The 60,948-nt window shown below is 36.4% G+C and overlaps 6 protein-coding genes across 13 annotated transcripts in view; 4 read left to right on the forward strand and 2 right to left on the reverse strand.

Moving 5' to 3' along the window:
* The window catches only part of tenm1 (teneurin transmembrane protein 1), a 147,319-nt gene extending 142,870 nt beyond the window's left edge, over nt 1–4,449 (forward strand). For both annotated transcript variants that reach the window (XM_057352507.1, XM_057352516.1), the window contains exons 31-33: nt 1,450–1,592; nt 1,698–2,455; nt 2,692–4,449. In XM_057352507.1, coding sequence (XP_057208490.1) covers nt 1,450–1,592; nt 1,698–2,455; nt 2,692–2,743 — 953 coding nt within the window. In that variant the 3' untranslated portion in view covers nt 2,744–4,449. The remainder of the gene's footprint in view (nt 1–1,449; nt 1,593–1,697; nt 2,456–2,691) is intronic.
* sh2d1aa (SH2 domain containing 1A duplicate a) lies at nt 3,519–9,237 on the reverse strand. Of its 2 annotated transcripts, none has more exons than XM_057352530.1 (3): nt 9,079–9,237; nt 8,921–8,984; nt 3,519–5,296 (listed from the first exon to the last, which is right to left on the reverse strand). In XM_057352530.1, exons 1-3 carry the CDS (start codon nt 9,213–9,215, stop codon nt 5,168–5,170), a joined length of 330 nt encoding a protein of 109 aa, XP_057208513.1. In that variant the 5' UTR covers nt 9,216–9,237; the 3' UTR covers nt 3,519–5,167. The 2 variants fall into 2 exon arrangements, with proteins under 2 accessions (XP_057208513.1, XP_057208520.1); XM_057352537.1 differs by having other exon boundaries at nt 5,179–5,292.
* A 7,603-nt stretch (nt 9,238–16,840) lies between these two features.
* Nucleotides 16,841–25,420, forward strand: LOC130549581 (GTPase IMAP family member 8-like). 2 transcript variants are annotated; one of them, XM_057326829.1, is made up of 10 exons: nt 16,841–17,031; nt 20,567–20,615; nt 21,140–21,343; nt 21,459–21,652; nt 21,731–21,767; nt 21,901–21,950; nt 22,157–22,247; nt 22,858–23,283; nt 23,560–23,601; nt 23,984–25,420. In XM_057326829.1, exons 2-10 carry the CDS (start codon nt 20,585–20,587, stop codon nt 24,592–24,594), a joined length of 1,686 nt encoding a protein of 561 aa, XP_057182812.1. In that variant the 5' UTR covers nt 16,841–17,031; nt 20,567–20,584; the 3' UTR covers nt 24,595–25,420. The 2 variants fall into 2 exon arrangements, with proteins under 2 accessions (XP_057182812.1, XP_057182821.1); XM_057326838.1 differs by lacking the exon at nt 23,560–23,601 and having other exon boundaries at nt 16,842–17,031.
* A 229-nt stretch (nt 25,421–25,649) lies between these two features.
* Nucleotides 25,650–34,391, forward strand: LOC130546041 (uncharacterized). The gene is made up of 8 exons (XM_057321086.1): nt 25,650–25,747; nt 26,908–26,935; nt 29,208–29,543; nt 30,969–31,165; nt 31,432–31,492; nt 32,307–32,357; nt 32,878–32,913; nt 33,058–34,391. Exons 2-8 carry the CDS (start codon nt 26,917–26,919, stop codon nt 33,066–33,068), a joined length of 711 nt encoding a protein of 236 aa, XP_057177069.1. The 5' UTR covers nt 25,650–25,747; nt 26,908–26,916; the 3' UTR covers nt 33,069–34,391.
* Nucleotides 34,392–34,413: 22 nt separating this feature from the next.
* Nucleotides 34,414–48,615, reverse strand: si:dkey-13n15.11 (NACHT, LRR and PYD domains-containing protein 12). Of its 2 annotated transcripts, none has more exons than XM_057321065.1 (16): nt 48,498–48,615; nt 47,953–48,167; nt 47,729–47,875; nt 47,505–47,627; nt 47,272–47,391; nt 46,371–46,493; nt 46,110–46,232; nt 41,842–43,740; nt 41,589–41,762; nt 41,222–41,395; nt 38,809–38,979; nt 38,462–38,635; nt 38,212–38,385; nt 37,908–38,081; nt 35,321–35,367; nt 34,414–34,985 (listed from the first exon to the last, which is right to left on the reverse strand). In XM_057321065.1, the coding sequence occupies exons 1-16, from the start codon at nt 48,513–48,515 to the stop codon at nt 34,438–34,440; spliced, it is 4,404 nt and encodes a 1,467-aa protein (XP_057177048.1). In that variant the 5' UTR covers nt 48,516–48,615; the 3' UTR covers nt 34,414–34,437. The 2 variants fall into 2 exon arrangements, with proteins under 2 accessions (XP_057177048.1, XP_057177057.1); XM_057321074.1 differs by having other exon boundaries at nt 47,953–48,227; nt 48,498–48,603.
* A 1,912-nt stretch (nt 48,616–50,527) lies between these two features.
* Nucleotides 50,528–59,522, forward strand: LOC130551236 (uncharacterized). Of its 4 annotated transcripts, none has more exons than XM_057328793.1 (11): nt 50,528–50,711; nt 51,813–51,899; nt 52,043–52,381; nt 52,796–52,825; nt 52,981–53,334; nt 53,815–53,894; nt 54,157–54,217; nt 57,126–57,194; nt 58,504–58,632; nt 58,747–58,800; nt 58,917–59,522. In XM_057328793.1, exons 4-11 carry the CDS (start codon nt 52,807–52,809, stop codon nt 59,513–59,515), a joined length of 1,365 nt encoding a protein of 454 aa, XP_057184776.1. In that variant the 5' UTR covers nt 50,528–50,711; nt 51,813–51,899; nt 52,043–52,381; nt 52,796–52,806; the 3' UTR covers nt 59,516–59,522. The 4 variants fall into 4 exon arrangements, with proteins under 4 accessions (XP_057184776.1, XP_057184795.1, XP_057184783.1 ...); XM_057328812.1 differs by having other exon boundaries at nt 58,756–58,800; XM_057328800.1 differs by having other exon boundaries at nt 52,043–52,366.
* The last annotated feature ends 1,426 nt before the right edge of the window (nt 59,523–60,948 follow it).

The following is a 60,948-nucleotide window of genomic DNA, read 5'->3' on the forward strand; positions in this document are numbered from 1 at the left end:
TTGTGTAGGGAACTGAAATGTTGAAATATAGCACATGGCGGAACTGAGATTCATTAGTTATAGCCAAAGCAATGTACTGTGGACAAATTAATAGGAAAGTGTCTTGCTTTAAGTCAACATTGGTGTTAAAACGGAATCTTCATAACCTCAAGTGCCTCGGTCACGTTTATTTAATAGTGACCCTACAGCTGTTAACTATTACACCACCAGCACCGTGTTTAATGTACAAAAGTGTACAAAAGAGTACAAGTCTTCTGGTCACTGAATCCAGGCAAATTTAAGACTCCTGCTAAATACCTGACAATAGTTTCAGTGACATGGCATTCATCAGAATCAGAAATCATATGAGCAGTTCCTGTTGTTGTCTTGTACAGCTGGTAGTAAAGTTAACTATAAACTAAGAACCCATAAACTATTTTGAAGACCCCATAAACCGGCTTGATGAGTGCTGTTTTTTCCTGTGTTGATGTATTTCCTATTAAAACAGGAAGTTGGGGAAGAACATATCAACAGAATATTGCCTTTTTTATTAGTAAATAGTCTTTGTTGTGTCACAGCCGTGAACCATGTTTTGGTGGTATTATGGGGAGGTACATTCTTATTCTAGAGAACATTTGATTGGACAAACATCTGTTGTTGTGTAGAATGAATGATCAATATTTTAATATTTTCCTATATTATCTGTCAGTATATTAAATAATTGTATATATTTTTGAAAATATATTGAATAATACAAAGAAAAATATAAGCACTTAGTTTCAATATATGGAAATGTATCATTCAATATATTGCATTATATTTTCCAATATATTGTTGATTCATAAGGATTTTCACAATTTTGCGTTGTTGCAAAGCAGCCTTGCATACATTTAGACCAGTGGTTCTCAAACTGGGGGCCCCAAGATGGATCCAGGGGGGGCCACAGATTTTGTGGCATTTTATGAAATATAGAAATTTATCATACATTTTATGCAATCAAACATCAGAAAAATAAGCCGACCAACCAAAATAATAGATGTTCCAGTATTGTATAACTAAATATGTTTTTGGTTTAATTTAGATTTAGTTTAAGTTCATAAGTCTTTATTTGGGGGGGCACAAAGTGATGCACCCTACACAAAGGGGGCCTTACAACGAAAAAGTTTGAGAACCACTGATAGACAGTAGTAACTGTAGTAAAGAGATATAATAATGAAAAATAAAGGCATAGAATATATTATATTAAAATACATTACACATGCTATTATTACAATTTTTGAAACTTAACTGAAGTTTCATAAGGTTTTATTTTAACATTTACATTCATAGTTCTAGTTAGCTCTGTGTTTATCTGTAAAATTGATTGTCTGGGGATTGTAATCAGTTTCTGTGAGAAATAGATGACCGAGTTTATGGCAAATACAGTACATCAAATTTAACCTTCACAGTAGTTTATCTTTCTATGTGCAGATATCAGTAGCTGGCTGCAGCTCTTTGGGTTCCAGCTTCATAACGTGGTTCCAGGGTTTCCCAAACCAAAGGTGGAGAACACAGAGCAAACCTACGAGATGATGGCTACGCAGCTTCGCACACAGACCTGGGACACCAGCAAGGTACTTTCAAGTTTTCCACATTTCATTTTCTTTCGCATCTACAGTACTTATCGCAACAACTGAAAAACACTCATGTTTGCTATTCATAAATTCCCCCTCTCTCAGATTGTCCTTGGCATTCAGTGTGATCTTCAAAAGCATTTGAAAAACTTCATCTCATTAGATCGCCTCCCCATGACACCAGCCAACGGCAAAATTGGAGGCCAGCAGGGGCGTAGGCCTATATTCTCCGCCCTATCCTCCATTTTCGGAAAAGGCGTGAAATTCGCTATCCGTGACGGCGTGGCGGCGACCGAGATCATCGGGGTGGCAAGCGAGGACAGTCGTCGGATTGCGGCCGTTCTGAACGGCGCCGTGTACCTGAGAGGCCTTCATTTCACAGTGGGAGGGCGTGACACTCACTATTTCACCAAGGCGGGTCCACTGGAGGCAGACCTGGGCGTGGCAGGAGGTGGAGCTGGAGGCGGAGTCAGAGTATTGGAGAATGGCGTAAATGTTTCGGTGTCCCAAATCAGCGCTATGGTCGGCGGGGAAATGCGCCGTTTTGCCGACATCATGCTCCAGCAGGGGGCGCTTAGCTTTAATATTCGTTACGGAGCATCGCCGGAAGAAGAACGCACGAGGGTGTTAGAGGCAGCACGAATAAGAGCTGTGCAGGGGACGTGGCTACGGGAACAGAAGAAGGTCCTGGAAGGGGAGGGCGGAAGTTTGGTTTGGACCGAGAAAGAAAAGGATGAGCTCATCGCAGAGGGGCGTGTCTCAGGGTACGACGGGTTCTATGCTCTACCCATCGAACAACATCCCGAGCTAGCAGACAGCCCCTTCAATATTCACCTGATCAGACATGTGGAAACAGGTCGCAGGTAACAGCGGCACTTAAACACACCTCCTTACATGCCTACACACCCCTTTATTACACTCCAAGCTCCTACATATCTTCAGCTTTTTCTAGAACCCCAACCAAACGAATCGCGAAAGACTATTGCCTTTAAAAATTGACAAATGATGGTATTATTTTTAGACCTTTGTGTTTGTTTATGCACTCTTAGCCAATTTGGGTTTTAAGTTCGGTTTGGTAGACGTCTTTCTTGTTTTACAGTGGCTTAACCGTTCTTGCCAACCAGAGGGCATGGAGAACAATCCACCCATGACTTTTCTAGACACACACGCAGCCACGCCTGGCTCTCTCACTTTATCGTGTACAGTCATCGTTTGACTTTAGGGGAACATCAAGTCGAAGTAACCTGAGGGTGATTTCATTGGTTAAGTGTTTCTCGCCGAATTTTCACAGTCCGTTCGCGTTCCAGGATTTACCCGTAGACAGCTTTCAGGATCTGAACGGTTCAAATGACCTTCCAGGATCCGAACATTTCCGCAGACCTCTGGAACTGTCAACGTCAAACAGCTTTCCTGAGTCTCCCGGTTCGGTACGCACCAGTCTGCCTCTGTGTCTCTGACTTTGCTGTAACGAAACTGAACTCCTGGGAGAGATTCGCAGTGTTTGGGAGTCTTGGCAAGAGCTCACCGCCATCTTGTGTTGTTTATGCTTAATCAGTGTTAAAGAAGCTGAGAGAATTAGGCCGTTCGACGCCGCTGCTGTGGAAACAGATTCGTTCTTTTTGCTAAAACTGTACAGTTACCTTTTTTCAAATGTAGAAAAAAATCTTATGTATGTGGAAATTGTGCCTTCCTGGTCTGCTAGAAACGATCACATGAAATGGGCTTAGACATATCGTACATACTCGACCTGTGTTTCTGTATTAGTCACTTGCCTTAGGTTCATGCAACTATCTATTTTGATTTTATTTATTGTTTTTCGGTGGGTGGGGATCGGCTAGCAGGAGCCAAAAACGTGAATGCTAATGTGCGAAGTGAATTCTTGTAAACATACTCCAGGATACAAACACACAATGACATAAACATGTCCCAGTTTACAGTCAATATGCTGCTCCTGTTGTTTATTTATTCTCATGTGATTTATCGTTTGTTTTGCTGAAACCCACATCATGCCATTTGGTTTCACAATGAGTGTCAAAGCTAGCAAGTTTTGGATTCGTTTTCCAGTACGTTGAGAGGTCATTTTCCCGGTTTCTGATCCCTGTTGAAACTAGCAGAAGACCTGAGGAGGAAGATGCGTAGGGAAATGAAAGGATCGCCTGCTGAAGAGCGTTATTTTTGTGTTAGTCTTGGAGTTGGGTCTTTTCCAAATCTATTAAAAGTCTGCAGCACTGTGGGTAGACGTTCTGTGTGTAGGACACTCGATATGGACTTCTGTATATCATTAATGGACTACTGTAGACTGTTTATAGATAATGGACTATTTATACATGAAACTCAAGAGAATTAGGACTAAATGTATTTTCTTGTGAATTCTGTGGATATGCTGTACCATCAAGCTTTGTAACCTTAATATGAGATATATATTTGCACTGAAAAGAGGTAAATGCATTAGACTGAATTTTTAGGACGTGCAAATATTTAACGGATTTGCGTGAGAGGTGCTCCCAAGGCACAATATGTTTCAGACGTTTTGCAAATGATCAATACAAGTACGATTACGTTGCACGAAGAAAAAAAAATGTGGTGGGAAATACTTGTTTTTTTCTCTTAGTTTGCATCTTTGTCATAATCACCATCATTGATGAACTGACAAAGTAACGTTTGGTTAATGATCAAATTCTCTCACAAAAGTACTAAAGAAGTTCAATGTCCTCACTTTGGCCAAACACGTTCCTGTGGTGTATATTTGGCTGATGGGCTTTATGTACACAGATTAATGCCGTTTGTAAAACATGCCTATTTAAAAACAAAGTAATTTGGGCTGTGGCCTTTTTATGAATAAAAATGCAAATGTAACCTGTTCGTCTTTGTTTCTGCATGTGTGTTTGTCGTGTCAGAGTTAGTTTTGATTCAGACATAAACTGATTCTGCAGTATGTCATTTTAAAGGATCATAATGATTTAAAAAGCTAATTCTCTCTTCTGTTTGAGATTTTACTTTTAGGGATCAGCTAGCAGAAGACAAATATGTGAATGTTAATATCTAACATAGTTCAGGACAAACACACAATGATATTTCACAAATCATATGCTGCTCCTCTTGTTTTATTTTCATTGGACTTACCTTTTCTGTTAGTCCAATGTTCAGTCTGTTAAACTGAAAAAAAAACAGGCCAGACGTGTACGTGTCTTGTTAATCTCTGAATTTCATCACACACAATTCAAATCAAAGTTAATTGTGTTTAATGTTTATGTTTAATATTAGCGCTAAATGAAACGCATCTTAAAACACTTTAACAGAATAGTTTAGTTTTAATCTCAAGAAGAAGCTTTACAACCGACATCAGAAGAAACTGTTGATATTTTGTAAAGAGGAAACAAGCTTTCGTGAGTTCCCAAACAAAACCCGAAGAGTAATGAGGGTTAGAAATGAACCAGGACTCCAGGCAAAGTCATGTGTACTGTTTAGTGGTTTAGATGGAAAAAATAAAAAAGTTCACAAAGGCCATATAGTTGTTTTATTTACAAAAATATACAACAAATAACATGGTGTGTTTTGAGGTGTTTATCTTTGTGTTATTGTTGATGTTTTGGTTTATTCACAGGATAGAGAAGCGGAACGCTGATTCCTTGGTCCGGGATCTTGAAAGCAGAAATAAGATTACTGACTTTTCTAAAGAATCTTTCTTTTGTCCCAGGAGCTGTCTGGAAAAAATGAAAAACTGATCAAAGATTATGCATTTATAAAAAAAGGTTTTTGGACCATAAGGAGCTGAGATGATGGCGTATTTTTGTAGGCAAAACCCAGAAGCGAGTTAGCATTTTAGGACTTCCGGTTCCATTGCTCCATAGTCTATGGGGTATTTTTATGGGTTTTTGGTAAATCGCCCGAAATAAGGTCTGTGGTAAACAAAACCTCTAAATATTTTCACGTTTTATCCTATGACATAAACACACCAATTATAACCCGCTTGTGATTTTTTAAAGCTTCCATGACACTTCAGTCTCAACGTTTTCAAATAGGAGATTACCTAGACATCGCCATTACTCCACCTAACCGTGGGCCTCCACTCCAAGTACCTATGAGACCCTACTGAGACAGATTGGCCTTCCTTAAAACACGCAGATGGTGTTGACTTGTCAGGGGTACTGGATGTTGCTGCTTCAGATCTACATTCCTGCATAGTTTAGTTTGAGCCTGTATTTTTTGGTGACCTCAAACATCTTGCTTAACTTTAAGTTAATACTAGACTCTGCGATACATGTCTAGCAGCAAGATCGAGTACCCTTGTGAGTGAATATTGCTTTTTGGAAGTTTGGAACACAAAAATGGAACACATTTTTTATAAAATATAGGGAAGAGTTGCCAGAGGCTTGGTGGTGGTGACGTTGATATCGAGCGACCTGTTTATAGCATCGTTTTAGCTTTTTACTTCTGCCGATTGTATTTCAGCTTCGAAAGTAACAAATGTGCTAATTTGTAAAGATGATCTTGATAGACAAAATGTGTAAACATCATAAATAGGGCTGGGTATCGATTCTGATGTTCCGATGATTGATTGACAAGCTTTCGATTCGAGTCAATGATTATAGATTTAATACAAATCCTATAGATATTTCTAAAAAAGATAAGTAAATATCACTTTACAATGGTGAATGAAAAAATGAAATGAAGAGCCACAAACCTGTATATTAAACTTTAAACACACTTGGGTATATTGAAACAGAACAGGTTATTTTACATTTAAGATACAGTATAACAAACTAAATTAGCTGTAAAGTGTGGCTGCAATCATATGAACCGCTGCCTTTTATGTGAAGGTGATGTTAAATTCGACGACACACCCGCATCCGCCATGTTAATTAAGCAATGAATGAACATGCTCCCCGTTGTAAAAAGAAAAGTGACACCTAGTGGATAGTATTAGCAATAACATTCACGTTAATGAATGTTCAGTGCTTGCGGAAATATGAAAGAAAAAAAATCGATTCACAGCTTTTGAGAATCGATATTGAATCGACCCAGCCCTAATCATAAACCTTTGTTAATCACAGAGCTTACTTTTTCGCGATCTTCCAAAAGTCTATAGGAAAAAATGCATGGGGTGCTTCTCAATTCTTATTTGTGCATCCTCGTTTCCTTTCCTCACGTCTTAGCTCCACCCCTTCAGGATGCGAGGGAAGGGAACAAGGAAAAGAAGCGAGGACGGCGGAATTAAAAAGTGAAATGGCATATCCTCGCTCCCTTTAGCGTCACTTCAAAGCGACGTCAATTAATGATGACTGTACACATTGCACATTGAAAATATAAAAAATAAAGTTAAAAACATACTTTAGGCAGATTTCATAATCACCACTATAATAAAATAAGTTAAAAACATGCATAAAAGTGGTCAGAAATTTATATAAGGTTTATCAAATATATGTTATACATAAATATTAACTCTATTAATATATTAACTTCATGAATATTAACTATACTGTCTGAAATAGATATACATTTACCAAAAAAAAGCGTAATTATCACATTTATGCATGTTTGAGTATCATCTAAAGATGTGACGATGTGCAGGGGGAGGAGAATAATACGCGCGTCACGTTTAGTGGATAAAACACTTCCGCAAAGGAAACGTGTGTATCCTCGCTCATGACTCCTCAGAAAGCCCCCTCTCTCCTCGCCTCTAGTGCAATTAGAGAATTGAGACTCCTTAAAGATGGCTGTGCTCGATCGGTTTCCGGGTCATAGGATGGAGGAGCGAGGAAACGAGGAGGCATATTGAGAAGCACCCATGGGCTTTCGGTCGAGGGAACCAGAGCTTACTTCCGGGTTAGCCTACACAAATACGTCATCTCTGAGCCTCCCCATTACTATGCATTAAAAAACAAATGTTACTACACAATGCAAAGACTTGGAAGTGACGAAACATTGTAATGAGGGAGTGTTTATTAAGTCTGTTTTATACACTGCAATTTATTAACAGTTCAGCTGTTTTAAAACTTTCCCTTCAAATGGATTGTTATACCTGGAGGAAGGAGAACATTAATAGTTTCTTGGTTTCAGTAAATCCTCATTTGCATTTAGGAGATCTAAAACTATTTGAAGACTGGTTTTTCATGCCATGGCTTTAAAATGACTTCAGTGTAAAACAGTTTGGGTAAAGTTTCAGCATGAACCAATTGAAAATGTTTATTAGCATCTGATCAACATTGATAACAGCAGATCAGAGCTGTGTTGCACAGTTCACCACTTCCTTGTAGCGTTTGAAACCTAAAAGTGCAATATTGAAATACAGCAAAAGTTGCGGCTTTCTAGCTGATCTGATGTGTGGTGAGTGACAATAAATACAGACCACTATGCACACTTAAACACAGTGACCACAAACAGAAAAAATAACACACGACCATATCTTGTTATGTGCAGTTTTGCACTATAGCAGCATTAAACTGCTGAGAAAAGGTCACGGAAAACCACTTGTACATTTTTCTCAAACCTTGTCCAAAACATTCGTGCTTAAAACATGTTTGCATGCAACAATTGAGACGTGACCCTCTTGCTTTGACTTAATACTATTAGACCAACAGTAGCTGATTGTACAGTAACAATGTTGCATCTTGTAAGTTATTGTAGGATCACATAAATGTTTACATTTAATTCCACATTCAATAGACGTTTATTTCATGTCTACATTACTGTACATGTACTATAACAATGAGGTATCTCCGCTCACCGCGGTAAAGTTAGTTTGACGTTGGACATTCATTAGACATTCGGTTTCATACAATTAAGCTCTTTGCGCCTGTTATGTTTCGAGCCCAAACTAACTCAGATAGACATAAATATATGCCCTTTACGTTGCACAAGGCTTAATTTCTAGAAAAAAACGATATATAAATGACATTAATCTATAAAACCAGTACTAAAATGTTCAGAAAAACATGCCTGTTATTGCACAAGGCTCCGGTTTTTGGAATTAGCATTTTATGTATTTTATAATAATTGTACAACTTTTAATGTATGTAATTACATAAATCCATTAAACGACAACAGCATTTGAGATAAAGGTATCAAACCAACTGTAACATATTCAGAGCATTATTCCCTATGATGCACAAGGCTTGTTTTTCTGATTATTAAACAGATTTTTTTATATACAGTATACTGATTCCTTATTTTTGATATGTTTAACACACTGTACCTATTTAAATTCATTAAACTCTTGACACCGTTTCAGATAAAGGTATCAAACCAACTGTAACATATTCAGAGCATTATTCCCTACAACCTACAACGATTTAGCTGATTTAAACCCCTCCTGAGTCTGTTCATACCTCAATTGTCCAGTAGCCGTCCTTTTGTTTGAAAACTCTGTAGGTGTACACCCATTCACCACACCTGTATATTGACATTCTCAGTTACTAAATAAAGATGTTAGTCACTGCACACAGAAACAGTGATTCTACACACAGATGTTTGAGATGTTACTCACAGCACACACGCGCAGTATGAACCCGGTAAACGTTCACTGTCTCTGATCAGATAGCTGCCGTCTCTGCCTGCCTTACTCAAGATCTCTTCTGCTCTTTTCTTACTGATGTCCCCATGATACTCTGCCAGATCCTCCATTCTGACTCTCTGTTTCTATCACTTGCACACAGACACACACACACATAGACATCACAGGAAGTGACCTCTCTGGTAAAGAAGGCTGGCTTTCACTCATCCTCAATAGAAGCTTTGGGTCAAAGTGCCTCATACATGCTGTTCCAGGATCAGCTGCAGGTGCCTTTTCTACACCTTTTCTGAGAGACATTTGTAAATGTGAAATTCACCAGTTCTGCTACTGGCGGACTATTTGAATTAAAAGTCAGCAACATGTAAGCTCTGCAATTTGCTATTAAGTAAATTATTACAAATAGTGATTTTTTAAATGTTACAAATAGCGTAAAGATAGATTAACTTGAACACTATTTTAACTTTTTAAAACTAAGGTCAGTTATTTTTAACTCAGCAATTTTAGTTAATGTTTTCAACGATAGGACTGAGAAAACACCAAATAATGTGGCAAACTACATAAACCATCAGTGGAAAATACAGTACAGTACAGTTCTGCATGGGTCTGTTCTTAGCCTTATTGTTGAGAAATGTTGCTAGGCTTATATCTAAAGGTGTATGTTTAAATTTCTGAAAGTAATTTTCGTAGACAAAATATGTAATTGTGCAAATATAAGCTTAATTACAAACTATAATTGTATTTAGTTCAAGTGAATAAAAGCTGATATGTAGGTACTCTGTTGCCCTCTCGTGGTAACATAGTAGTCTGCATGCCCACTGACTGACCAAATGTAAAATTAATATGGAGTGACCTGCAATTTAATTCAGTGACTTATGGTGTATTACAAGTGTATTACTCTTCAAATGTAATACATTAACATGTCTGTAATAAGTACTTTGTCAATCTTTTCATTTTCTTTTATTATTAGCCTATTATTACAGGATTGCCTATTATTAGCAAGGCTGTTCAAAACGACATGACTGAAAATGAAAGTAAATGTGTTGTACTTTGTAGAAAGGCTTTCGTAGCATTCCAATCCATTCACCTGAGTCCTCAGCAAATGCAGGTGTGTGAAGAACAAAAGGTAAGAGAAGCTTGCTTAGTTACTTTTTGTTGAAACAAAAAGAACGTGAAATAAAACTTACGTTATTTTCAGGCATATGTACGTTAATATTCTTTTGAATGATAAAATGTTTTCCACTGGTGCAACGGAATGATTAGAAAAGGTAACCTTTGATTTTAGACTTAGTTTAAACCTCACCCTGGTCGCAAAACTACTGCGAAATTCGATTGTGAATAAGTTAAAAGAAAACCATCAAACATACGTTTTGATTGTTCAGTGCTCATATTCCAAGGAATCAAGAAAGCAGAGTTTAGTGCTGTGTATGTTTAGTAGATGTTGATTTTTTTTTATTCGTGTTGCACTGTTGTCTTCAAACAGCAACAATGTTACTGATTTCTTTTTTGAGTGAAACCATAAATGCCCTACTGCATATAATTTGCTTGGGCAGGACCCTTAATTTTCTATTTTTCTCTAGGCCTGTATCTTTTCTATTTTGGAACAGAAGAAAGACGCTTTCGAAAATGTTAAAATGGAATTGTAAAGAATTTTGTTTCCATATCTGTTGCACCAGTTTCAGAACTTTAGAAGTTATAAGGGACTTCCCAATACGTTTGTCTATATAGCGTAGGGTACATTTGTAGATGCATACCATCTATGGCAAAGGTGAGAAATTTATTTTCCCAAGGGGCCACATGAAAAATATATCATTTCAATGTATTTATAAAGCACGATTAAACACAAATACCGTTGACCAATGTGCTGTACAAAATAAAACCCGTAACAAAATAAAACAACAACAAAGTCGCAGATAAAATTACAGAACATTAAGACAAGACAACTCCATCAACAATCATGTATTATAAGACAAATCAATATAAACGTTTTTAACCTGGAACTCGTTTATGAATCATGTCAAGGCTCTGGCAGCAGCATTCTGAACCATCTGAAGGTGATTTATGGACGATTGACTAATCACCAAATAGAGAGATTTCCAATAGTCGAGCCTTGGGGTGAAAAAAACATATTTCAAAATTTGTAAATGAAAGAAAGGACATTTTTTACCAGGGTTCGAAGCTGGTAAAAGCTTGACTTAACAACTTGGTTAACCTGCCTATCCAGCTTTAGGGCACTATCCAACACCACGCCCAGCTTTTTCACATGTGGGTTAACATAAGGTGCCAGAGCACCAAGATTTACCTTTGAAGGACAGTGCATGTCCAAGGGGGTGAACACCATAACCTCAGTTTTACTCTCATTCAACTTTAGAAAATTCAGAGACATGATTTAACATCCGAGAGGCAAGCGGCCACCTGTTCTAGACCATTCTTATTTGAAAATATCATAAGAAAATCATATAAGAAATGCAACCACCACTTATACATTTTTCTGTATCTCCCGCCTTTATGCATATCGCTGTATACAGTACATACAACTGTGAAACCAGATACGGTTCTGAAAACCAAATGTTACAATCTTAATGATACAGTTAGAAACAGTTCTCATTTGATATCCATTGCGAGCCATATTTGCAATTATCCAATAATCTTAGTTGCATTGTTAGATTACTTGAAAACTTGAAAAAAAAAGGAATGAAGCAGGTCTATTGGCCTACTATACCTGTCAACACTCCCCATTTTATTATCTCTCCCGTGAAACTCCCAATTTCTTGTTTCTTGACAATTCAAATGTTTTTCTTGACAAAAAAAAAAGAATTCTGTCTGGGGCTAGGAGTGATGCTCATGTAACTCCTGTTTTGACTTCGTTGCATTGGCTCCCGGTAAGATTCTGCATTGATTTTAAAGTTCTCCTGTTAACATGACACTGCATGGCCTGGCTCCTCAGTATTTGGCCGAGCTTTTAACACCTTATACACATACTCGTACCTTGCGTTCTTCCCAGATTGGTCTCCTAGTCTGCGTTGGTGACAGCTTTTTCAGTTTATTCCCCCAAATTGTGGAATTCGCTTCCCAGTCGACATCAGGGAAGCAAACTCATTAGGTATTTTAAATCCCGTCTTAAAACGTTTTATTTTAATTGATTTTTGGTTTGTAATCTTTGTGTTGATTTATATTGTGTTTGGTTGTGTTGTACAGCGCTTTGAGAAAGCAACTTTCAAAGGTACTTTATGAAATAAATGTATTATTATTTATTATTATTATTATTATTAAATCACACATAGCGCCTTCTCTGTGCTTATTTTTTTACAAAATTAGGCTATTTCATGTCAGCAGTCAGTGAACTGGGTATGCTGCACTGCAGACTCGCGCCATATGCTATGTTGGATCTTGGTTGTATTGCATCAAATCAGTAATTTGGCCAAAATCTTAATTCAATGATTTTGATTTAAAAACTGCCTCGGGCCCGAAATTGAAATTGCTCGGTGGGCCATAATTTGCCCACCCCTGATTTACGTAATGTTAAATTCAAGTACACAAGTTGCCAGACTTTGGTGAAGGTTATTTTATATTCAGATGAATGAACATAAAGTTGAACTTTCTCACTGACTGCTTTATGTTTTGTTTCTGTTAAGGGAAAAATGGGAGCTACAAGTAGCAGCAGTAATTTTGAAGGTATGTTTATATCACTTTTATCACTATTTTGCAATAGCAAACACTGCAAGGTATTCCTTTGTGGATTGTCATTGGACAAAACTATGTGAAATTATTTTAAAAGAGCCCACTCTGGCTGAAGTCTTAAGTTTTGGTACTGAACCTAGAAGCTTAGACGGTTAGGTTTTTTTTACAACTTTTTATATTTTAAACATTAGTCTTGTATGAGATGATAAGTGGAGGAAACTCATTTTTAACTGCGTTCTAGAAACGTAATTATTAAGTTAGCACAGTATTTTATAAATTGTTAAATGATTCTAAAAGAATCAAAGATTTAAGCATCAAATATGGCTTTTCAAACATACCGATTTAGAAAGTCATTGTCTTTTAGAAAAATAATAAACACATTGACAATAATGTTTTTAGTGTCAACATTGTCTTTGGAATTACTAATTGGCCAAATATTTGATTGTTTGTTAAATGTTTAACATTAGACACTTTCTTAACAAATAATAATTATGAAGATGATGATAAATTGACGTTCTCCTTTCTTATTTCCTTCATAGAGGATTTTCACCTTATAACCCTTGAAAGAGATCAGATAGTTATACTGGGGTCTGATGTCTCTGTACCATGTTTTCTGTCACCTGGGTCACCAAGCGGTGCCAAAGACATGGAGATCAGGTGGTTTAAGGATACAGACTGCCTTTGTCTTTATAAGAACAAACAGTTAATAGAGGGAATGGGTTACGAGAACAAAGTGAGTATGTTTACTGAAGGACTGTACAACAATGTGTCTCTAAAACTACACTGGTACAGATGGTCAGATGCTGGAGATTATGTATGTCAGGTGACCAGTGGAGACAGAACAAAGGAGATAACAGTAAGAGTAGAAAAACGTGAGTAGTCTTTAATAATTTATTGAATTCATTGGATACACCTTTACACTTGTTTGTTAATATTGGTTAATGTAGGAAACATTAACTATCAATAGTTTTTAGAGTTTACTAATACATTTTTGAAAAACTAAAGTTGTGTAGCCATATGTTAACAACAACTGTAGATACTTACTGTAAAGTGTTACCAGTCTACTCAAATAAATTGTGAACATAAATAATTTCATTATTAATATAATGAAATATCATTTGAATATATAATTATAATGAAACTATTTATATTAAAATGTATCCTTAATTATGGGTCATTTATACAGTATTTAAATGAATAAAAAGGATACAATTATATTTATTAAATTATAATAAAAATTATAGATGTAATGAAGTGAAGCTTTATAACCATTACTGTAAAGCACAAGCCAACAGAGTGGTTTGATTATGCTATACACTACAGTCATGGCCTAATGGTTAGAGAGTCAGTCTTGTGACCAGAAGGTTGCTGGTTTGATTCTCAAGGCTGGTTTGAATTTTGGCTTCTGCACTGAAAAAAAATCTGTTGGATTAACATTAAAAAATGTATGCGTAAAATTTTCATATTTATTTTTGACATTATGCTGATTAAATGCTCATATATCACCTTTTTGTCACAACACTTGCAGAAAACATATTGTACCAGTATAAGCACATGGCAGATAAAGCAACAGTTGGAGCATTGGCAGTACTGCTTGTGATATCAGAAGTAATAGGGGCAAGGGGAGTAGGAATAACAGCAGCAGCTGCAGGAGTAGCAGCTGCAGCAGCAGCAACAGCAGTAGCAAACATCACTTTCATGAACGTAAGAGCAGGTTTACTGTACTCAAACTGCTTCTTTTATTGAATGTGACATTTATAATTATTGACATAGTTTACATAAAGTAACTGTAATCTTAGTAAGTCTTACAGGCCTAAAATAAAGAATCTAACATACAAATATTTTAATTAGAATCTCTTGCTATCATTTAAAGAGGCTGTAAAATGATTTTATCACTATTGTTTATTGATTCATGTGGACACATCGACAGACATTTTAAGAGAGATGTTATTTACCGTTTTCATGAGTAGTTGAATTAGTCATGAGTAGTTTACTGTTTTAATGCGAATAGTTCTTTCTTGACTTCCACAGAAAGACAGCACATGGACTGAGCTGGAGAGAATGAAAATGGAAATGTCTGCTTTATTGGCAGGTAATTACATTATAATGGTAATGATCAGATGTCAGGTTTTTAAAAAGTGTCCTCATTTTGTTTTTTAAAGAGAAATGAGTGCAACTATTACAGCACATTTTTATGTAACTGAAAGTTCCACTTTTAATATTTGTTTACATTTAACAGCCTTGTAAAATACTTAGATTCTGTCAATTTTTAAGCGACTATATATTAACTCAATATATATTACTTAATCATACTTGTTCAAGACATAATATGTGAAATTTAAAGTCAATACAAATTCATGAGCTGTGGTCCATGCTTGAAATTGTAAAACGGGAGTTATAGTTCTCTTAGAGTTTAATGTATAGTATTATAGTATAGTATATAAAAAATATAGTAGATACATCTCTTGTCTTAAAGAAACCCAGAGCTATCTAGCTGAAAGAGACAAATTAAAGATGAAAGAAAAACTGGATACACTAAAATTGACACTAAAAGACAAGCTCAGACAGCTATAAGAAGAGTAGAGAGACTCAAAAAGGAGCCGTCTTCACACTTGGCTGGTGAGTTTAACAAAGTTTAAAGATCTCCTTCATTTAATAACTTTCAGTTTGGTGTTATATTCTATAGACTATATCATTTGCCATGAAAATTATGCAAAAAATACTTATATTTTAATGAGAGTAATATAACAATGTTGTAGCCTACATAAGAGTGCCATGAAAAGGTTTTTAAATATTGTTTTAATTATATATTCATAGTTGTTGGACTATTCTAGTATTTTTCCATTTAAATGATTATACTGCTTCATTCTTTTATTGCGGAAAAATGTCAGTTTAAGAAGCAGCAGCCTTGATTGAACATCTTAAAATAAATAAAACTGCACTGTACTGTACCTTTCTCTACAAATTATATGTATGTGAGCATATAATGCAGTAATGAACAAACAATCAACTGATCAATCGATTACATTGTACAATCAGTGTGATATATGCTCTGTTTTCTTTATTTGTTTAGTGAGTGGAGTCTGTTTTTTCTGGACTTTCTCTGAAGGAGATTAGACAAGATGGGACACTGTCAGTTTGTCTGCTCCGTTACCTCATGCTTTCCTCCTGGTCTACCAGTGCAGCAGTTTGCTGGAGTGGAGAGAGACATGCTGGAGAATATAAAGATTGATTCTATAGCACAGAGAGCTATTATTGGTTTTAAAATGTGAATAAATAGACAGGTAGTGTTTGGCAGTTTACTGCACAGTTTTAGAAACAAATCATGTGCTATTTAGCATGGCCACAGATATTTCTGTAATACATATACAATTACCTTTTTGAGTCAGAAATATTTATTTTAGCCTGATAAAACGGAAATATATGCTACACACTTTGAGCTATATACTGTACAAAATACATACTTTTTTTCACCTTTCAAAACACATGTAGGCTAATTGTTTATTTTTATCATGCACCAGAGCATTATGAGAATTGCAAAGAAGGTTGGCATGTTCTTTAAAGTGTCAAAATATATATAGTATTATTTTAAATCAAATGGGCAGTTTATGCAGCTTTAGTCGATACACAACAAGACTTACAAAAACTAAATCTAAACAGCAAAGCATAAAATACCAACAGTATAGGCTACACCCACATGAAAAATACTGTAGTATTCTCTATAGTAAACTGTATTAAAATGTGTTGACATAATAGTGTAATTCATACATTCACATGATTCATATGAATTCATACCCAGCATAAACACCTATAAACATTCACACATACTTTTACACTTGCTGCATGCATGCACCAATAAATAATCGTGTTTACATATTAACTTGATCCTTACATGTACACCTACTACTACAACTCTCTTCAGCTGTGATTTATTTACCATAATAAACAAACACCTTATCGCTTACATATATAGCACTCAGCAAAGTCACTCTATAACGTCTTCAGGCCACACTGATCTGTTTATTGTTCTGCGGCTTCTGCCATAGAAATCTGCACTACGGTGCATAACGAAAGTGAAAGAGTTTTTCAATCAGGTCAAACCAGCATGACTGTGCTTTTCAGCTCATATCTGTAAGTGGCGTCGGCCTACACAGCTCGACACGATAAATTGAAAAATTTCAAAATACAAACCCGATAGCTACTTTCCTGTGTGAATACATCATCTTAAACACGATTTGAATAAGCAGGGTAAGTAAACTTTGTGCTAAAGTGCATGCAAAATTAGCAGTTTTATTTTCGTGAGCTTCGTCCCCTGCTTGACAGATAAATATGTTTGGTAAAGTTATATCTTGTTGCTAGCATAGTTAAACTTGGTGACATTGTGGAGCATGAGTGCGAAGTGTAGTGTTTAGGCTGAAAACCATAAGTTGAATGCACAGTTGATTGAATGATCTTGTTTCCTGAAAACAATTGAGTAATAATTGAGTCAAGTCAACTTTATTTTAGGGCTGTCAACGTCAACGCATGCGATTATTTCTTCAGATTAACGCGTTAAAAATATTTAACGCCATTAACGCAACATCCGTTTTTTCTGTCATCATTGTGTAGCGTTACATTATATAATCACGCTTTTATTCATATAAAGGCCTTTAAACGATTTAGCCGCGATTTGAAATGGTTGTATTGACGTGTAGCCTACAGTATAGCTTGACAGTTTCTGGCTGTGGAACACGGCTCAACGCGACACGACAGCAGTCCTGTCTGGTGTACACATGGGCTAAAGGCTGCGTCAGAATCTGTCAGACAGCGCACCAATATTAGCATCTCTTTCTTACAAAAACACACAAGATTATGCCAGAAAGCACATTCTGTCTAGTATTTTCGCAAGCACAGTCTTCAACCAGTTAAATAAAGTCTTGAATGCAAAGAGTAGTGAAAACAGGAAGCGCATTTTAGACCTGCTTAGAGCTAGAAGGGATACTGCTACTGCCGGACGTGGTGCAAAATCTCAATAAATTACATTAGCTAACGCATATCTACCCCAACCCTAAACCTTTCCTTACAATAATAAAAAATAATAATCAACTGTTTTCAGCGTGACAAAAATTATGCGGTATTGAAGTGCGCATGCCCAGTGGAGGTAGCTGTATCCTAGTCAAAACCCTGCGTAGAGCGGCAGCTCTTAAAGGGGCCGCGTTCTTAAACGTGCTGCTGTGGCTCCTGTCACTAATATTAATCAAATAACAAAAGAATAGAAGAATTCAATGTGATTTCGTAGCTTTAATGAAGATTCTTCTGTATTTCATGTATTTAGCAGTAAAGACTGAAGAAGGAAAAGAAACAATATACAGGTGCTGGTCATATAATTAGAATATCATCAAAAAGTTGATTTATTTCACTAATTCCATTCAAGAAGTGAAACTTGTATATTATATTCATTCATTACACACAGACTGATATATTTCAAATGTTTATTTCTTTTAATTTGATGATTAAAACTGACAACTAATGAAAATCCCAAATTCAGTATCTCAGAAAATTAGAATATTACTTAAGACCAATACAAAGAAAGGATTTTTTAGAAATCTTGGCCAACTGAAAAGTATGAACATGAAAGTATGAGCATGTACAGCACTCAATACTTAGTTGGGGCTCCTTTTGCCTGAATTACTGCAGCTTTATGGAGATGCAGATTTCATTTTCCAACAGGATTTGGCACCTGCACATAGTGCCAAAGCTACCAGTACCTGGTTTAAGGACCATGGTATCCCTGTTCTTAATTGGCCAGCAAACTCGCCTGACCTTAACCCCATAGAAAATCTATGGGGTATTGTGAAGAGGAAGATGCGATATGCCAGACCCAACAATGCAGAAGAGCTGAAGGCCACTATCAGAGCAACCTGGGCTCTCATAACACCTGAGCAGTGCCACAGACTGAATCGACTCCATGCCACGCCGCATTGCTGCAGTAATTCAGGCAAAAGGAGCCCCAACTAAGTATTGAGTGCTGTACATGCTCATACTTTTCATGTTCATACTTTTCAGTTGGCCAAGATTTCTAAAAATCCTTTCTTTGATACTGAATTGGATTTCATTAGTTGTCAGTTATAATCATCAAATTAAAAGAAATATACACTCACCTAAAGGATTATTAGGAACACCATACTAATACGGTGTTTGACCCCCTTTCGCCTTCAGAACTGCCTTAATTCTACGTGGCATTGATTCAACAAGGTGCTGAAAGCATTCTTTAGAAATGTTGGCCCATATTGATAGGATAGCATCTTGCAGTTGATGGAGATTTGTGGGATGCACATCCAGGGCACGAAGCTCCCGTTCCACCACATCCCAAAGATGTTCTATCGGGTTGAGATCTGGTGACTGTGGGGGCCATTCTAGTACAGTGAACTCATTGTCATGTTCAAGAAACCAATTTGAAATGATTCGAGCTTTGTGACATGGTGCATTATCCTGCTGGAAGTAGCCATTAGAGGATGGGTACATGGTGGTCATAAAGGGATGGACATGGTCAGAAACAATGCTCAGGTAGGCCGTGGCATTTAAACGATGCCCAATTGGCACTAAGGGGCCTAAAGTGTGCCAAGAAAACATCCCCCACACCATTACACCACCACCACCAGCCTGCACAGTGGTAACAAGGCATGATGGATCCATGTTCTCATTCTGTTTACGCCAAATTCTGACTCTACCATTTGAATGTCTCAACAGAAATCGAGACTCATCAGACCAGGCAACATTTTTCCAGTCTTCAACTGTCCAATTTTGGTGAGCTCGTGCAAATTGTAGCCTCTTTTTCCTATTTGTAGTGGAGATGAGTGGTACCCGGTGGGGTCTTCTGCTGTTGTAGCCCATCTGCCTCAAGGTTGTGCGTGTTGTGGCTTCACAAATGCTTTGCTGCATACCTCGGTTGTAACGAGTGGTTATTTCAGTCAAAGTTGCTCTTCTATCAGCTTGAATCAGTCGGCCCATTCTCCTCTGACCTCTAGCATCAACAAGGCATTTTCGCCCACAGGACTGCCGCATACTGGATGTTTTTCCCTTTTCACACCATTCTTTGTAAACCCTAGAAATGGTTGTGCGTGAAAATCCCAGTAACTGAGCAGATTGTGAAATACTCAGACCGGCCCGTCTGGCACCAACAACCATGCCACGCTCAAAATTGCTTAAATCACCTTTCTTTCCCATTCTGACATTCAGTTTGGAGTTCAGGAGATTGTCTTGACCAGGACCACACCCCTAAATGCATTGAAGCAACTGCCATGTGATTGGTTGATTAGATAATTGCATTAATGAGAAATTGAACAGGTGTTCCTAATAATCCTTTAGGTGAGTGTATATCAGTCTGTGTGTAATGAATGAATATAATATACAAGTTTCACTTCTTGAATGGAATTAGTGAAATAAATCAACTTTTTGATGATATTCTAAACCAGCACCTGTATTTAATAAAGACATTAGTTGCAAAGCCAACAATATTAGAATGTTTGGCTTTCATTCATAAAATGATGCTGTTAAAGAAATGTGTTGTTTCTACATTCATTTGGAGATAAAATGTGAAATTATTAGAATGTAAAAGTATATTTAAAACATCAAAGCTGTGTGTGATTAGTTAGTTCATTTTTTTAATCGATTAACAGCACTAAAATAAGCATGTTAAACAAAATAAATAGTGTATGTTTAATTTCACTATACGTGTGCGATTAACACACGATCTGTTTTCATCCCGACACTGCGCTGAATTTTACAACTGTTGTGTCTGCAGGTTGAGGATAACTCAAGGATGGAAAAAGAGAGCTCCAAAACTAGTTCAGGTGTGTGCGTCTTACGAACGACAACTAACTGCTTGTTAAAAGGCTTTACTTTTGTGTGTTTTTATGGGTCCGTCTGGATGTTTTACACTTTTGTGCAGTATATGTGAGTCTCCAAGTACAAGGCTAGAGTTTAAAATATAATGAATTTGTAATATATGTTATATATTGCAATATATGTGACAAGCAGTTGTTAGGGTCAGCTATTGACCAATCAAAATCAAGGAATGGATCATTTTATAGATCTAAATATTAAATTCTTGACTTTTGTTGATAATAATGATCAAGTGGGATTATATACACTCTCACGCACTCAATACCATTTTACAGATGGTATTTTAATGTTCCATAAAGGAAAGTAAAAAATACCCCCATCCCACTATTGTTCAGATTGTGTTTTATTATGTCAGAGAAACATTCTGTACTGTATTTTAAAGGCAGGTACTAATTGTAAGTTCATTTTGACATGATCATATTTGTTCTGATTTGTTCTTTGTTTGTTTTCCCCATGCCAATTCATTTTTCAGAGGGAGTCAATCTATGCATAGTTGCAGCTGGGAAAACATATGGAACTAATGTGAGAATGATTGACATTCTAAGCGACCGTATTCAGAATTTGAGTACAGTTTCTTCAGTGGATGAAAGCAACGTTGTTTTGGTTTTCTGTCCTATCGTTTCACGAGCTGGAACTGATATTGAAGCAGCACTGAAACGATTCACAGACTCCACAGGTTATTTACTGATTGTCAAGATTTTAATTTTATTAAATACTTTGTTTGAAAGTGAAACATTTAATCGGACTTTAGACAAAGCTCTCTAAATAATTTCCGGTGTTTCTTTAAACAGCCTCTAAACTGAAGGTTCTAGTGGTGCTACATCACACATTTGAGCCAGAGAAAACTGTACCAGACAGCAGCAGATGTGTCAACAGGACAGATATACTGACAGTGGACTGTCTGTTCTATGAAGACACAGGATTACTGAAGTGTCAGAAGAATTATGACGCAATCGACAAAGTTGTGAAATGGTTAATACAGCAGGTATTAAAAAACATCCCATACAAACAATTAAAACTGTTCTGAAATGTTACTACTAATATGCTCATATTTTTTCTGCAGGGGAAGAAAATTGGTGTCAATGTACGTCCATGTCAGAGTAGGTTAAAGTCCCTTTTGTTGTTCATTTTAATTTACTGGATTTGAACATATCAGACCTTCTGCTTTTATGTAAATATAGGATGCTAATTTAAGATCTTTGTGTTTTCCCTGCTTTATCACCTAATGCCCAGCTCCCTCCAGGAACAGCTTTTCAAAAATGGTCTCAATTCTCACAATGTCGGTAAGCGTAAACACACTTCTGTTCAATACTGCAAAATACAGAGTATAAACTTTAGAACCATTTTATAAAATAAAATCGCCAAAAGTGCTTTGTAACCATTCTGATGTTCTACTTGGACATTCAGAATTGATGTAGTTTAATCTTTTTAACATTCTGACCTATAATGTTAAATTACAGCCTCTTAAATTAATTACCTTATCCTCCAGCGATCAAGCAATATGTGTATGCAGCCTGAAAGGAAATCTGAGTCAGTGCAGAAAAATATAATGGAAACAGAGAACTCCAAACCTAGTACAGGTGAGTGTACATCTTATGAGGGGGTCTCACAAAATAACTGCTTATTCATTGATAAATATTGACTTTGGCCTTTGTGTGCTTTTATGCACTAATGAAGATCAGTCTATAAGTTCTAAGGAAGATGTACTTAGGTAAATATAATAGATTTATGTATGTACACATTCTTCAAAATAAAGGTGCTTCACAATGCCATAAGAACCTTTTGAGTCTAAATGGTTCATAAAGAACCTTTAAAGTTTATTTTGTTTTCTTATTGTTTCTATTCTTTAAAATACTGACCACAAAATTAACAGGATCAATTACTCCTAATTCATTGACTCTAATTAATTGCAAAAAAGTTTACAATTGCTTATATTTAAATGTAAATACTGATTAACAGATTATGTTCTGATGTTATTGGGTAAATATGTATTTTAAATTAACGTTTGTTAAACAAAATGTCACATTTCATTTTATTTACTCATATTATTCTTGACAGAATAAGTGAAATATGATCAGCAGTACCAAGCTGTATATTATAGAATTTACATGAGTTTTAAGTGGATCTTCTGTAAACTATATATGTAGTGTGCGTAAAATTATAAAGGCTATTCTTTGTGTTATCTTTCAGAGTTGTGTAAAAAATCAAAGCACATTGAAGAGACAGAGAGACGTTTAGCAGAAAGTGACAAGAAGATAAAACATTTGGAGACTGAAAAAAATGACCTTCTTAAACATACAGATGAACTACAAAAGCAAATTCAGCGTAAGGACAAAACAATAGAAGAACAAGACAATCTTCTCAAAAAAACAAAAGAAAAACTGTCACAAACAACCAGAGTGGTTGAGGAGAAACAGAAACAAATTGTGGAGAAAAACGAAAAACTAGAAAATATGAAAAAACTGATAAGTGAGAAAGAGACAGCGCTAAAGAGTGCAGTGGTTGAGATGGAAGCCAGTAAACTTCAGCTAACTACACTGAGAACAGAACTACAGGAAAATGTCAGACAGCTACAAGATGAGAGAATAATAAAGAAACCATCTTCACAATCAGCTGGTGAGTTACATACAGTTCAAATTAATATTGGATATTAAAAAATACATCAACACCCTGATGTGGCTAATATGCATCAATTATTATTGGTTGTCATATATTTAGAACTGTTCATCTTTTGGCTAAAACGACATACAATTTGATATAATGTTTAGTTTTTGAATATGATTTTAAAATAATAGTATTCTTTTGTCATAATTGTTGGTGTGTTTCTATTTGAATTTATCAGTAACTTTAAATAATTCTATATTAATTCATGAATGGTGCAAAAAAACTCAGTTCAAGTAAGAAGAAACAGCAAGCACACCATTGAACCAGAAAGTAAGTCAAAAAGCTCCAGTGAAAATGTTTCACAGTACATATTACATAACAGAGACAAAATACAGTTATGTAATGACATTTATTTTATTCATAATTATTAACATTCAATTAATCAGTTGCAGTACACACTCTAAAAATGCTAGGTTGTTTGAACCCAAGTGAAATTAACCAAGAAAATTTAAAGTCATTTGTAACCTGTACACTTTTATACTGTCATTGTAAATAAAGGCAAAAAGACCCTAAAAACATAATTTATAAAATGATTAAGTAATTTAACCCAGCGGTTAGGTTTGTCTGCATTTGTCCCAACAATGGGTTCAAACACCCTAGTATTTTTAGAGTGCATCATATAATCAATAATATATTCTGTTCTTTTTTCTAGTGAGTGGGGAAACCTCAAATCCAGGATGTTTGGATTCTGGATCAGAGCTCAGGCTGGTTCTGCTGGGCAGTGCTGGATGTGAGAAGAGCTCAGCAGGAAACATCATCCTGAACAGAGAGAAGAATCAGACTGATACATCAGCAGAGACACAGAAGAGTGAGAGCAGACAGGAGGAGGTGGATGGGAAGCAGGTGACTGTGGTGGAAACTCCTGACTGGTTCTGTCCTGAACTCTCTCTGGAGGAGGCGAGACAAGATGCGAGACGCTGTATCCGTCTGTCTGCTCCAGGACCTCACGCCTTCCTCCTGGTGATACCAGTGCAGAAGTCTGCTGGAGTAAAGAGAGAGATGATGGAGGAAATGGAGGAGATTTTGGGGGAGAGATGTTGGAGGAACAGCCTGGTCCTTTTTACTGTTACTGATGAAGAACAAGAGAAGAACATTGAGGATTTTGTTCAATCGGGGAATCAGGAGATCCAGAGACTTGTAGAGAAATGTGGGAACAGGTTTCACTGTCTCAACATTCATCAGAGTGAAGATGGTTCACAGGTGTCAGAACTGCTGGAGAAGATTGAGAAGATGGTGGAAGGAAACACAAAGATTCAGCAGTGAGATCTACTTGCAGACTGAAAGACATGTGAGGGAAAAAGAGGAATTTAATAAAACACAGGAAGATACAATCAGGCTGGACAGGGAAGAACAGAAGGTTTAATTCAAATTTATAGCTGAGTGCAATCTAAAACTATATATCAATACGACGCTGCAGTGTTGTCACAAAAGAGCTAATCAAAAGAAAATATAGAAAAATCTATTTTAATTGCTGTTGTTAGATGTTTTTTTTTTATTGTGACCTTAGCTATTGATTCCAAAAACATTGGTCTTTACCTATTCAAGTAGATAGGACGTAGTGTTGTATAACTGAAATACTGTAGCTGCCATGAGTGACATTTAAAATATAGCCGCCTAGGAATTTAATACATCTATAAATTTAATTAATATTGATGAATGGTGATGCAACAACCTACAGTCATAATGGAGAGCAGTCATACGAGTCTTATCATTAATAATTGCTCTGCTTTTTAACATCATCTCAGAGCATCCAACTTGTGTCTAAATCATCTGAACAAGTATGTTTTATGCAAGTTTTCAAACATATCTAAACATATTTAATAGTTGTGGGAGAAAACCATGCAATGTACAGTAAGGGTTCTGTGTTGTTGTTGTTTTTTATTTTGTTACAGGTGTGTGTTGAGTACCATGTGTATACCTGGCATTTTCTTGTTGACAATTATTGTTGATGTGTACAGTACATGCAGTTTCATGCCATTCTCTTTTGTTCTTAGTCATTGTCTCATAGTTTTAAAATAGCCTAGGCCTACCTTTCATGTCGCATTTATTAAACATTCTTGGGGGAATGATCCTAATAAAGGAAATACACTCAGAGAACTGGCTTCTGTCCTTTTCAAGAGAAAAACGTTTATTCCTGGCCAAGGAAGAGATGTATCCAGATTGCATTTTATGTTAAACAGCCGATAATGAATAACAATTTAACATAGTTTATACACACAACACGCCTACTACAAGTGAGTGCTGGTCTAATAATCGGTAAGATCCCCGATGTACAGCAGGTGGTGCTGTGTTCATGTTGCTGTGTTACAGCAGGCAGAACTTCAGCGACAAAGTGAAAGTGAAACACCAATCGTGTTTGCTCTTCTGCAAATGTTATAGCAATTTTAGCAAATATCAGGGAAGACGTGGGGTAAAGGTAAGTGCAGTGCGCCGTGTAAGTCAACAATAAAACAGCAGATGGGTACTGTTTAAGGTTTATGTGAACATTTTACGGACAAATTGACTGCTGCGTCATGTGCAATGTAACATGCATTTAAGCGCAACACACATTAAATGAGCGACATATAGGCCTACATACTGACCACAATTGTCTAAAATATGTTTTGATATTGTGTTGTGTCAGTTATATAATAAGATGAGGAATAAGTCGCTGAGATCTTCCGTTGTTGCTCGATAGTTCACCCCAAAACATAGTAGAAATCTGTCGTGAATTACTCCCTCTCTAGTTGTTCCAATCCTGTATAGCCTGCATTGATTTGCTTGGTTGAACACAGAAAAAGATATTTGGAAGAATGCTTGTAACCGAACAGTTCTTGGACCCCATTGACCATAGTAGGAAAAATGACAAAGGTAGTCAAAAGTGCCCCAGAACTGTTTGCTTTCCTATTCTTCAAAATATCTTCTTTTGTGTTAAACAGAACAAAGACATTTATAAAGCACATTTTCCTACTGTGGTAGTCAATGGTGGCCAAGACCTGTTTGGTTACAAGCATTCTTCCAAATATCTTTCATTGTGTTCATCAGAACAAAAAAAGTACACAGATTGGGAACAACTCGAGTCTGAGTAAATGATGACAGAATTTTTATTTCTGGGTGAACTGGTCCTTTAAACAAGAAAGTCTTAATAAAGCAAGAAGTGCACTGTTGTTGTTTGTGAGTGAAATACATTGGTATGCAGATTTAAAAATGGACTTGTAGATGTGAAGAGAAAGGTGAATTTATGTTTGTCAGTATGTAGTATGTATGTCAGTTTGTTCAGACTTACATAGGATGCATATATGGCTGAAAAATTAGAAATGAGTCTAACGATTACAACTTTGATCATGAATGTGAAGGTGAACGTGATTTTTCTGGTGCCCTTTTTTCCCAATTATTTCCCTCTGATTTTAGGGCTGTAAAGGTAAGGGTTTGGTTTATGGGTGGGATTTTTAGGTTAGAGCATACTTTTGACGGACGTTGTTCCAGGAAATGGATATAATTTAAATAGCTAATGTGAAATAGGCTAGTGATGAATTCAGTACGCTATACACAATTGCAGACCTGTGAATTTTGACTGTGTTTCTTCTTCCCGTTTAGGACAGAAAAATGGAAGACCTATTTGGCAGTAAGTTTTAATTATTGCATTTTTTACATTGATTTTGCAATATCAAACATTCAAAGGCATTCTATATGTGTGTCATCATTGCACAAAAGCTGTCTGTTTGCATTGTGTGTGAGGGGGGGGGGTGCTTTTCCATTACAGATTAGTTTAAAGACTTGTTTACACTCATCCAACTAACTACAACAAATGGCAACAAACTTGTTCATTATGAATGTGGGTGTTCGTTAGATCAGTGTAAATTAGCCTTTAATAGCACATTTTGGCTCAAGTTTTTAGTTTTGTACTGAACCTGAAAACCTCTGACAATAGCACATTATTGTGTTCTGTTTCTGTGTGTATAATTGTTTTAATTACTACAAATGAATTGAGATAAAAAAATAAAAAACTTGGCAAAACACAGGCTCTTCTTCTATTAACACTAAGCTGCAGTATATGGAGGACCAAGACTGCCACATAAATTCACATTACAAGTGACTTTGTCACAGCAAGTCGCCAGGGCAACTTAGGTCGCTAGTGGGTGTTCCCACTACTGGTGACATCACTGCAGAACTTGAGAGGAGGAGAATCACGTTAGCTTGTCATCTTCTCTCCAGTTGGCTGTCGCTCGCCTGTGTAAAAGAACGCAATCATGCTGCTACACTTCCTTGTGCTGTACATCTTGTTTTATATAGGGGTACACACACCGTGGGCATCTGGCGGTGGTGTTCCCATATAAAAATGTAGTTCCAGTTCTGCGTGCCTCGTTCATTGTGTGACCATGCTTTGGGTTTTTGTCTGAATGCTTGTTCACATATGCAGTGTCCGAAATTAATTTCTGTTTAATTTGCCATGTAATGGCGCCAGTAGCGAACAGTGACGTTTGAGCCTTGGCCGCAAGCCAAACCACCACCCCCCCAACCCACACACACACCTAACCTTATTTTACCTAACTGTGCTTTCCTATAGAAAACTCACCACATGATACATTTACAATGCTACTCCAGACTTGAAACGCGACAAGCCGAACAACACAGCAAGACAGTTATCACCAAAATAACACGCAATACAAATACAAATCATTATTACGCATGTGCATTATGATCGATGTGCTGCATGTATGTGCTCTTCAACGGAATAATGGACCGGGTTGCACACACATGACCGACACTGCCTCCCAGTCTGATCATAAAACCAACACAGACTAACGTACACAATACCAGTTTAAAAAGCGACAGCTTGAGAGCGCTTTCAGCAAAGAAAACCTACACTAGCAGACAGTAAACAGAGATTCACCTGCGAATAAACTGATTATAATAAATCTTAAAATTAAACTGGTAACGTTACAGTGAAGTAAACGTATGGAACTGACTGTAGTAAATTTACCATTTATCTGATAAAATGTCACTGTAATGCAGAATAACAGCAAATATGCACAATATATTAAATTTAAGTAATAAATAACTTACAATTTGATGGTCAAATTACTTGATAACAAAGTCTTTAAATGTGCATTTAAAATGACTTATTACTAGTTATTGTTTTATTTATCTACGTTTTAAAACATGAATTTAAAAAAGAGTTTAAAATGTTATATATTTACACATATTTACAAATGTTTTTTTTTCATTTATTGTTTTATTGTTCAATTAAACTACATTTAAAACACAAATTTAACTCGTTTTAAAAATGTCTATTAATACCTCCATTTAAAAAAGGATTTATTTATTTAACTTTTTATGGTTTAATTATTAAATTGATACATTTATGCTTCCTTTTATTTTTAAGTGGCAGTCTTGTTCCTCCGTAGCAGTAAAATGGTGTTGCAAAATAAGTAAAGTAAAGTAAAGTGAGTAAAGTAAGTGTGGTAACTATTAGCTTAGAGTTTTTTACTTGAATTAGATGTACAATTTTTACTGCTGTTGATGCTGCTTTTTGGTTTATTGTTGAAATTTGCGTAAAAAGAGCATAACTTCAGTGAAACACTGATATGCAAATTTGGTGAGAATTCTCTATTATGTCAAAAATGTCTGTGTCGTTTATCTAAAAATTATTTTTTGGGTCAGACCGGTCCTTTCAAAACTGTTGCCACACATGTAGCAAGAAAACAGAAAGGTCTGAAATGCCATTGCCTCTTTATTCATTTTATTTAATTTGACATGTACAATTAAGTTGAAGATATTTACTGAAAAAGCATTTCACTCCCTGTGCACTTTGCATAACTGAAATGAAAAACTTCAAAAAGTGTTTTGTGATATGAGTTTTTAAGTCCTCCTTTCTTTTTCTTCTTTCCTCAAAGGTCATTTTGAACTCATCATCCCTAAAGAAGCTGAGAAAACTCAAGTTGAACTGGGTTCTGAAATCACTATACCATGTCACCTTTCTGCTGGAGCACAATATAGCGTTGTCACAGATATAAAGTGGTTTAAGGAGACAGACCTGGTGTGTCATTATGACAACAGACAGGTAACAGAGGGGATGGGTTACGACAACAGAGTGCATCTGTTAACTGAGGAGATAAACAAAGGAAATGTTTCCTTATCACTGGAAGAGTTCAAAGAGTCAGATTTTGGAGATTACCTTTGTCAAGTCACCTGTGGAAGCAGAACAAAAGAGATAACAATAAAAGTAGAAGGTCAGTATTTCAATGTCATATTTAACATTTTATATTAGTAAATTACTATATATTAGTGGAAGTCAGTTTTCCAGGTTCCACCTCCTTGAACATTCTTGTCTCTCACGTACCTCTTCATGTCAATACACAATGTTTTACACATGCATTTTCAGGAAAGGTTTGAGGTACATGATGAGTTCAATGGGGTTACTGTACCTTACCCACAAATTCTTCCTCAGTCTAGCCGAGCATTTGTGGGCTGTCAGGAAAATTGAAAAAATCCAATCCAAAGCAGCTCCACCTCAAGCATCAAAAAGACTTGGAAATCTGTTGCTAAAGTCTGAGTCAGATGTCATCTTTTATAGATATTAATAAGAAATCCATAGAGGAATAAACGTCTGCAGTGATATTGCAGTTTTTCGAACTCTTTTTGCAAATGCCCACAGGGTAGCATCCGTTTACTACACCAGATAGCACAGGGCACCATCAGAGAGGTCTTGTGGAATGCATGCCTCAGTGCATTGGAGCTGGTTTGTTGTCACACAGCAGACCAACAGCATATTATGGTCATAATATTTTGGATTACCCAAATAATTGAGACATCAGAGCAACTTTAAAACTTTTAATCTTTGTTATGGGCCTTATACCATATAAGTATATATAAGAGTATAAAAATGAATGATTTAAATAAAACATTTTGAATAAATGAACAAGATGTGTAAAATGAATCAACAAATGCTAAAATAGAACAAAGATTGGAAACTTGACTTGGACTCCATGTCAAAGACTGCTATTGTCACTGCTATAGTATGAAAGGGTGTGCCTGCTGGGCAACAATTTTTGGTACTTTAGGACGGGTGACGGAAAGTTACAGTATGTTTTCATTGCACTAATCTTTATTATCAAAAGTAAATGATATGATATGTGATGTGATCATGTAAAATATATATTTTAATTAAAATAACAAACAAAGGTATTGAATGCTAAATTAACAGTTTTTACATAATTTTTTCACAAAGGATTGCTTTGAAAATGTATTTACAGCCACGGAAAAAAAGAATAGACCACTTCAAAAATATTGCAACTTTCATGCCTCTTTGCATTCTGTCTTTTTTTATATTGCTGTTGGGTATATGTCATTCCTGAAGTTTGATTCTGTTGAAATTTAATAGAAGCTGCACTGGAATTGACACAATATATGCAGAAATGCTGATTAAAGACAAAACTGGAGTGCTCTCTTATTTTTTTCTGCAGCTGTATATACAGTATGTATATTTTTATATTTTGATGTGTTGTTATATATTTTAATTTTCATATATAGTGCAGACACGTACAGCATTATTAAGCAGTGAGATACAAGATACTTTACTATATTAGGCATTTAGGCATGAGAGCTCATATTGATTATATTATATATATATCGACATATTGCTGTGTTTCATCTAGATTTCAGCAAAAAGAAAAAAGAGAGGAATAAAGTGATAGGATATACAGTTGGAGCAATTGGACTAGCAGCACTACCAGTAGCAGGAGTAGCATTAGCAGTTGGAGGAGCAATATATGGAGCATTAGCTGCAGGAGCAGCAGTAGCAGGAGCAGCAGCAGCAACACTAGTAATAGTATTCCAAATAATTTTTTCAATGGTAAGTGCTGTTTTATTGGAACTGATCTGCTTCTTTCATTGACATTTATAAACATGGTTTTCATTTATTAAGTTTACATATTAATGAGAATCAAAAAGTCTGAACTTAACTGTAAAAGTTTAATGGGTAAACTGTTTTATTTCAGTGTTGTTGTAAAGCATTTTTAAACGATAGACTGAATTATATGGACACATCAGCAGATATTTTCATTTAATGGTTTCATGAGTAGATTGTAACTTGCACACTTTCATTCTTCACCTCCACAGATAAACAGAACATATAGTGGGCAGGAGAGACAGGCAATGGAAATATCTCTTCAGTTGGCAGGTAAATACCACTGGTTAGTCAGAGCAAAGTTATCTTTAAAAATGTGCAAAATACTGGCTTTTTAACATAGTCAGTGATAATGTAATTACCATTCATTAGACTTGATTCTTACCAGCAAGTGCCTGAGGAAAATGGACCAACCACATGCCTTTTGTAATTTTATTGGCCTGGAGGTGGGAAAGTAATGGCGTACTCTTTAGAAAACACACCATGTTTCACCCAAGATTTGCACTGCTGGCACTGTTAAAACAAACAAAAAAAGCATTTGGCATTGGCATGAGTGACTAGTTTTGTCATAGCAGCCCTACACTGTGGAGTTGATGACTAACAGTTTTGGTAGAAACAAGAGTGTCAAGGGGAACCATTTACATTTACATTTATTCATTTGGCAGACGCTTTTATCCAAAGCGACTTACATTGCTTTATCCTATACATTTATACATAGGCATACAGCAATCCCTGGGATCGAACCCACAACCTTGCGTTGTTAACGCAATGCTCTTACCACTGAGCTACAGGAAACCATTTAATTCTGTAGTAAGTTTAAATCGCCAGTGTTAAAAAAGGTCAAATTAACACGCACAGTGTATATATAATCCACACTCTCAAAGTGTGGATTATATAAACATCGTGAGTGTTAATTTGACCTTTTTTAACACTGGCGATTTTGCTGTGTGTATATGTACTTTCCAGGATAGTGTTAATGATTATCTTACAATAGATTATATGGACACATTAACAGACATTTTGTTTTACTGGTTTAATTTCATGAGTAGATTGTATTTTGCACCCTTTTTTTCCCTTAATTCCATAGTTAGAACATGGCAGGAGAGAGAGGCAATGGAAAGATCTCTCCAGTTGGCAGGTAACTACCACTTTAATGGTTAGTTCAGAGCAAACTTAACAGCATTTGGCATTAGCATGAGTGACTTAACGTTTTGCCTTTTTTCTAAACACAAGCATAATGCAGAATATAGAGATATTTCAGTAAAGTACCTGTATTGCCTTAACTTCAAATGTGCAACATTGCATGTTGATCAGACATAATCTATGGAGAATGTTGTATGTAGTCTTGTGCATTTTAGACTACAAAAGTTACATGGTCACATGCATTTTTGACCTCTGTATATCAACTTTTTCTAAACACTGACCATTAGTAATCTGATCACTCAAAACATCTTAATACCTTGTCTAAATAGAAGCTATTTTCATACTTAATAATGTTTATAAATTAGTTTAAAAAGCTACGTTAGCATCTAATAATAATCATTACATAAAACCATAAAAACATACAATATGTATTTGTGTTAAATATAAGGTCAACAGTAAGAATATTCTATTGTCAAAATTGTTTGAACCATTCTACTATTTTCTCCCATTTCTAGAAAGAAGAAACAGCTTAGACAGGAATCCTCCAACGAGTAAGTTACAAGTCTAATATACCTTTATTCACTTGATTTACACTGCTTTACAGAGGCAATTCACTGCATAAATATTGAACATTAATTATATCAGTCCGTGGATTACAAAAACATTTAAATCAGATATTCTGCTCTGCTTTATAGTGAGTGAATGACCCTAAAGTCCATAGAGCCCAGTGTTTTATGGATCCGAGCTCAGGATGGTGAGTGCAGCAGGAAACATCATTCTACGTGGAAAGAGCCTGGAGAGTTAGAGAATCAAAGAGCAGAACGGCACTTTCTGACAAAATCGGAAAACACTTGCCAAAATAATTTAACACACCTCCATTAATAATGTAACAATGAAAAAACTGCCTTTATTTTGTGTTATATCAGATAAGGGACAGTGAAAGACAGCGGGCAGTGAGTCTGTCTTTTTATTAGTAGCCTTCTTTGTCATGTGGAGAAGGGTCTAAAGACTGCTGGGGAAGATTGAGAACATAGTGGCTGGAACAACAACGAGAAAACATTCTGAATGTTTTATGTAAATGTACAGCTGTAACCAATAGCATAGCTGAGCTACAGTCATTGAGCAGTTGTAGAAGTCTAATCACTGATGCATCATTAAATATCATTATCATGCAAAAAATATAAAATTGACTTACTAAAGAAACTTGCTGAATAAATACTTTTTTAGACGTATATACATACTGTATATCATGATTAAAATACATTTAAATATAAGAAATGTTTACCATATTTTTAATATCTGCACATTTTTAAGCAGTTTTATGCCCTCGACCCGTTTTAATCATTTTTTTTTACTTTCTCAAGAGGGCAAAAAGATGTTAATACTGCAACTGGCAGTATGATTGTTAATACTGTATCTGTAAATATACTTCAAGTAAATGGTTAACACTTTAAACAGTGTTTAAAACCACAGATGTGACACCCTTCATTGCTATGAAAATCCTTTATTTAATTTTTTTGTAAAGCAAAATACATGCATCAAAAAAGAAAAACAAGCACAGCTTGGATTGTTGAAAAACTTTAATTGCAATATCATATATTACAATGTAGGTCTTTTGCAAAAGGCACATTTTATTTAGACAAAAATGTTAAAAATGTACAAATGTTATTTGTAAGTCGCTTTGGATAAACCTGTCTACGACTGTAAATAAATAATTGCAAATGAAACAATTAGACATTTTCTTAAAAACTTTCAATAAACTAGGTAAAACTGAATAAAGAGCATTCAGTTTTGTTTTATTGTGTGTTTTCTCTGGAACAGAGAGTTGGCAGTGGAGTAGGCCGTTCAGCACCTTGTAAGTGTCACTTGCTAAAAATACTGTAACTCCATTTAATGTTCCACTTTAAAGGTGTTTTGAAATAAATACCTTGCCAAATGAAGACCAAATGGATAAAAACGACAGAAGTATACATGGAATTGTAAAAAGTGAAAAAAACAGAACACTGTGATTCTACTGTATATTCATAACCACTCCATATTAGTGGCCACATGTGTTGTATCCAACAGGAGACTTTTTAATCTAATACAGACTGAAGAGCCACTGAGGAGCCAGAATAAAGACAAAACCCTGCATAGAGGGGCTCAGTGAATGTGGAGTAAAATGTGTGTAAATGTGTGAGTCTGTGTGCGGCAGAGATACTGTAGAAAGACAGAGCACCAGCTGCCCAGTGCAGATACACACCCACTCTTTTAGAACGAAACAAGGACGAAGGTGTACGAATTTTAATTCTCTTATTATTGTGCCAAGCCTCAAAGCTGTTATCAGCACACAGAAGCGTCCAGGACCGTTCATTGACTCCAAACTCACATTCCTTACTCTCTCCTTTCCTCCCGATTCCCTTATATGACACTGAAACACAGACCTTACTCCTGCCACTCCATTCAATCTCCCATGAACAGCATGTAGATAGACTCTCTCTGCACAGAACCTGAGGGAAGCACTCGAATCTCTCAGGATGATCAGGATATGACTGTTCCTCTTCTGCGTGTGTCACATGTGTGTCCTCAGACAGAGCAAGATGTTTGTGTGCTGTGATGGGGTCCATTGTGAGCTTGCAGGCAACTGTACATAGCAATGGAGATTACAGAACATTGACGATAGAGCAAAACATGAACAATTATAATAAAGTGATGATGACAGAGCAAAAAATTTACGTCTGGGGGGTTGAAGATCACTGAGGACAAGTCAGTGCTGGGGACCAGCTGAAAGTTCTCGTAAAGCTTAACGTACTAAATCTAAATGTCTTAATGAAAATGTTATAATGGTTTCTGGGCGGATAACGGGTTAAGAGTATTTTATTTACAAATATTTACAAAGAAATAAAATGTATTTATTTACAGTAAGGCTGATGCCAGGTATATGTGAAAAACAACATAGGCGTATGTGAGAACACTTACATCTTCGAAATCCAGCAGCAATCCTATAATTTCCCTCATATTCCACCCTGTAGAAAAATACACAATGTCACGATTCCATGTTTTGCCTATTTATAATAGTAAGAGAGATTCATTGTGTCATTGTGTCAAGTGTTATTACACTTACTCTACACTTGTATGCACAGAATAAGTAAGTACACAAACCACCACAAAAAGGCATATTGTCACATACACAATCCTATATATAAAATAGATTGTGACATATTCATCAATTGTAGTTGACCTAAATGTGTGTATTAAACTAATCCATCTACTAAATGTATATTCTAACTGATAAAACTAAATCAGACAAAAAAATCTGTAAATAGTTCATTCAAATAGTTCTAAAAAAAAGTATAACCAGGATTTTGTATATCAGTTGTAAATCTTGAGGTAAGATAATTTTATTTATGTAAATATACTGTCAGTGATTACTGCTATACAATTATTTTTATTGATTGAAGTTTCTAATGCACAACAATGGCTGTAAAATGCATTTTATGTATGAGAGTGGAATATTTTTAGTTGTTGTGTTTGGGCTATTTTTTGGGCTAGTTTGATTGGCCACAAGGCAGGTTTTGTTGCAAACACCTGGCAACCCTGGAGGACAGGCAGTAATTTTCTACAAAGAAATTCACTATCACAAACTCAAAATGCCTATATTTTGCGTTGCTTATGGCTGTTCAAAATGATCAAACCGTAAAAAAAGTGTTTTTATTGTGTAGCAAAAGTTGTTGTTCATGAAGAGGGGAAATGCGAGTATTGACTGAAAAACTGAGATAAAAGTGCCTTGCATGAGGTCGGGAGGAGCAGAGTAGGGTGAATTCCTAAAATGCTTAACGTGGTTTAATGTACCTAAACAACGACCAGGGAAGCCGAAATTTCTGTCAAACCTTACTTGTAATAAACACTACAGTAGCTGCTGTTAAAAGGACAAGTCCTTATTAACTGGATAAAGTGAAAAACCCCGTTAAGCGTTTCTACCCCAGAAAAGTCCATTATGAGGAAACGGCTCAACTCAGAGTTGAGTCAACTCGTTGACTCCCATGGAACAGTTTTTTCACAGCAATGGCAGTTCATGGAGGCTCTCAATAGTTCCTGGAAGTTACTAGTAATGCATGGAGCTGCGGGTAATTGTGACGAAACCCATGTAAAGAAAAAAATGAAAGAAATAAAGCATTTAAAGGCAAAAAATAACTTGCAGGACCAATCTGAAGGCTCCATGAATCACATGACACGCGAAAATTTTGAACTTCTGTTGTCGCGACTCTCTCTCTCAATGGCTCTGACCGAAACAAGGACCACAAAACCAAATTTCTATTAAACCTAATTGTAATGAACACTTGCTACTGTTAAAAGAACAAGCACTTATTTCAGGGATAAGAATAGTCTCACGTTAAGCTTGTTCGCCTCCATAGAAGTTCATCATAAAGGAAACGCATAGCGTGGCTCATGGCAGCGACAAAATTCTCCTGGTCGTCGTTTAAGCACATTAAACCACGTTTTAGAAAGTTATCCGACTCGGCTCCTCTCGACCGCAGATTCAGGTTTACAAGCCACTTTTTCCCTCCGTTTTTCCCTCAATACTCGCATTTCTCCCTTCATGAACAACAACTTTTTCTACACAATAAAAACGCCTTGTGATCGATTTAGACAACCATAAACGGTGCAAAAAATAGGCATTTTGAATTTGTGATGGTGCATTTTTATGTAGAAATTCACTGGCTGCCCTCCAGGTTCTTCTACTGGTAACCTGGTAAAAACAATACTGGCTACACATACTTTTGACTTGCTAGCTAATGTATTTAACTTGTTATTTCTTTTGCTTGTTATCAGAAATATTCTGCAGGGACTCTATTCTTTAAATTAAGTTTAGGCCATAAAAGCGGGCATGCGCATTAACGCTTGCTTATGTTGTTGCTTTGAAAGCGTCTATAGTCAAAAAGTAGCGTAGCGCTATAGAGAAGTGACCCTATTAAGCAAATGAACAAAGTGCCGTTTACTTTAAAGGCAGCAATGTAAGTAGCGTTTTGGTGTAACTTCAACAGTGACTGTCAGACTATTACAACATAATATTGCAACAAAATACTATATATTTGACTAGAATAATATATTTTCGCCATTTTAACATTTCAAAATAAAAGAACAAGTGGCATCATATGGTATATGGGCTTCTTATGGTCACTTCCCTCACAATGAATATTTTCATTGCAGTGTGGCTCTATTGTACTGCAGTTCCTCCAGAACCATTTGCGACCCTGCTTATGAGATCACGAGCATCAAAGTTTGATTTCAAGCTTTAATTTCCCTATGATTTCAATCTTTGACATGACCTTACTCAGTCAATATTAAAGATATCAAGGTTATAATGTCACGCAATGTTTTTTTACATTATGTTGATTTTATGTAAAAAAGCAAACAGTAAATCACAAAAAAATGAGCTGGGTTTTCACAGGCAGAGTCACATTTTTGGTATGTATGCATAGGAATATTTGTAGCTGTACTGTAAGCAGAGTGTGTGCAAGATTAAATACACATGACTAGATGAATCTTATTAGTCACAACATACTTAAGTTTTTCTAATTTGCAGGTTGGATCCTCCTTTCTCTCAAAGAGCAACCGGCCAACAGACTCTCCTATATCATTGCAGCTCAGGTTCAGGTCGCTCAGGTGTGAGGGGTTTGACATCAGAGCCGATGCAAGAAAAGAACAGCCTTTCTCTGTCATAAAACAGCCATATAGTCTGCATAGACAGACAGTTAAAAATGCTTACTATGAAATTACTTTTTTTGAAGAAGAAGAAGTTTTTTGCAGCATCCAAAATGTTACATCTTTAAAAATCAAATGAAGTGAAACTTATTGTTCATAAGCACCTCAGTATCTCCAGTTTACAGTTTGAACTCTGAAGTCCTTTAGAAAGCAGCTCTATTCCTGAGTCCTGCAGGTCATTCTTGTTCAGGTTTAGCTCTCGCAGGACAGAGTCTTTTGACTGTAGAAGTGATGCCACAGTTTCACAAGACCGACAGGTGAGATTACAGATGGACATTCTGCCAAAAACATGAATCAAGAGAAATTAGAGACCTATTTGATGTAGGGTTCAGTATCAAAACCTGAAACACAAACCTCAGTATCTCCAGTTTACAGCGTGGACTCTTCAGTCCTGCGGACAGCAGCGTCACGCCTGAATCCTGCAGGTCATTGTTACTAATGTCAAGGTCTCTAAGGTGACAGTTTGCGGTTTGCAGAATGGATGCCAAGGTTTCACAGGACTCATATGTGAGATTACAGCTAGCCAATCTAAACAGAAACACATCAGTTTTACTCACGATGTCAAAGAATCTTCACAGTGCTCAACCAACAAACCTTAGTTTACCAAAAAGCATATCTATCCATCTGCATCAACTAGAAGTTACACTTTAACAGGATCATAATATATCAGCATAACACAACAAATGATCTAAAACACAAACCTCAGTATCTCCAGTTTACTTTGTGAATTCTTCAGTCCAGCTGCGAGCAGCTTCACTCCTGAATCCTGCAGGTCATTGTTACTCATGTTGATCTCTCTCATGCTGTTTGATGACTGTACAACAGTAGCCACAGCGTCACAGGACTCATCACTGAGTTTACAGCCAGACAATCTAACAAAACAATACATACAATCATATCTTTATATGCACCAAGTACCTTCTGGAAAGTTTTTAAAAACATTTATCAGGCAGTCAAGCGTTATGACTGACATTTGTAGTCAAAACATTACAGTATATATTGATTGAAAACTCCTATATTTTCCTAAACTCCTGAGTCCAGACATCAGAATAATATATATACTACCGGTCAAAAGTTTGGGATCACTTACTCATTCTTTATTTCGTTTTTTTTCCACATTTTAGAATAATAGTTAACCCATCAAAATCATTGAATAACACGGTTGTAACTGTGGGATTTATGTTGTGACTAAAAGTATCCAAAATAAATGAATATTTTAGCATCTTCAAAGTAGTCACCCTTTGACTAGAATTTGCAAAATCGTACACTTGGCTTTTTATCATTCAGCTTCTTCGAGTCTCAACCTGGGAAGCTTTTTAAACAGTATACTGAAGGAAATTCCTTTTTTGCTGGACTCTTATTGACTGTTTTTTATTTATTATTTAGTCCAAGAAATCCATTTAAAAATATATATATTACACAAAAAGTTTTCTAACGAAAGAAATCAATATGGTGGCACAAGTATATTTTTGTAAACAAGTCATTTCAAAATTAATAGATACACCTTTAGATTAAAATATTTTTAAGATCACGAGAAACATTTTTGTCAATCCTAAACTTTTGACCAGTAGTGTATGTCTATACATGTGCCTTTTATTGAAGGTGAGGGAAATATACATGTTTATGGATGTGTCAAAATGGACAGGTTTGTAAGTTTAACATGCATCAAAAGACTTCTGAGAATTAAAATGCACAAACCAGAAGCAATAATCCTCAACAAATGTAGAAGGGATGGCTCTTTATAGAACAACACTGCTGTCCTTCTAATACCCGTAATATCCATAATTTTGTGATTTTTATTTTTTGCCATAAATCATTATTATGATTAGTCACCCTTTATGTTTGTCACTGGGTTTTGCAAATATCTATTAAAAAGAGAACACAGTATTTAATCATTTAAAACGTATTAGTGTTTTTCCACTTCCTGAAATGTGGACATCAGAGGTTTCATAAGGACCGCAATGATAAAATGGTTACTATATTTTAATTTTCATGTTCCCATTTATAACAAATATGGACTGTTATGGATGTGACAATTCTGAAAGCGACTGATTTACCTGACTATAGACCGTTTCATCAGACGTGCGCGCACACGCCTGACCCCCAGTTAACTTCCGTTTTGTGTTTTACTAGTGTCTAATAATATAATTATTTATATTTAATTTAATTTATGTTAATATTCATTTATATTCATATTTTACTGTACAATAATTGTATTAAATAAACGATTTGTTGAATTTTGTTGTATGTTCATTTTATTAAATAAACAATTTTTTGAATGGATCCTGAAGTTTTAACGCGTTTAAAGAAACCGTACGGTACACTGACATCTAGTGGTTGAGCTTGTTATCGGAGTCTAAATTCAAAATATTGGAGAGACAAGTTTTGCCAAGTAACGGTTCTTGTCGGTTTCTTTTGATTGTTATCAGAAATAATCTACAGGCACTCTATTGTTTGTGAATGTGTACCGGAAGTTCAGTTGGGGTCACAAAAGTGTGCATGCGCAGTAACGTTTGTTTATGTTGTTAAGATGAAACCGTCTATGGAAAAATCATGCTTTAAAAATAAAAAAAATGCTTATGGGTATTTAAATCATCATTATTAACATCTGCGCTGTCTGTATGGTGAAAACCTTTGGTGTAATGGTAAAAAACCTTTTTATTTAATTTTAAGGTTAAAATTAGCATGAAATTGCAAGGAGTCCCGTTTAGAAATGAAAAGTGACATCTCAATTTTTCTTCTAAAATGAGCATTTTATCAGGCTCCTATGTTGACGTTCAGTTATTTCACTTGAATGGTAATGAAAAGAACATATTCATTTACATTTTCATTTATGCATTTGGCAGACGCTTTTATCTAAAGCTATTAAAATGAAATTACTGAACCAAAATGTGCAAGCCTGATAAAAATGCTCATTTTAGAACATCTGAACTCTTCAAATCTTTGGGTGTGTGCATCATTTTCTACGCCAAAAACTGACCTAAGAATGTGTGAACCATCTCTACCTACAGTTTTACAGGCACAGGTAACTCTGTTGTGTATTGCTTTAATTTTCACCTCTACAATAAGTGTCATTTATTTTCAGTATCTTATTTGTGACTGTATATAGCTGACCTCAGTATCTCCAGTTTACAGTGTGGATTCTTCAGTCCAGCAGCGAGCAGCTTCACTCCTGAATCCTGCAGCTCATTGTTACTCATGTCGATCTCTCTCACACATGTGTGCGCTGTTAGCAGAGCAGATGACAAACTCTCACACGATTGCATATCGAGTTGACAGCATTTTAATCTATAAAGAAAAATGGTTCATATAAGAACATTATTGTGCTGAAGGTCATAACAAAAATGCCTTCGCTTCATTTATACAAGAAGGTTGAGATGCAGTTTACAAACTATGGTTCATCGCTAAAGTGTGCTTTCCTGTTTGAACTCTATACATAATACATGCTAATATTATTTTCCGAATATAAGTGATAGCTGACCTCAGTATCTCTAGTTTACAGTGTTGACTCTTCAGTCCAGCAGCGAGCAGCTTCACTCCAGAATCCAGAATCTCATTATTACTCATATCGAGTTCTCTCACAGGAGAGTTTTCTGACTGCAGTGCTGAAGCCACAGTTTCATACGACTTTTCAGTGAGATTAAAGCCTGCCAAACTGAAAATAATACAACATGAAGTGATTTCAACAGTAAAATGACGCTCTTCATCTGAAAAGAACTTCTTTATAAACTCACAGTGCTCTTCGGCAGTTCCTCACAGCAGGTATCAGTCTCCTTTGAGCCTCTGCGGACGTTGTGTTGTATGTTTTCAGGCTTAACTCATCCAACACATCCTCAGACATGAGGATCATTTCAGCTAAAGCTGAACAGTGTGCTGGAGAAAGATATTTTACTCTCCTTTCAGATTTAAATGAAGCTTGAATCTCCTCAAGGATCGAATTGTCCTTCATTTCGAGCAAACAGTGTGACAGATTAATCCATCGTTCAGGACTAATGTTCTGCTTTTGATTTAAATTCAGACTTATTCTGAGATTTTTGATCACTTTCTTGAAGCTTTCCGGGTCGTTCTCCACATGCGTGAGCACACCTTGGAGAAGCTTCTGATTTGACTCCCGGGAGATGCCGTGAAGAAATCGAAGAAAAAGATCCAAGTGTCCATTTTGACTCTTTAGCGCTTCTTCTATCACACCCTTCAGAAACATATCGAGCGCAATGTCTCCTTCAGGCTGGAATCTGATCTTTGCTCTGCCTTTTTTCTTCTCGAACATTTTCAGAACATCAACATTTCTGCATAAGTAGCTGGAAAACACATAAAGCGCGGCAAAGAACTCTTGAAAGCTCAAGTGTACAAAGCAATAAACCGTCCTCAGATAGATCACAGATTCCTCTCGGAAGATCTCAGTGCAGATCCCAGAATACACCGAGGCCTCCTTGACATCTATGCCACTGTCTCTAAGGTCCTCATCGTAGAATATGATGTCACCCTTTATCAGAGATTTGAAAGCCAGTTCAGCGAGTTTGAGAATCACATCGCTGTTTGACTGCAAGAGCAATTTGGGATCTTTCCCATTCCGCAAATCACTCTCATCGTACTTCTGTATTTTCACGCTGAACTGAATGATCAGGAAATGTATGTACATTTCGGTTAACGTTCTTGGGATTTCTGCGCTGTGATCTTGTTGCAGGATGTATTGAAGCACGGTGGCTGTAATCCAGCAGAAAACTGGTATGTGACACATGATGTGAAGACTTCTCGTTTTTCTTATGTGTGAAATAATTCTGCTGGCTTGTTGCTGATCGGTGATTCTCTTCCTGAAATATTCCTCTTTCTGGGGGTCGTTGAATCCCTGAACTTCTGTCACGCGACTGATGTATGACGGAGGGATCTGATTGGCCGCTGCTGGTCTGGATGTTATCCAGATGCGAGCGGAAGGCAGCAGCTCTCCTTGGATGAGGTTGGACATCAGCGTGCACATGGATGATTTTACAGACGCATCAGAAACTTTCTCGCTCTCTGAAAAATTCAGTGTAATCCTACTTTCATCTAGACCGTCAAAGATGAACAAGACTGTGCACAGATCATACATCTTTGAATCTAACCCACGAAGCTTGGGATGAAAGTCGAGCAAAAGTTTGTGAAGGCTGTATTGCTCATATTTAACCAAGTTTAGCTCTCGGAACGAGAGTACAAAAACAAAATCAAGATCCTGATTCGATTCACCATCAGCCCAGTCCAGAATAAACTTCTGCACAGAGACTGTTTTGCCGATTCCAGCGATGCCTTTGGTAAGCACAGTCTTTATTTTTCTGTGTTTTCCCTCACAGCTTGGTTCAGATATGGGTTGAAAGATGTCATTGCAGTTGATTGGTGTGCCTTGTAAGCGTTCGGTTTTGGCTTTCGCTATTTGCACGACCTCATGTTCTTCATTCACTCCTACAATCTCTCCTTCTACTATATACAGCTGTGTGTAAATCCTGTGCAGGGGGGTTTTGTTCTCATGTACGTTGATTCCTTCAAATAGGCTCTCGTACTTGTTCTTCATGCTGGTTTTGTGATTCTCCTTGACTCTCTGTAGGATGTCATCTGCTGGTTTGTAAGAGTTCCGCTGTGGCTCTTCAGTCTCCTGCTCCATACTGAAATAAGATCAATTATTAAGCAATATGTAATTGCTAGATCGTTTAGTAAAAAATAATGCGTGTAAAGGAGTTTGTAGAAATAATTTCTTTATGTACAGTACGTAGTGACCTCTATATTCTTCTAGTTTATGTATTGGGAAAAAAGGAATAGAGTAAAAATAGAAAAAAATCCCAGAAGCTGTAATATCTCTGCACATTTTTTACTGCAAGAGCAGATTTCCTAGCTTTAGCCTTCACGTGCTCTCGGAAATTTGATAATTCCCACTTCTGATGTCATGATTCCGAGCTGGTTGTGATCAGGTGCTTTGTTGTCGGAAAGAATGGAGGACGCCAGATTCATGCTTGCGTGTGTCTTGGGAAAATATATTATATATATGGTAATAGTTTTCAACCGTACATCCTACTGTATAGTTTTACTAGTCAGCTTGCTTACTATTCTGGATAATTGGTGAAATACATGCTATTTTTGCAGTGTATAAAACATGCAGTATGCTACAAAGGGTTATTCGTATATGTAAATATGTTCTAATTTATCGACAAGACAAGGCAATGAAGCTGTAATAAATCCTATCTGCCACAGCAGAAATCCTTCTCCCATCCACCATGTTGATTGTGTAAGGCCCGCCCATCTCGGGAACTCGGGTATCAAAATTATTTCATCAGAGGGCGTTCATGTGCAATTTTAACCTCAGAAACTCATATTTCCGATAATTCCGAGAGTACGTGAAGGCAGCGTAAACTAAATAAATAAACTCGTTAAAACCAGTGTTGGGAGTAATGCGTTACAAAAGTAATGAATTACAGTAACGTTTTACTTTTTGCTGTAACGTAGTAGTGTAAGGCATTACTAATCAATTTTCAGTAATATTTTACTCAGTACATGTTCAGTAACGCTGGCGTTACAACAAACTTTTCGCCCGCGAGAATAGACTTATTGTCTTATAGAATAGATTCGTGAATAGACGCGTGTGGTGTCATTCACCTCCCTCTGGCTGGTGGAACTTTGTATTTTGTAACGCGGCATGATTTCAGCCTCTGAGCTCGACGTTCGCCCAGTTCGCTGTAAGCCCTAGCGCGCACTGGCCAGTGGAAAAGCGGCAAATGGATGAAAATGGCAGTACATTCGTGAGATGGACGTATTACTTCGATTTTGTCAGAGATAAGGACAAGAAGAACGTTATTGTCAAATGCAACCTTTGTCCAAAACCGAGAACTATCGACGTCGAGAAATAGCGCACTAGCAATTTAAAAAAACATCTCGAGCGGTGCCATGCGACCACTCCACTTACTGAGAAGAGAAAGAAAACAGAGGACGAGAGTGATAAGCCAAAGCAACAGAAATTAAGTTAGTGCTGTCTCTGTCATCTGTTTTCTATTTCGGAGGCGGATCTCGCACGCGCACACACACACACACACACACACACTCATGCACACACACGAATGCCTATCCATAGTTACAATAATAAAATTTTAACATTTCTACGTGTATTTTTGTCACCATGTTATAACTTCTTAAGCTACTAATGTTAGCGAGCTCTCAGCCCTGTCGGCAAAAATACTGCCGTTCCCCATTAATGCAGCATATAGTCAATAAATTAATTTTTAACATCATGTTTACTGCAACTGGCTCTACCTTGTCACTGTGAAACTTTTAAACCCCCATCTGATGTATTCCACTCCGTGCAGACTGTGGTCTCGCGTCTCCAAACCAAAAAGGCTATCAGTTTTATTTCTGCCTCTAGAGGTCGCTGTTTTACACTATACTCTGAACTCTCTACCTGCGTATCACAGTAGAGCTTTCCCTGCTGCGTCTGGATCAAACGCAACCAGGAAAAGCTATCGGTGGGGATTATAGCCGATAGCCGATAGTTCAAATAATCGTTATCGGTGCTGATTACTTGGCAAAAATGATTAATCGGTCGACCTTTATTCTACTTCTGTAGTTATTTTGGTGAAAGTAACTCAAAAGTAATACAGGAGTCATGTAACGTATTACAATTCTGAGACAGTAATATTGCAAGGTAAGGGATTACTTTTAAATAACAGTAACAAGTAATCTGTAATGTATTACAGTTTGGAAGTAACTTGCACAACACTGCTTAAATCTAATTTCTTGTCAACTACAATAATGTCTCATTCTTGAAAGAACTGTATAAGGGTAAATGACAAATGTACCGTAAACGTGTCCTATGGTGTGACAACAAAAATGTAGGAAAAAACTAACAATGAAGATAAATCTCTCTTATGCTATTTGTATATTAACAGCCGTTTGTTTTCTAAATTTTTGCAAATGTCACACAATAGGACACATGTACTGTATGGTATATTTGTCAACTAACCATTAGCAGATAAGAGTAGGTACTCACCTGTAGTGAAACGGTTCTGCTGTATCACTGAACTTAAGAGGTTCAGCCATTGATCTGTCACTATTTAATGACAAACAGCTTGGTTGAGGAGATGATGCTCTCTGGAACTGGCAGTGTGCATCACTGAAAAAAATATATACAGTAAATTTAATTTTAAATATTAATAAAATGCTCAATACCATTTCCATACAGTCCTAAGATCTAATATTATATTAATATATCGTATACATTCTATATTTAACAAGTGTATTAATAACTCACATAGGGAGAAAGGGTTCTGCTTTAAAACTGAATTTAAGAGGTTCAGCCATTGATCTGTCACTCTTTAATGACACACTGCTTGGTTGTGGAGATGATGCTCCCTGGAACTGGCAGCGAGCAGTACTGAAAAAAAGAAAAAAAAGTTGCATATAAAATCTTGAAATATAATTATACAGATACAGTATTCAAAATGCTCCATACAGTTTTCATACCATCTTAAGACCCACATCTTATTATATATTCTATATATGGATGCACCATATATGGATGTTCGGCAACTGAAATTAATTGGCCGAAAATAGCAAAAAAGCATGTTTGGTGTTTGGCCGAATAAGTGAAATATGGCTGAATAAATTTGACCGAACATGACGTCTGATGCGATAAAGCATACACTTTGCAGCAAAACTGAACTAAAATGGTTGTTAGTCGGCATGTTTTTTCTTTAAATCATTTTGCAGTGTAGCCTATAATAATCCAACAGTTTTTTGTTTATTCGTATTTTTGGCTTATGTTAAATGGCACTTTTTAAATAACTTTTTTGTTGTAGGCATAGAGAGTGCATTACATTCTTTTAGCAGTCAGTTATAGGCCTAATAATGTTAGGCCATTGAATAAGGGAGAGGGCTCAATTTTCGTATTTTAATTTACTTGGTTTGCTAAATTTTATTTTAAGTTATATACATTGTATTTTATTAAAAAGCAAGACAAAATATAAAAAGCACATTTTGACCATTCAGTTCATGCAATAGTGAAAAATTGGCTAAATAAATAGAAGAAATGCAAAAACCATGTTTGGTATTCGATATTCGGCCAAGTGGTTCATTTTAATTCGGCTTCGGACAAGAATTTTCATTTTGGTGCATCCCTAATTCTATATTAAACAGGTGTATTAATAACTCACCTAGGGTGAAAGGGTTCTTTAACACAAAATTTAAGAGGTTCAGCCATTGATCTGTCACTCTTCAACGACACGCAGCTTGGTTGTAGAGATGATGCTCTGTCCTCATCACTTTCTGAAATACTGAAAATGACATATAAATAAATATAAATGTATTCCATGACATTTCCATAAAGTCCTAAAACTCTCATCTTGTATGTTATCATATAAACCACCCATCTTAGTAATGGACTCACCTGTGGTGAAACGGTTCTGCTGTATCACTGAATTTAAGAGGATCAGCCATTGATCTGTCACTCTTTATTGACACATAGCTTGGTTGTGGAGATGGTGGACTGTCTTTCTCTCTCTCTAGATTACTGAAAATAACAGAGAAACACAATTTCCACAAAGTCTTAAGACAACAATTTTATATTATATTCCTACTGTACATCCTCATCAGGTGTGTTAATGTACTTACCTGGGGTGAACGAGCTCTGTTGTATCACTAAATTTTAGAGGTTCAGCCATTGATCTGTCACTTTTTAATGACAAACAGCTTGGTTGTGGAGATGATGCTCTCCGGAACTGCTGGTGAACAAAACCTTCCTTCACGCTTTCTGAAATACTAAAAAACAACTTGGTATATTCCTGGTAGGAATAGTATACAGTATATATATTTAGCAGGTATGTGAATGTACTCACCTGGGATGAAAGGGTTCTTCTGTATCACTGAATTTAAGAGGTTCAGCCATTGATCTGTCACTCTTCATAGACACAAGACTCAGAACGGGAGATTCTGGTCTCTGGATCTGATAGTGAAGATCAAGATCCTCCTCTTTCTCTCTCTTAAGAGACATCTTGGAAGCATCCTCCTCTCTTTCTCCAAACAGATTCATTTCACATGAGACATCGTCCTTCTATCTCACAAACACGTGGATTAAACGGAATTGCTTCATCCATATTAAGTATCTACGGACCTGAATTTAAACGTGAACCATCAAACTTGTAAACAAACTTGTTGAGTCCAAGCTCACGCCATATTTAAAGTAAGGTGAACAAGTACAAATACATTTGGGTGTTGCATGAAAACGATTGTTTCTACATTCCACAACATGTAAGTTAACTTAAGTCACTTCAAGAATTTGACCTTTAGACTCTCTCGTGTCCGCTTGTAACGCATTTCAACCGTCAAGTTCAACAGATATCGAGAACGATTGGGCACAATATGTTATAAACGCTGAACCTACCGTTGCATGTGAACACATTTACAGAATCTTGTGTCGTGTCAAAGTCCCGTCTTTCTTTGCATCATAACGTACACCGTTATTTTGTTAACACAGACGGGAACTGTCGGTACAGTAATGGCTGCACGTCCACGTCTATGTTATAGAGCCACCTAGTGGTTTCAAAACGCCAGGACATGTGTTCAATTACACTTGGGAAACTTCTCACACTTCAATAACATTAGGTGAAAACTGCTTTATTTTTGCATGGCAAAGAAAATGTTTTTGAAAACCCAACATATTTGTGTTTTACAGTTTGTTGAATGTCTTTGTTTTTTCCTTAATTGCTAAATATTTACCCCAAGGACAATTTATTAGGAATAGTACAGTAGTATCTGAGGATGATGCTGTGAGAAGTAGGCTGTTGTGTGGTCACTGAATCTCACATTGCTTGAAAACAAACAACAACACTGAAATACAAACAGATAAGCAGCTGACAGAAGGATGTGACAAACTGATGTTCCAGGCCTGTGAAGAACATATATAAAGGACAAACATTTATCACAATTATATGTTGCACAGCAATATTCATGGCTATTAGGTTAGAGACACACATTTAGATGGCTGATGATGCAAACATCAATGATTGCAATCTAAAAAATTGCCTGATGGTTGAGTAAAGATTAAACACAGATCTTGAGAAAAGCAAAGAAACAGCTTTAGAGGAAAAGGACAGACTTCTGTATCACTTCAATAATAAACTACAAACAACCAAAGAAGTTGAGGAAAAGCAAAGAGAGATCGAAGAGAAAAATAAACCAAACAATGAGAAAGAGAGAAAACTTATTTATTCAGCTTTTAGATGATGTATAGATCTCAATTATGAAAAAATGACCCATTAAGACTGGATTTGTTGTCCAGGGTCACATTTTATTCACTTACTAAGCCACAAAACTAAATGTAAAAGTATTCTGAAGCTGAATCTTAGAATGAAAGTGGCAGTCATCTCAGATATGACTTGAGTTGCTGTTTTAGAACACAGTCATTTTTATATGTTTATGTGTGGAATATTTTCACAGTAGTTGGCAACATCCGACCTTTACTCACTAAAGATTAAGACCCTTGAGATGTTAATGAAACATTAATGAAACATTAATATGCAATCAAGGATTATTTTGAAATTGAATCAGAATTAATGATGTAGAATCAAATGATGGGGAGCCCGTGATTATTACCTCAATACAGAAACCCCAACACCTGAAAAAATACTCATTAGGAAATGTGATTATCAGTCATATTACATGAATCAATTAAATAACTGCTTTAGAGGAAAAGGACAGACTTCTGTACAACTCTAATGACCAGCAACCAGAGAGGCTGAAGAAAAACAAAGAGGGATTGAAGAGAAAAATAAACTGATGAGTGAGAAAGAAAGACTGCTGGAGAACACAGCCAAAGAGCTGGAAACCAGTAAACATCAACTGGACACACTGAGAAATGAACTACAAAACATAAACAGCCAACTACAACTACTGCTGGAGGTAAACAAACTACTGAAGAGTTCTGGTGAGAATTATACATGTTTGCTTGTTATATTAAATACACTATCAACTAAAACTACTTTCGTTTTAGTGATGGGACTTTATTTCATGGACTAGTCTTCTAATCTTCTGAAAGCGTAAACTTCTAGGCACTTTTATTGCACTATGGACACAAAACCAATGCAAGTCAATGGGTGCATTGTTCAGTTACCAATTCTTCAAAATATCTTCTTTTGTGTTTTGCAGGAAAGTCATGCAGGTTTGAAACAACAAGAAGATAGGACAAAACACTGCTATGGGAGTTCATGGTGACCTGAAACGGCTTAGTTACAAACTTTCATTCAAATATCTTCATTTGTGTTCAGCACAACAAAGAAATGTGTACAGGGTGGGTGAGTAAATGATGACCTTTGTTTGGGTGAACTATTGCTCTAAACATGGATCATCGTGTAGTAGCAAACAGTGACCACACGGGGTCATAGTCGTTTTACAGATATCTAGGCTTGTCCGTGACGTTAAAGGCAGAGGGTAAAGTGAAAGTAATATCTCTTTCAATGCAACATTATAACGTTATGCTCTTTTTCATTCTTTAATGTACACGAAAGAAAACGTACAATTAATTTATTGCAAGGAGAATCTAAAATGAACATCATTTGGACATATTTCTCGTGACGCAGCAGATTCAACACTGTACTGTGTAAGTACAGCCTAATTTGATGTACCTGTACCAGATATATTAAATAATCGTGATACTAAACATTACTTAAAATTTGTATACTTGAACATATAAATAAAAAAATCTTAGTTGATTTAACTTGTTAATCTAATCGATACGCATAAAAATTCAAGTGCAATACAATATCAGTTGCAATAAGGATATAGAAAAGCTGCTAATTATTTTACCCTTGTATTGTTATTTACTGTAAATCGCACATAGGCTGGACCAACTAAGAAACACGTTTAAATACATTTCATGTCTGATTTTATTGCTGATTTTATTTTTAGATATGTATGCCTATTTTATATAGGCTATATCTGAGTCTTGCAAGCTGTGTTTAAAACTCTGGTATTCTCATACTGTATTCCTTGCTTGTGCACGCCCTTACCCCTTGTGTTAATAACAAATGAAGCTATGTCAGGTCACATTAGTAAAGTATTGAGATTTTACCAGTTTTACATTGACAATTTCCAAATCCAAAATAAAGCTTGTTAATTTGAACCAGATGTTAAATACTGTCCCTGGGAGTGTCGTTCCTTAGGGATGTGATGATGTTGTGAAGTCAGTCTAACATCTTTATTCTCTCTTACCGATTGTGTTTTGTTTTTGTGTAGGAGAGAGAAATGGCAACTGCAAGCAGCTGTACGTTTAAAAATAAGAGATCCTTACCCCTGTGTTAATCTCAAATGAAGCTATAGCCTATGAGGTCACATTAGTGAAGTACATTGAGAATTTACCTGTTTCCAGATCTAAAATAAAGCTTGTTAATTTGAACCAGTTGTAATGTTACATTAAAAACTGTACTGTCTACTGCCTGGGAGTGTTGTTTCTTAAAGGGACAGTTCACCCAAAAATGAAACTTCTGTCATCACTCACCCTCCAAACCTGTATAAATTTATTTGTTCTGCTAAACACAAAGGAAGAAATTTGAAAGAATGTCAGTAACTAAACAGATCTCATCTCCCATTTACTGCCATAGGGAAAACAAATACTTTTTTATTTTTTAAGGCTATATTTAACTTTCTGTACTAGAGCCCTAGAATTCACAGCCTCTGCCAACCTTTTTTTTCCCACTGACAGGGTGCAGAATAACAGCTAATTATAATGGATAATTCTATTCAGGAGAAAGAAGAATGAAACTTGGATATCCTGATACCAAGCTGAAAGGTAAACTTTATTTAGGTAAAATGCAAATACAAATGCAAAGTACTTCTTTATATGTTCATTACAACCCATTGTGCTCTGGGTAGGCCAGTTTTCTTACATTCTTCTCCTCTTGTCTCTTTTCTTCTCTCTTTTTCTCTTTATAGATAAACAAATTGTTCAAACCCTCCTGCTGGACATCCATTTCCCGAAGTCCACACCAGGGTGGGAATTTTTGCAGACTATTGTCTACAAACTCCCAGGAAAAGAATCCTCTTCTGCTCCGTTTATATGTCAGGTTAAGCAGTACTGGAACCAAAACAACTAACGCTCTTTAAAATGTTTTGTGAGTTTATATGAAGAGTAAAGTTCTCAGACTAATACATTCCTTGCAAAGGTCAACCAATACCAAAGGGTTTTACTGTACTAACTGCACAAATATCAACATTTGGTGGTTCAAATACCCATGTGAGGTCTCTCTTCAAGTTAAGGTATTATTGCTTCAGGTTTGTACATTTTAATTCACAGAAATCCTACAAAGTTTGTCGCCTCCCGAAAACTGTGTCTTTTTTGTCACATCCATAATGCATGTTTATTTCCTTTTTTTAAATAGAAAACTTGTGCATAGAATGTCATTAACGAAACATATCTCATCCCCCATTAATAGTAGGGAAAATAAATACTGTGGGAGTTGATGGGGATGAGATCTGTTTGGTTACTGACATTCTTCCAATTTCTTCCTTTGTGTTCAGCAGAACAAAGAAATTTATACCAGGTTGGAACAATCTGAGGTTGAGTAAATGATGACAGCATTTTCCTTTTTTTGGTGAACTATCCGTTTAAATTAGGGATGTTGGAATGTTGTGAAGTCAGTTAACATCATTCTTTTCTCACACGGTGTGTGGTTTGTTTCTTTTTAGGAGAGAGAGAGATGGCAGCTGCAAGCAGCAGTAAGTTTCAAAATAAGATTATTTATCACTTTGATTTACATGTAAGGGCACTCTGTCATGTGCTGTTACACAAATTGTGCCTCATACTGCATGGTACATGTAAGGATAGTATTAAATGTACAGACATACGTTATTTGCGTTTGTTTTTGTTACAGATGAGTTTCAGCTTGTTGTTCCTGAAACAGCTAAAAGAGCTGTGGTTCATCATATATCTGGATTTACTGTGCCATGTCACCTGTCACCTAACATCAGTGCTGTTGACATGGAGATCAGATGGTTTAAGGAGACAGACTGTGCGTGTCTCTATAAGAACAGACACATTATAGAGGGGAGAAGCTACATTGGCAAAGTAAAACAGTTTACTGAAGGGCTGGAGAAAGGAGATGTTTCCTTATCGCTCACACACTTCAGTGGGTCAGATCTGGGAGATTATGTGTGTCAGGTCACCAGTGGAGGCAGGACAGAAGAAATAACAGTAAGAGTAAATATATGGAGAGCAGCAAATTTAAGTAAGTATAGAAGTTACACGGTTCACAAGCTTATTGTCTTAATATTAATATTGTCAAATTGAAAATAATCTGAAACAGAATGTAGATGTAGAGGATCATTGAGTGAAGTTTGACAAATCAATCTGACACACATACACATTAGGTAAGGGTAGTTTTACCATAATCTTAGTTTGATTAACTCTCAGGATAGTTTGAATAAATCGTCAAACAATAGGATGATTTAAATGATGAACAACAATGAACCAGTCATAGCGCAGTGAGAGTAAATTCATGTTTATTAATGTTCTTTATTGATAAGTATCATGATATCATGATTGATCTGGGTGCCAATCCCAAAACCCCTGTAGAAACTATTGAAGTTCAATCAAAAGTTACTGTTACTCATGAGTCAGCCCAAATTTACATTTCTCTGATAAATAACTTCTGTTCACTTCCTGTTGTTTTCTGATGTTTTAAACAAATTTCGCTGTGTATTTCCAGTCAGGCTCGCATTTTCGGTTTTTGACATTGCTGAAGCTATTAACAAGCAGCATGGTACATACATAATAAACATAGATGAGGTAAGGAAGTAATTTCTTCTTTCTTCCCATATTCCTCTTTTTTTTAAGATGTCGTGTTCAAATTACAAATAAAGTAGCTATTCCTTATCTGTACATAAATGCAGCATCTTTCTTAACTGATCTCCCTCTTCTGTATCCAATCATAATCCTTCTCAATAACATATTTCTGTTGTTTGAATCACATTAATTTTAAACAGAATAAATCAGCCTGATTCATAATAAATCACAAATATCAACACTGAGTGATTATTTTCATCCACAGATAAACAGAACATGGACTGAAGATGAAAGATTAAAAATGAAGGACTCTGTCCTAATGGCAGGTGAGTGAAACTGGTCACATTGAGTGAAAACACTTTCATACAAATTAATAAATGAGACAATGAGCAAATGACTAAAGGCATAATCAAATCAACTATTATTAAAAATAAGTACTTATACAATAAACTTCTATAGACTGGTGATTTGACTAATCGTGTTATTTGGAGTGCTACTTAAAACAAGGTTGAGAAATCAGCACAGATCATTGATTACTTACATTGCATGTAATGTAATGTTTATGAAAGAAAAAAAACTGAAGAAAAATAATAAAAAATGAATGAAGAAAAAATGACCGAAAATATACATTGAAGCAAAATCTAGAGACCAGAATTTCATTTTGAACTTTTAGAAGGTTTTGACTGTAAGCAGAAAGCCGCAGACTTGGCAACACAGACCGGCTCGCACAGTTCCAATATGGCGGACGACTTACGTATAACGGCCCATAGAAACGGATGCAAATGTGGAATCTAGTTATTTATTATTGTGGTCAACAGCACCTGCATCAACTTTCAAACTAAAGCCAGTGCCCTATAAATGCATATTCATAATCAAAGCATAAGTGATGAATTATGCATAAATATGAATAAATAAATAATTGTAATTTTACTAGAAAAACAAACACAATGACATCTTTTTTGGCCGTTTGGGGTCGGGGTAATAGTGGTATACACCACTTTTTTTGTTAGGACTACACCACTGAACGGGATGAACAGAAAACCAAATTCACTCATCAGGAGAAAATACTACAAGAACACAAATGAAGTTCTAAGCATCGGTTCGGGAGGAGCCTGAACATTCAGTCCTGTCAATCAACATTAAGGGCGTATACAGGGCCGGATTAACATATGGGCTAGATGGGACTGAAGCCCCACTGCCCGCGGAAGGAGGGGGCCCTTGATTGGCTGGAGGAAATGGGAGCTGTCCTTACATCATCGATTGACAATTCATATAGGTGGTTGATTATAAAATAACATGAAACTTTTGGAAAATGTTCCTGACTGATATATTTCACCGTCCAATCAAAATCACTTTACAGATAGTTTGCGCCATCACGTCTGGAAACGCCTCTTTGCGTTATGCTTTTGCATGTCGAGAACGTGAAGTATTCTGCTTGGCTCACTGGTGTTCAAAAAAGTGATAGTGGTGTGCAAAAAGGAGAAATAGAGTTGAAAGGGAAAGACGTAAGGCTAATCTTACAGCTTAAATTCTCAAACTAACTAACTACTTAGTTCACTTTTGGACAAAACATCCGTGCCCGAGGAAATTCCTGGGTGTAGCGGCAATACACATTTAGCATCACCCACCATCGCAGATCAATGTGCTTAACATGTTGAAGGTGAGTTAGCAGCAGCAGCAGTAAGTTATTGTTCTTATAACCAACCAGTTAGAAAGCAAAGGGTTTTATGAATATTTACTTTGCCCCTTTAGATGAAAAGGACAGTAATAGTCTGGTGCATGGTGTAATATTGGCGACGGTGTTCTGACGAATTGTGCTACCCTGTCGAATTTTGCTACCTCCATACAAAACAGCACTAACCCCTCCCCCAACCCTTAAGGCCATTGCACATTGAGTCCGAAATTTCTGCACGTTAAAAAATAAATACAACCTCACGTTGTGTCAATCACATTGACACACTGCCTGCGATATTTTCGTCGTCATAAAAACATTCAGACTGGGATCGATTTTCTGCGTTTTTCGCATCCGTAGCAAGCATTTTGAGAGGTGTTTTGACAATTCAGAGACACCTTACAAACGAGCGCCAAATACAAAAAAACGCATACGAAAATTTCAGACTGTATATGCAAAAACCTTTACACCTAAGTTACCCCTCACCCAACCCAATCACAACACGAGGGCAGCAAAATTTGATGGGTAGCATAAATCGACAGAACATCGGCGCCGGCTCTTACATCAGACAGCACATCTGATCGGTAATGCGTCAAGAGAGCTCTCCTTCTCAAAGTTATCTTTTATTAAGACTCGTTCAGTGGGACAGGAAAGACTTAGCCATTTAACACAGATGTCCATGGAATGCGATAGGGTTAGAAGCATGGATTTTAACGATATCATTAGGGTTTTCTGCTCAGCTAAGCTAAAAAGTTCGAAAGAAGACTTTTTTAACGGTAAGACCCTATTTAAAGTATTTATTGTAAAATACTCATTAAGGAAGTATGATTGCAAATGTTTTTGCTGATTTTGGAAACCTGTTTGTTAATGTTTTTTTTTAATAGCCTGGAAAGTTTAGTATGCTTGTGCTTATATAAAATAGAAATTAAATATAAGTATTAAATGTAAAATTAAATTACAATAATACAAAATTAGATAAAATAATTAGAAAATGAAATATAATAAATAAATATAAAATGAAATTCAAATAGTAGAAAATTTGATAAAATAATTAGAAAATGAAATATAATAATAATAATAGCAATAAAATTTGATAAACACCGTAGAAGACACTGTGGCGTGGCAATAAAATGAAGGGGGCCCTTGGGCATCCCTCCTCCTCCCCATCTCCTCCTATTTTTCTCTTATTCTTCGGAGGAAGGGGGATTTGACATTTACAAAAAAAGCGACTTACATTGCATTGTACTTCACATTTGTTTCTGAGTATGTGCAATCCCCTGGGATCAAACCCATGACCTTGGCGTTGTTAGCGCCATGCTCTAACCACTGAGCCAGAGGAAAGACTTGAGCTCGAGCCAAGCTGAGCCTCGGGCTCGAGCCGCCTTCGAGGACAGTAAGCCAAGTTTGTTTACCATTATCTAGCCAGGCTGAATGGGCGGGCAAACCTGTGAAACAACAGCAACATGGCAACTGACAGTTTGATTTAGCTTCTCAAACGAAAATTCCAGTGTGTGACTACATGATTCAAAACACGTTTTAACATCTAAATTTCATTTTTCCAGATGATGAAATAGAAAAGCTTCATTCTGAAGTAGAGAGACTGAAAAATGAGTCATCAAAACATATAGCTGGTGAGTCTCTGTATGATCCTGTGATCATTTATTTCAGTATATTGGGGAGCTGTAAGCAGACCAAGAGGAAATCTGTAGAATCCTTCTGCGCTCATTTAAGGAGAGCATCCTTCTGTTGATTGAATTAAAATGTGTTACAGTATTAAGAGTACTACACTCATTCATAGTTAAAAACACAAATAGATTAAAATATCATAAACTGCACTAGAGGTGCTGTATTCCAAGAACTGATCATGTTTTGTTGATCAATTCACTATATCATTCAGTCACATGTCCTCATTACACCATTATTTGTAGCATCCCGATGCACAACCAAAAACACTGCCATTGCACTGTCACAAAATGGTTTAAAATGTTACCTTTTTCTGTCGCTGAGGTGGTACTCTTAAAGGGACACTCCACCAAAAAATGAAAATTCTATCCTACATTACTTAGCCTCAAGTTGGTCCAAACCTGTATACATTTCTTTGTTCTTTTGAACGGAAAGAAAACTATTGGAAGACATTTAAATTTACATTTAGGGTGAGTAATTTATGAAAGAATGTTTGTTTTTTGGTGGAATGTTGCTTTAAATGTTTCTTTTGTATCGTTATGGGTAGACAACACAAAATGTTGTACCTTTTTTGGGTACATTATTGTACCCTAAGGACCTATTGTGTACCAGTTAGGTATTAGGGGTACAAAACATTTAACAGTACCTTTGAAGGTACAATAATGTACCCAAAAAAGTACAACAACATATTATGTTTTATATACCTGTAAAGGTACAAAAAGTACATTAGCGTCACGATCCTGTCGGTTCCCAGTATGTTCTTGGTTTTTGTGGATTACCCTTTGTTTGGTGTGGATTATGTGAGTTTAGAATGTTGTGTTATAATAAATACGTGTCTATGGAATATCTCCAAGTCTCCGGTCTGTGGCTCACCCTAAAAATTAGGGTACCAGCCCAGCGACTTACAAGGTACAATTGTAAGGGAATAAATGTGTTTGCACACAAATGTGTTTACTCGCATGTGAAATTTCAGAATGAAAGCTGCAGAGCCACCCTCTTCACAGTAATTTCAGATAGATTTTATAGATAGATTCAGAGTCTTTGCATAGAATTTTGTCATCTTAACTAAAAAAAGATGTGCACCCTAAATCTGTTGCTGATACATTAAGATACAGAATATCAATTATTGCTTTAGAACTGAATTTCAGTACAATCATTGGGGGCCTATTGATAATACTAATTAAATAAACAGTGCTATTTGCAAGAATAAAATCAATTTAAGTTAATAACTGGAGTTGTAATGTATTTGTTTCACAGAGATGAGCGAGAAAGAGAGACTGCTGGAGAACACAGTTAAAGAGTTGGAAACCAGTAAACATCAACTGGAGAAACTGAGAAATGTACTACAAGACATGAGCAGACAAAACGAACTACTGAAGAGTTCTGGTGAGAAATCTCTGATGGGGTGAAAATGAATAGTGAACACAAGTCTTTCTTATGTTAGCTGTTAAGTAGTTTTATATACTGTAAAAATATTTGCATATATAAATAAATGTATAGTTTCAACAGCACCAGTAAGAAGAAACAACAGTATGGAGTTGGATCCTCCATATAGTGAGTTAATTATAAAACAATTCATATAATACTTTATTAAGGAAATATCTTTTTGGGCAAATAGACATGTGGACATGTGATGCCTTTTAATTAATCAATTGATGAACCTTTTCTAGTGAGCGGAGAAACCGCTTCAGTGTTTGTTTCTGGATCAGAGCTCAGGCTGGTTCTGCTGGGCAGTGCTGGATGTGAGAAGAGCTCAGCAGGAAACATCATCCTGAACAGAGAGAAGAATCAGACTGATACATCAGCAGAGACACAGCAGAGTGAGAGCAGACAGGAGGAGGTGGATGGGAAGCAGGTGACTGTGGTGGAAACTCCTGATTGGTTCTGTCCTGAACTCTCTCTGGAGGAGGTGAGACAAGATGTGAGACGCTGTATCCGTCTGTCTGCTCCAGGACCTCACGCCTTCCTCCTGGTGATACCAGTGCAGCAGTCTACTGGAGTAAAGAGAGAGATGATGGAGGAAATGGGGGAGATTTTTGGGGAGAGATGTTGGAGGAACACTATGATCCTTTTTACTGTTACTGACGAAGAACAAAAGAAGAACATTGAGGGTTTCATCCAATCAGAGAATCAGGAGGTTCAGAGACTTGTAGAGAAATGTGGAAACAGGTTTCACGGTCTCAACATTCATCAGAGTGGAGGTAGAGTCTCAGATCAGAGCAATGAAGAGAAAGATCATAAGAGACAGAGAGGAGAGAAAAGAGAGTGAGGAGAGAGAGATAAAAGAAAGAATAGAAAAGGAGGTGCAGAACTTTCTGAGAAAGATAGAGGGAGTGATTGAGGAACATGAAGGAGATATCAAACAACTCAATGAGCGAACAGGTGCACTAGAGAGACAGATGAGAGAAGAAAGAGATGAGGAGAAAAAGAAAGAACTAATGAGAGAGTTGGAGGAAGAAGTACAAAAGAGAACCGAGCTGGAGAGAAATATTAACAGACTGAAACTTGATAGAGAGTGGGAGAAGAGTGTGATGGAGGAGAGACACAGACGGGAGATGGAGGAGATCAGGCAGATGTATGAAGGAGAGATCAGGTTTGAAGCAGAGAGAAGTCTAATGAAGAATATCCTGCCTGAACTCCAGAGACACATTTTAGACTCCGAGTTTAAAATGCAGGAGGAGTTTAGCAGACAGATGGAGGAGAAGAACAGAGAGTTAGAGACACTGAAGAATAAATATTCCTCAATGTGTGAGTTTTATGAGTCGGCAATGAAGATCCTGAAATCCTCCTAAAATCCTTTTTAAGTAAGAAACTTTGTCAGTTAATGATGTGAGTGTGTGCTGCACTACTCACCCGAGTTTCTGTAAAAAATATGAGGATGTAAAACACTATGAAGTAGTTTTGGTTTTGGCCAAAAGGTGGAGCTGAGTCTTGCTTTTTTCCACTGGTCTCCACTGTGACTCCCAATTTAGGCAACAGTGAGGCTTTACAGTGGAACAATATTGCCATGTAGTGTAAATGCAAGAATCCTCATGCTTAATAACAAATGAGAGTCATCAAATGTGCGTATACACAAACAAACCTTTTCCTTTTGTTGCGATGAAGAACACACCGAGTAAACTCAGAACCCTTCAATATACAAATGAGTACTTGCGCAGCTTTTGATGGTACTTTACAATATTTTTGTGTTCTTAGTTCTTGTACTGAGAAATTACTGCTGTATTTGGTCATGTAGCAAGTTTACTTACGTATACCAGGTTAAGCATGTCTTTGTGGTATGTCTATCCAGATCTCTTAAATCTGTCTATCCATTAACTTCATTAAAAATGAAAATTTCTCAATACAGGTGTATCGGAGAAGATACTGATATTAAAAGACAATAAATAAAATGAGATTTTTGTGTTTGTATACAATATCATGCTAGATAGTTATCATATGCACATGCCAATAACTTCCTTTGTCAACACAGCACATTGATACTGGAATTATACGACACTATCCAGAAACAGATATTTGCAAATAGCTTGTTTGTTGGATGCTTCTCAAACATTTGCGTGTAATTGGTCGAGAGGTCCTGAACCGTCACGTCACTCCAGAACAATAAACATACTGGAGCTTTCACATCGTTTCCCACCGTTGGATTAACATTTCTGTCATTATATTTGTGACAAGATAAATGAGATGACCAGTTGAGTTTTCACT

Source organism: Triplophysa rosa, linkage group LG2 (genome assembly GCF_024868665.1).
Source record: "Triplophysa rosa linkage group LG2, Trosa_1v2, whole genome shotgun sequence".
In the NCBI taxonomy this organism is placed as follows: domain Eukaryota; kingdom Metazoa; phylum Chordata; class Actinopteri; order Cypriniformes; family Nemacheilidae; genus Triplophysa; species Triplophysa rosa.

What these genes read in the sequence shown, in the direction of transcription:
- sh2d1aa (XM_057352530.1), bottom strand. Translation starts at nt 9,215, where the DNA reads ATGGAGGATCTGGCAGAGTATCATGGGGACATCAGTAAGAAAAGAGCA. An exon ending in TCATACTGCGCGTGTGTGCT is followed by an intron (nt 8,985 to 9,078) that starts GTGAGTAACATC and finishes GTCAATATACAG; the next exon opens with GTGTGGTGAATGGGTGTACA. An exon ending in ACGGCTACTGGACAATTGAG is followed by an intron (nt 5,297 to 8,920) that starts GTATGAACAGAC and finishes CATTTTTTCCAG; the next exon opens with ACAGCTCCTGGGACAAAAGA.
- LOC130549581 (XM_057326829.1), top strand. Translation starts at nt 20,585, where the DNA reads ATGGAAAAAGAGAGCTCCAAAACTAGTTCAG. An exon ending in CAATGTACGTCCATGTCAGA is followed by an intron (nt 21,768 to 21,900) that starts GTAGGTTAAAGT and finishes CCTAATGCCCAG; the next exon opens with CTCCCTCCAGGAACAGCTTT. An exon ending in GCACACCATTGAACCAGAAA is followed by an intron (nt 23,602 to 23,983) that starts GTAAGTCAAAAA and finishes TCTTTTTTCTAG; the next exon opens with TGAGTGGGGAAACCTCAAAT.
- LOC130546041 (XM_057321086.1), top strand. An exon ending in TCCAAATAATTTTTTCAATG is followed by an intron (nt 31,166 to 31,431) that starts GTAAGTGCTGTT and finishes TCACCTCCACAG; the next exon opens with ATAAACAGAACATATAGTGG. An exon ending in AATATCTCTTCAGTTGGCAG is followed by an intron (nt 31,493 to 32,306) that starts GTAAATACCACT and finishes TTAATTCCATAG; the next exon opens with TTAGAACATGGCAGGAGAGA.
- si:dkey-13n15.11 (XM_057321065.1), bottom strand. An exon ending in AGGAACTGCCGAAGAGCACT is followed by an intron (nt 41,763 to 41,841) that starts GTGAGTTTATAA and finishes TATTATTTTCAG; the next exon opens with TTTGGCAGGCTTTAATCTCA. An exon ending in TGTAAACTGGAGATACTGAG is followed by an intron (nt 38,386 to 38,461) that starts GTTTGTGTTTCA and finishes TGTTTTTGGCAG; the next exon opens with AATGTCCATCTGTAATCTCA.
- LOC130551236 (XM_057328793.1), top strand. An exon ending in CGAACTACTGAAGAGTTCTG is followed by an intron (nt 58,633 to 58,746) that starts GTGAGAAATCTC and finishes ATAAATGTATAG; the next exon opens with TTTCAACAGCACCAGTAAGA. An exon ending in GGAGTTGGATCCTCCATATA is followed by an intron (nt 58,801 to 58,916) that starts GTGAGTTAATTA and finishes AACCTTTTCTAG; the next exon opens with TGAGCGGAGAAACCGCTTCA.